At 41.5% G+C, this 70833-nt stretch overlaps 6 protein-coding genes across 10 annotated transcripts in view; 3 read left to right on the top strand and 3 right to left on the bottom strand.

The window, feature by feature from the left end:
* Positions 1 to 20885: 20885 nt before the first annotated feature.
* On the bottom strand, positions 20886 to 31651 carry ubr7 (ubiquitin protein ligase E3 component n-recognin 7). Of its 3 annotated transcripts, none has more exons than XM_026341239.2 (12): positions 31503 to 31651; positions 28662 to 28785; positions 28385 to 28518; positions 26353 to 26413; positions 26168 to 26263; positions 26031 to 26084; positions 25245 to 25350; positions 23443 to 23504; positions 23039 to 23203; positions 21447 to 21612; positions 21305 to 21366; positions 20886 to 21213 (listed from the first exon to the last, which is right to left on the bottom strand). In XM_026341239.2, exons 2-12 carry the CDS (start codon positions 28776 to 28778, stop codon positions 21121 to 21123), a joined length of 1116 nt encoding a protein of 371 aa, XP_026197024.1. In that variant the 5' UTR covers positions 28779 to 28785; positions 31503 to 31651; the 3' UTR covers positions 20886 to 21120. The 3 variants fall into 3 exon arrangements, with proteins under 3 accessions (XP_026197024.1, XP_026197025.1, XP_026197026.1); XM_026341240.2 differs by lacking the exon at positions 31503 to 31651 and adding an exon at positions 30805 to 31009; XM_026341241.2 differs by lacking the exon at positions 31503 to 31651 and adding an exon at positions 29237 to 29260.
* A 1809-nt stretch (positions 31652 to 33460) lies between these two features.
* si:dkeyp-55f12.3 (EKC/KEOPS complex subunit GON7) lies at positions 33461 to 34987 on the top strand. Its single transcript, XM_033325888.1, has 2 exons — positions 33461 to 33656; positions 34445 to 34987. The coding sequence occupies exons 1-2, from the start codon at positions 33479 to 33481 to the stop codon at positions 34531 to 34533; spliced, it is 267 nt and encodes an 88-aa protein (XP_033181779.1). The 5' UTR covers positions 33461 to 33478; the 3' UTR covers positions 34534 to 34987.
* Positions 34936 to 36746, bottom strand: tmem251 (transmembrane protein 251). Its single transcript, XM_026341243.1, has 2 exons — positions 36597 to 36746; positions 34936 to 35702 (listed from the first exon to the last, which is right to left on the bottom strand). Exon 2 carries the CDS (start codon positions 35692 to 35694, stop codon positions 35338 to 35340), a length of 357 nt encoding a protein of 118 aa, XP_026197028.1. The 5' UTR covers positions 35695 to 35702; positions 36597 to 36746; the 3' UTR covers positions 34936 to 35337.
* Positions 36747 to 38462: 1716 nt separating this feature from the next.
* On the top strand, positions 38463 to 42860 carry LOC113149400 (E3 ubiquitin-protein ligase TRIM50). Its single transcript, XM_026341507.1, has 9 exons — positions 38463 to 38657; positions 38731 to 38857; positions 38940 to 39110; positions 39662 to 39757; positions 39866 to 40096; positions 40364 to 40386; positions 40460 to 40590; positions 40662 to 40843; positions 42265 to 42860. The coding sequence occupies exons 1-9, from the start codon at positions 38557 to 38559 to the stop codon at positions 42667 to 42669; spliced, it is 1467 nt and encodes a 488-aa protein (XP_026197292.1). The 5' UTR covers positions 38463 to 38556; the 3' UTR covers positions 42670 to 42860.
* An 11885-nt stretch (positions 42861 to 54745) lies between these two features.
* On the top strand, positions 54746 to 56331 carry si:dkey-85n7.8 (cytochrome c oxidase subunit 8A, mitochondrial). Its single transcript, XM_026341584.1, has 2 exons — positions 54746 to 54976; positions 55394 to 56331. Exons 1-2 carry the CDS (start codon positions 54848 to 54850, stop codon positions 55505 to 55507), a joined length of 243 nt encoding a protein of 80 aa, XP_026197369.1. The 5' UTR covers positions 54746 to 54847; the 3' UTR covers positions 55508 to 56331.
* A 5854-nt stretch (positions 56332 to 62185) lies between these two features.
* LOC113148879 (ankyrin repeat and SOCS box protein 2-like) overlaps positions 62186 to 70833 on the bottom strand; it is an 8770-nt gene continuing 122 nt past the window's right edge. Inside the window, exons 1-11 of one of the 3 annotated variants that reach the window (XR_003297528.1) lie at positions 70713 to 70812; positions 69777 to 70136; positions 69011 to 69121; positions 68675 to 68844; positions 68430 to 68585; positions 67244 to 67489; positions 66899 to 67070; positions 65917 to 66499; positions 65683 to 65836; positions 62375 to 63894; positions 62186 to 62222 (exon numbers count right to left, since the gene is read on the bottom strand). Coding sequence is in view for 1 of the 3 variants with exons in the window: in XM_026340605.1 (XP_026196390.1) it covers positions 63755 to 63894; positions 65683 to 65836; positions 65917 to 66499; positions 66899 to 67070; positions 67244 to 67489; positions 68430 to 68585; positions 68675 to 68844; positions 69011 to 69121; positions 69777 to 70129 (2085 nt within the window). In the remaining 2 variants the exon portion in view is untranslated. Of the gene's footprint in view, positions 62223 to 62369; positions 63895 to 65682; positions 65837 to 65916; positions 66500 to 66898; positions 67071 to 67243; positions 67490 to 68429; positions 68586 to 68674; positions 68845 to 69010; positions 69122 to 69776; positions 70137 to 70712; positions 70813 to 70833 lie in introns of those variants that run through there. The other 2 variants (XR_003297527.1, XM_026340605.1) reach the window with 2 other exon arrangements.

Below are 70833 nucleotides of genomic sequence, written 5' to 3'. Positions count from 1 at the left end.
CAGTTGAGGTTAGGGTTAAGGGGAGAGATAGTTAAGTTAGGAAAAAGGGGGGTGAGGGTTGGGTTAGGCGAGGGAGGGGGGGGGGGGGGGTTGTTTGAGGTAGGTTAAAGGGAGAGGAAGGTTAGTAGGTTAGGAAAAGAAAGGGTGAGGGGTTAGGTTTAGGCGAGGGCAGAGGGCAGGAAATAGTAAACCATATTAAAATTGAGCTGATAGAAACCAGATATTGAGCAATTATATAATAAGTACATCTGCTGAATTAATAGGGATTTACCAATACCTTTTGTTTCCAAGTACGGTACTTGACCCAAGGTGGCTATAGTAATAGAATGGTTTTAAGGTGCAGTTAAGGCTCAATTAAAGAGGACTACTAAATTGTGCATTATTAACTCGGATGGTTGGAAGTACTAATTAATAACAATAACAACATTAAAAAGAGTAATTAAATTAAGATGATTTAAATTAGACGGAAGACAAGAATGTCGTGTCTTAAAACCTTTCTTAAGAAAAATTTTCTCATTTACAGTCAAACTTACTCATACAAATAGGATCAAACATATTAACTCACATTGTGAGGGACGACTCACATCAGAACCAATATTCTCGTATATTTTTGTCTTTATTTTCAATCCTTCTGTCATATCCCCACATCACACTTCACATTGACTCATCCCATAAACAGTTTTAACCCAACTCCAATAAATATCAAACCCAAAGGCGTATTTGTTTTCAATTTATCTAGCTGTCTCTGCTTGACTCATCAGGTTTAGCACACGTTTTGTTACACCTGTACTTGTTCAATCGTTGGAGCCGGATGTATTTGAAAGCGTTACCCGTTGCGAGGAGCTTAGCTCTCTAATATTACGAATATGTTGTTGAAGTCGAGTGAACAGGGGTCTTCCTGTTTCCACCTATGTACATTTAAACCACACATTTTCACCACGTAATGCCGTAAATCAACTTAGAACTATGAAGATTAAAATCACCGCTAATTGGTGCTCCCGTCATTTCCATGCCTGTCTAAACAGAATCTCCTTTTGCCTTCCATGCCCAATTGTTTATTTGATATCGGTTGTCACATCCTTACAGAATTTCGCTTAACAATACATCTTTTCAATTTTTGTTTTTACTGAATGCCGAGATCTTTTATAGTTTGAACTTCTGCATTTATCCCGCATTACATTATTTATAAAAAATTGTTTTTCCATGAGTTTTGTATAGCATCAAATAGGGCTAGAATATTGTGGTTGGTCCCAGAGGAGGAATAGTTTGATATGCTTTCACATGTCTTATCTCCCGGAACCCCGTCCCCGAGCTTCATTAAAAAGGACCTCAAGTGCTAGGGAGGAATTAAGGATAATAATGTCCGTCTCTTTATGGATCTAAGTAGTCTCCTTGAATAGCCTCTCTTTTGAGACTGTGAAATAAGATTCGCACTGGCATGTATTCACATCTGTTTGTCCCTGATTGAGATTCGCAGAATCTCATGATTTGGATTTGATATGCCTTGAAACGTGTGTTTGGGATGATAAACATAAGTTGTGCCGTAAATGATGTGTACTGTGGGTTTAAAATAGACCGACTAATCTCTCTTTTTTATTATATCTACTGTTCAAAAACCACCGTCGTGTCTAAAAAAAAAACAATTTTCCTTGGGTGGATTCATATTTACTTTTATCGCAAGGGTGATGTTTATCAAAACTGCTTACAAAAGTCAAAATTTATTTCCCATACTCCAGGCTCCAATGATGTCATCCAAAAAGCGTAATACAAAGTTGGTTTTAGAGGACATTTGTTTTATAGTCTTCCCGTCCCATTCATCATTATATATACTTGGCGTAGGAGGACCTATCTAGGCCCATGGCCGTACCCTCTTACCTGTAAGTATTGCTATTATAAATCACAACGTCATTGCATAAGGCATCTTTCAACAATTTTAAGATAGCTTTATTGGTCTGTTCTATCTGAACTGTTGACAACCTGTTGTACTCCTTGGAGGACCCATCTCTCGTATTAATATTAGTATTATAAACTGTCAATGTCTATAGTACACGTGTCGCATTCCTGGGGCGTACCATAGAGCGGATTCTATCCATAAAAAATGGACGTATTCCTCAGCTAACTGGGCGATGTTTACAAGAAGAGGACCCAGCCAACTTAGTTAAATATCTTGTGAGACATCTAAAGTAACACCTGTTACCGTACGATATGCGGTTCTCTACCGGGCAGGAAAACATGAGGAATCGTCCAGGGACTCGGTTCTTATGGATTTTAGGAAAGAAGAATAAAGAATCTGTACGTGGGGTGAATTGATCCAACTAAAAAGTCTCTTGTTGGCCTGCAATAAATTTCTTGTGGTAAAGATTTTTGCCATACTAAGGAGGAGCAGGACAGGTTTTCACCAATCACAGGGTGAATTGAACACTGGAGGTGAGGTTTCCCACCTCCCTCCAATGTTTTATCTACCCCTTGTTTAGTCCTTGCCACACATCCCTCTGAAGAAGCAACAATTTGCGAAACGTTAGGGATTCCAGGCTGAATTAGGTGAAACTACTTGGATATTATCTAATTTGGCTTATATATTGAGTAGCACGGCCGCTTAGGCCTGCATTGATTTGGTTTTAACGCACAGTTTAAATTAATAAAAACTAAATTTTAACAGTTAAATGAACAAGTCAGTCGGGGACCTACCTACAAGTCCACACTAGAATTAGAGGACTATGTATTTTTTGTGTTTCTCCACGGAGACTATGTAACATCAAGGACAATCGCCTTCCCGATAAGGATATAACTTTGCTAAAGATTTCTTTGCTCAAGTTACCAGGACTGAGTTTTCAGTGATACAGATCTACTGGACGCCAGGCCTCCTCCTCGCTACTCACCATCGACAGGACGTCGGAACAGCAACAGAATCTACATCAAGACCTGAGGGTGTCGGCCTCAAGGTATGTCCTGGACTGACCATGTCTCTTTTTCAGAAATCCAAAAGAACCTACTCCAGCCTGCCAGCAAGGACTAAAATAACACTAGAAAACAGGGAAAGTCATAGAAATAAATATATTTCATCGTCTAAAAATCCTCCCCCTTCTGAAATTCCTCATAGACAATTAAATGATGCCACTAGACAGCTTTGCAAAGGGTATTTTAAATTGATACAAGCGGTGCATCATAAAAACATCATTGATAACGCCATTACCACTGAATCGCCTCCTAAGGGGATGATCAAACATGTCAAAAAATTGACAGGCTTTATCAAACCCTCCTCTCCGACAGAATCTGTCAGAACAGCAGTTGAAAAGAATACACAGCAGTGGATGCAAAATAATTTGCTCATCTTACAGGAGCATTATTTTAATATTATTTTAGAACAGAATCATTTACCCTGGGAGGAAGCAGCCTTTCAGATTGCGATCAATTGGGCCCAGAAACGCTACAGAGCGAGACTGGCCCAAATTACAATTGACACAGTCCGCTCTTTGTTAGCAAACGGCTCTGATTTATCACATATTTCAGAACCCCTTTCCACTGCCCAGGATGGATCCTCCACAGCTGACTCTCTGCAGGGTTTGAATATAGAGGATGGTGATGAATTTCCACCATTGCCTCAAACCGGCAGAGACTTAGCATCCCAGCATAACACCATAGTTGTACCGGAAAACACATTAAGTCAGAAAATGTTGCGACCTACACACAATTTACGCAAGGGCCCTTTAAACTCTCAGTCCACTCCGGTGAGACACGAAATGGATGAGATCAGTGTTTTAGATAAAATGGTGGATACCTGTCCGGCTCCTCCTCCGCTCCCTCTTGCTCTGTCTCCCATCGTGCAGATCACTAAGAACGGATCACTGACAACGACTCCGTCCATACAGGCTCCCGTAGCCCCACCATCCACTGCTCTTCGCCTCCTTCCGGACCCTAGACAGGACAGTAGACAAATTATATCATCACCCTCATCAGGGGATGATTTTTCTACTCGAAAGGAGAGGGCGATAACAGCGACAGACAGAAACAATAGGAGTGAAGGATATCTACAACCAAAAACTCTAAACAGACAGAAGTACACACGTGAGAATAAATCACATCAAATTTCAAAGTCATTTTATTCAAACGTAGCTGTAAGGGAATGTAGTATTAATATCCAAACTATTTCGCAAGAGACAATGGATAATAACCCGGGCTCTTCTATTTTTCCGCAGCGTAATGCGAGATCGAGTTTGGATAGAGAGAAACATCATCCCCCTACACATCTTAACTCAGCCTCACAAACATCAGAGGCTGTGGGTGAAAGTATGAGGAAGCAAGGGTCAAAGGTGGACAAACACACTGAATTCTCTAGTAGAAAGACCCCATCTGATTCCACCCATAACTCCTCTATGAGATGTATGGGGGAGACCATCCCGACTCGCATACGCTCTTTAGATTCCCTACCGAACACCAGTTTAGACGTGTCGGCTTCAAATGTGCACCCGGAAAGTGTACATGGACCAGTGGTGCATAAGGCAAGACAAGGAAGAAAAATCCTAGACTGGCAATTTAGAGGCCATAAACCAATTTGGCTTCTAGGGGACTCTAATATTTCCCGTATTCCATCACATCAGAATGACAATATTCAAATAGACAGTTATCCTGGAGCCGCCTTTTACCACTTTCGACAGGTTCTAGATAAAACACCTGAACATCCCTCAATTAAAATAGTGATTTTATCAGTGGGGATAAATAATAGGGACCAGGATCCAAATAAAACGTCTATTAAACAGCTACGTTATATATACAGGAGGGCACAAACGATCTTTCCTAATGCCAGGATTGCGTTTCCCCTTATTAACTATTCATCATCCCTTCCACGGACACAACAAATAAATTTGAATATCATAAACGACTTCATTTGTAATCAATCGTTCCGTTTCTGGGACCGCTGCCAACTAATCAATTTCAGACGACATCTGATGGTGTGCACTGGACGTCGGACACTGCAAAACGCATTTTCCAACTCTGGTGCACAGAGATGCAAATAAATTATTAAAGGGCTCACAACCTAGTCGGGATATTAATGGAGGAGTGCCAAACATTACTGATCGGAACCCACAAGTGGGATTGCACCACTACGTGGTGACTACACCTTCTGATCCACCCTGGGCCTCCCCCTCCAATATACTGAACCTCTCCACGCTTTTGAACCAAATAAGATTCAGTTAAGCTTATTGGAGAGGGGTCTAACTTTTATACCCAATCCTAGCTCGTTTGACCGAGTCACTTTACGCCGGGATTTACACCTTTACCACAGGCGGGTTAAACTAATAGACTATTATGATGATGATAATAATTCGAATAAAATACCCTTCATTTTACCATCTAATTGGGAACCACCTTGGGACGAGCTTAGTGATAAAACGAAAGCCCTTATTCGTCTTGACAGAAGAGATTTCAACCACTATACGCCTTCACTTGATAAAATAGATTCAATAACAGCGGAACATGAGAAAGCTATTAAAGAACTACAAAATAATCTGAATATTATTATTAAACCGGCGGACAAAGGCTCCAAAATTGTTATCCTGGACCGCCAACAATATGCATTTGAGGCCCACAGGCAATTAAATAACAATAAATATTATAAAGTTATTGATCAGAGCATTCAGAAGCAGACACAATATCAGCTCCGGGAAATAGTACAAAATCTTTACCACAAGAAATTTATTTCAGCCAAACAGAGAGACTTTTTATTTGGATCAGATTCACCACGTAACAGATTCTTTTATCTTCTTCCTAAAATCCATAAGGAACCGGAAGTCCTGGACGATTCCTCATGTTATTCCTCCCGGTAGACCTATAATATCGGACTGTAACAGTGTTACTTATAATGTCTCACAATATATTGACTATTTTCTGGGTCCTCTTTCTTGTAAACATCCCAGTTATCTTAAAGATACGTACCATTTTTTGGATATAATCCGCTCTATGGTACTCCCAGGAATGCGACACTTTTTACTATAGACATTGACAGTTTATATACTAATATTAATACAGAGATGGGTCTCCAGGCAGTACAACAGGTTTTCAACAGGTATCCAGATAGGAACAGACCAGATAAAGCTATCTTAAAATTGTTGGAAATATGCCTTAAATGCAATGACTTTGAATTTAATAATAAGCAATACTTACAGGTAGAGGGTACGGCCATGGGCCATAGATATGCTCCTTCCTACGCCAATATATATATGAGTGAATGGGAACGGGAAGCTATAAACAAATGTCCTCTAAAACCAACTTTTTATTTACGCTTTTTGGATGACATCATTGGAGCCTGGGAGTATGGGGAAGATAAATTTTATACTTTTGTAGACATTTTGAATAAACATCACCCTTCTATAAAAATTAAATATAATATCCACCCAGAGGAAATTGTTTTTTTAGACACGACGGTGTTTTTTGAACAGATAGATGATAATAACAAGAGATTATTAAGTCGAGTCTATTTTAAACCCACAGATACACATGCATTACTTCACAAACTTAGTTATCATCCCAAACACACGTTTCAAGGCATAGTCAAATCCCAAATCATTAGATTCTGCAGAATCTCATCACGGGACACAGATTTGAATCATGCCATTTCGATCTTATTTCACAGTCTCAGACAGAGAGGCTATTCAAGGAGACTACTTAGATCCATAAAGAAACGGACATTATTATCCTTTAATTCCTCCCACTGCACTTTAGGTCCTTTTAATGAAGCTCGGGGACGGGTTCCTTGGAGATAAGACATATTGAAAAGCATAATCAACTCATTCCTCTGGTAACCACATATTCTAGGCCCTATTTGTGCTTACAAAACTCATGGAAAAACAATTTTTATAATGTAATGGCGGATAATGATCAATTTCAGAACTATAAAATAATCTCGGCATTCCGTAAAAACAAAAATTTAAAAGATTTATTGGTTAGAGCGAAATTCTGTAAGGATGTGACAACCGATAAATCAAATAAACATTGGGCATTTATGCAAAAAGAATTTCTGTTTAACATGCATGGAAATACGGGAGCACCAATATCGGTGATTTTAATCTTCATAGTTCTAATTTGATTTACTGCATTACTTGTGAAATGTGTGGTTTAATGTACATAGGTGAAACAGGTAAGACCCTGTTCACTCGACTTCAACAACATATTCGTAATATTAAGAGAGCTAAGCTACCTACTCACCTGGTAAAACACTTTCAAATACATCCGCTCCAACGATTGACAATTACAGGTGTACAAACGTGTGCTACCTGGACTGGAGGTCAACGCAAGAGACAGGAAAGACTGTGGATAGATAAATTGAAAACAAATACTCCTTTTGGGTTTGAATATTTAATTTTATTTTGGTTTACACTGGTTTTATGGGATGAGTCAATGTGAAGTGTGATGTGGGGAGATGACAAGGATTGAATAAAGACAAAAATATACGAGATATGTCTATGTGATTCTCCTCACAATGTGAGTTAATATGTTGTCTATTTTTATGAGTAATATTTTACTGTAAATTATTAAATGTTTCTAAAAAAGGTTTTAAGACAAGACATTTCTTGTCTTCTTCTTAATTTATCTTAATTTATTACTCTGTTGTTATGTGTTATTATTGTACTCCAAGCCAAGTCCGAGGTTAATAGATGCACAATTTAGTAGTCTCTTTAATTGAGCCATTAACTGCACCTTAAAACCAGCTATTACTATAGCCACTTGGGTCAAGTAACCGTCTTTGAAACAAGAAGGTATTGGTAAGATCCCTAATTATTACAGGCAGATTTACTTAATTATCTAGATTTCCAATATCTGGTTTCTATCTCAATTTTAATAGTGGTTTACTATGTCTCCCCTCCCTCTCCTAAACCCCTCACCCTTCCTTTCCTAACCTAAACCTTCCTCTCTCCTTTAACCCTTACCTCAAACAAACCCCCCCCCCCCCCTCCCTCTCCTAAACCCAACCCTCACCCCCCCCTTTTCCTAACCTTAACCTATCTCCCCTTTAACCCTAACCTCAACTGTCCCCCCTCCCTCTCCTAAACTTAACCCTCACCCCCTCTCTCCTAACCTTAACCTATCTCTCCCCTTTAACCCTAAACTCAACTGTCCCCCCCCCTCTCCTAAACTCAACCCTCCCCCCCTCTCTCCTAACCTTAACCTACCTCTCCCTTTAACCCTAACCTCAACTGTCCCCCCTCCCTCTCCTAAACTCAACCCTTACCTTAATCTTCCTTTCCCCTTTAACCCTAACCTCAACCCTTCCCCCCTCCCTTTCCAAAACTTACCCTTATCCCCCTCTCTCCTAACCTTAACCTACCTCTCCCCTTTAACCCTAACCTTAACTGTCCCCCCTCCCTCTCCTAAACTCAACCCTCACCCCCCTCTCTCCTAACCCTAACCTACCTCTCCCCTTTAACCCTAACCTCAACTGTCCCCCCTCCCTCTCCCAAACTCAACCCTCAACCCCCTCTCTCTGAACCTTAACCTACCTCTCCCCTTTAACCCTAACCTCAACTGTCCCCCCTCCCTCTTCTAAACTTAACCCTCACCCCCTCTCTTTTAACCCTAATCTTCCCTTCTCCCCTTAACCCTAACCTCAACCTTTTTTCCCCCTCCCTCTCCAAAACTTACCCTCACCCCCCTCGTCCCTAACCTTAACCTACTCTCCCCTTTAACCCTAACCTCAACTGCCCCCCCCTCCTTCTCCAAAACTTAAGCACATTCACCTCTTTCCTAATCTTAACCTACCTCTCCCCCTTAACCCTAATCTTAACTGTCCCCCCTCCCTTTCCAAACCCCTGAAACTTACCTGAAATGAAGAATAAACATGGACGGCGAGATTAACCATCCTACGATCTAAAACATAAGGCGTTTTAAGAGATATGGCAAAGTTACTACATATACTGTGAAATAGCTCACCTGGTAGAGAAGCCGCTTGCGGACTGAAGGTGACAGGTTCGAGTCCACATTCAACCTGAAAATGTATTTTACGTCTTCTTAAATATGTGCAGTAGTGTTTCACTTAGTTTTTTTTATATAGATAAAAATGGCAATAAATAATATTGATTTTCTATCTAGATCGTTCTTAAGATGTTATGTGATACTTACCTGGTAGAGAAGCCGCTTGCGGACTGGAAGGTGACAGGTTCGAGTCCACATTCAACCTGAAAATGTATTTTACGTCTTCTTAAATATGTGCAGTAGTGTTTCACTTTAGTTTTTTTTTATATAGATAAAAATGGCAATAAATAATATTGATTTTCTATCTAGATCGTTCTTAAGATGTTATGTGATACTTACCTGGTAGAGAAGCCGCCCACGGACTGTAAGTTGACGGGTTCGGGTCCATGTCCCACCTGAAAGCTCATTACATCGTAGTAGGGCTTTTATTATATAGATCAAAATGCCATCAATTATTGCTGAATCTCTTCTTAGACTACGGTTAAGCCGTGATATGATACAGGTGTGTATGGGTGACGGTGGCTCGGTGGTTAAAGCGTCCGTCTGTGAATCCCAAGGTTACTGGTTCGATTCCGCTGTTCCCCGATACGCTCAAGGTGAACTCATCTGAAAATGATATTGAACACATTAGATGAATGAACTTACCTGAAAGGAAGAGAAAACATGGATGACGGCTTGGCATTAGATAGTTCTTCTACAAATTGTTTTATTAATTTAATGAATTTTATGTCATCTGCATGAATTTGGAATACATTACTAATAATATGCATGCTCATGTATGTGTACATATGTGTGGATTCTCTCTTTTGATATGTGTTTTGCTGTACACATAAAAATATATATGGAAACTATGATTATTGCATGTTGCATGCTTTTTAACACATATATTTATTAACTAGCACTTTTAGATGAGCACTTTTATTAATATTAGGAATTATATGACATGATCATGTTTTATGAACTGGAAATTACTCACACAGACACATATGTATTAAAAAACCTTTTTTATTACAATCATTGAATGAGGAAGACTCACATAGACAACAAAGACAAATATTACAGTTCCTTTTAAAATTTTATTAAAAACAACTTTTGGGTTTATTGTGGTTGACTTGATACAGCCCCTTGTATGCCAGTGCAATTTAAATTATGATAATAAATATCCTAAACTTAATTTTCTAACCTAACCTAGCCAGATGCCAAGGGTCTGGGCGACTCAACACAATTTTCCTTTTTTTTAAAAAAAAACCCCCTTTTCTTCTTTGTCGCTCCTTCTAACTCTCCTCCCTTATCACACTATATGACTCAACTCTAATAAAATAAACTGTTGGTTAAATTATATCAGATTTTTTTCTCCCTCACCCCTCTTTTTCCTCCATCTTTTTGATGACACGGATCCCTCCTCTCCCTATGTTTTACCCTTTCTTAGACTTTCCCTCCAAAAATGTATTTGAATATAACCTATCACTGATAACCTCCTCACCTATATAATGGAAAAGGTCTTAGGATTGGCTAAAATGGCCATACTAAGGAGGAGCAGGACAGGTTTTCACCAATCACAGGGTGAATTGAACACTGGAGGTGAGGTTTCCCACCTCCCTCCAATGTTTTATCTACCCCTTGTTTAGTCCTTGCCACACATCCCTCTGAAGAAGCAACAATTTGCGAAACGTTAGGGATTCCAGGCTGAATTAGGTGAAACTACTTGGATATTATCTAATTTGGCTTATATATTGAGTAGCACGGCCGCTTAGGCCTGCATTGATTTGGTTTTAACGCACAGTTTAAATTAATAAAAACTAAATTTTAACAGTTAAATGAACAAGTCAGTCGGGGACCTACCTACAAGTCCACACTAGAATTAGAGGACTATGTATTTTTTGTGTTTCTCCACGGAGACTATGTAACATCAAGGACAATCGCCTTCCCGATAAGGATATAACTTTGCTAAAGATTTCTTTGCTCAAGTTACCAGGACTGAGTTTTCAGTGATACAGATCTACTGGACGCCAGGCCTCCTCCTCGCTACTCACCATCGACAGGACGTCGGAACAGCAACAGAATCTACATCAAGACCTGAGGGTGTCGGCCTCAAGGTATGTCCTGGACTGACCATGTCTCTTTTTCAGAAATCCAAAAGAACCTACTCCAGCCTGCCAGCAAGGACTAAAATAACACTAGAAAACAGGGAAAGTCATAGAAATAAATATATTTCATCGTCTAAAAATCCTCCCCTTCTGAAATTCCTCATAGACAATTAAATGATGCCACTAGACAGCTTTGCAAAGGGTATTTTAAATTGATACAAGCGGTGCATCATAAAAACATCATTGATAACGCCATTACCACTGAATCGCCTCCTAAGGGGATGATCAAACATGTCAAAAATTGACAGGCTTTATCAAACCCTCCTCTCCGACAGAATCTGTCAGAACAGCAGTTGAAAAGAATACACAGCAGTGGATGCAAAATAATTTGCTCATCTTACAGGAGCATTATTTTAATATTATTTTAGAACAGAATCATTTACCCTGGGAGGAAGCAGCCTTTCAGATTGCGATCAATTGGGCCCAGAAACGCTACAGAGCGAGACTGGCCCAAATTACAATTGACACAGTCCGCTCTTTGTTAGCAAACGGCTCTGATTTATCACATATTTCAGAACCCCTTTCCACTGCCCAGGATGGATCCTCCACAGCTGACTCTCTGCAGGGTTTGAATATAGAGGATGGTGATGAATTTCCACCATTGCCTCAAACCGGCAGAGACTTAGCATCCCAGCATAACACCATAGTTGTACCGGAAAACACATTAAGTCAGAAAATGTTTGCGACCTACACACAATTTACGCAAGGGCCCTTTAAACTCTCAGTCCACTCCGGTGAGACACGAAATGGATGAGATCAGTGTTTTAGATAAAATGGTGGATACCTGTCCGGCTCCTCCTCCGCTCCCTCTTGCTCTGTCTCCCATCGTGCAGATCACTAAGAACGGATCACTGACAACGACTCCGTCCATACAGGCTCCCGTAGCCCCACCATCCACTGCTCTTCGCCTCCTTCCGGACCCTAGACAGGACAGTAGACAAATTATATCATCACCCTCATCAGGGGATGATTTTTCTACTCGAAAGGAGAGGGCGATAACAGCGACAGACAGAAACAATAGGAGTGAAGGATATCTACAACCAAAAACTCTAAACAGACAGAAGTACACACGTGAGAATAAATCACATCAAATTTCAAAGTCATTTTATTCAAACGTAGCTGTAAGGGAATGTAGTATTAATATCCAAACTATTTCGCAAGAGACAATGGATAATAACCCGGGCTCTTCTATTTTTCCGCAGCGTAATGCGAGATCGAGTTTGGATAGAGAGAAACATCATCCCCCTACACATCTTAACTCAGCCTCACAAACATCAGAGGCTGTGGGTGAAAGTATGAGGAAGCAAGGGTCAAAGGTGGACAAACACACTGAATTCTCTAGTAGAAAGACCCCATCTGATTCCACCCATAACTCCTCTATGAGATGTATGGGGGAGACCATCCCGACTCGCATACGCTCTTTAGATTCCCTACCGAACACCAGTTTAGACGTGTCGGCTTCAAATGTGCACCCGGAAAGTGTACATGGACCAGTGGTGCATAAAGCAAGACAGGGAAGAAAAATCCTAGACTGGCAATTTAGAGGCCATAAACCAATTTGGCTTCTAGGGGACTCTAATATTTCCCGTATTCCATCACATCAGAATGACAATATTCAAATAGACAGTTATCCTGGAGCCGCCTTTTACCACTTTCGACAGGTTCTAGATAAAACACCTGAACATCCCTCAATTAAAATAGTGATTTTATCAGTGGGGATAAATAATAGGGACCAGGATCCAAATAAAACGTCTATTAAACAGCTACGTTATATATACAGGAGGGCACAAACGATCTTTCCTAATGCCAGGATTGCGTTTCCCCTTATTAACTATTCATCATCCCTTCCACGGACACAACAAATAAATTTGAATATCATAAACGACTTCATTTGTAATCATCTTCCGTTTCTGGGACCGCTGCCAACTAATCAATTTCAGACGACATCTGATGGTGTGCACTGGACGTCGGACACTGCAAAACGCATTTTCCAACTCTGGTGCACAGAGATGCAAATAAATTTATAAAGGGCTCACAACCTAGTCGGGATATTAATGGAGGAGTGCCAAACATTACTGATCGGAACCCACAAGTGGGATTGCACCACTACGTGGTGACTACACCTTCTGATCCACCCTGGGCCTCCCCCTCCAATATACTGAACCTCTCCACGCTTTTTGAACCAAATAAGATTCAGTTAAGCTTATTGGAGAGGGGTCTAACTTTTATACCCAATCCTAGCTCGTTTGACCGAGTCACTTTACGCCGGGATTTACACCTTTACCACAGGCGGGTTAAACTAATAGACTATTATGATGATGATAATAATTCGAATAAAATACCCTTCATTTTACCATCTAATTGGGAACCACCTTGGGACGAGCTTAGTGATAAAACGAAAGCCCTTATTCGTCTTGACAGAAGAGATTTCAACCACTATACGCCTTCACTTGATAAAATAGATTCAATAACAGCGGAACATGAGAAAGCTATTAAAGAACTACAAAATAATCTGAATATTATTATTAAACCGGCGGACAAAGGCTCCAAAATTGTTATCCTGGACCGCCAACAATATGCATTTGAGGCCCACAGGCAATTAAATAACAATAAATATTATAAAGTTATTGATCAGAGCATTCAGAAGCAGACACAATATCAGCTCCGGGAAATAGTACAAAATCTTTACCACAAGAAATTTATTTCAGCCAAACAGAGAGACTTTTTATTTGGATCAGATTCACCACGTAACAGATTCTTTTATCTTCTTCCTAAAATCCATAAGGAACCGGAGTCCTGGACGATTCCTCATGTTATTCCTCCCGGTAGACCTATAATATCGGACTGTAACAGTGTTACTTATAATGTCTCACAATATATTGACTATTTTCTGGGTCCTCTTTCTTGTAAACATCCCAGTTATCTTAAAGATACGTACCATTTTTTGGATATAATCCGCTCTATGGTACTCCCCAGGAATGCGACACTTTTTACTATAGACATTGACAGTTTATATACTAATATTAATACAGAGATGGGTCTCCAGGCAGTACAACAGGTTTTCAACAGGTATCCAGATAGGAACAGACCAGATAAAGCTATCTTAAAATTGTTGGAAATATGCCTTAAATGCAATGACTTTGAATTTAATAATAAGCAATACTTACAGGTAGAGGGTACGGCCATGGGCCATAGATATGCTCCTTCCTACGCCAATATATATATGAGTGAATGGGAACGGGAAGCTATAAACAAATGTCCTCTAAAACCAACTTTTTATTTACGCTTTTTGGATGACATCATTGGAGCCTGGGAGTATGGGGAAGATAAATTTTATACTTTTGTAGACATTTTGAATAAACATCACCCTTCTATAAAAATTAAATATAATATCCACCCAGAGGAAATTGTTTTTTTAGACACGACGGTGTTTTTTGAACAGATAGATGATAATAACAAGAGATTATTAAGTCGAGTCTATTTTAAACCCACAGATACACATGCATTACTTCACAAACTTAGTTATCATCCCAAACACACGTTTCAAGGCATAGTCAAATCCCAAATCATTAGATTCTGCAGAATCTCATCACGGGACACAGATTTGAATCATGCCATTTCGATCTTATTTCACAGTCTCAGACAGAGAGGCTATTCAAGGAGACTACTTAGATCCATAAAGAAACGGACATTATTATCCTTTAATTCCTCCCACTGCACTTTAGGTCCTTTTAATGAAGCTCGGGGACGGGGTTCCTTGGAGATAAGACATATTGAAAAGCATAATCAACTCATTCCTCTGGTAACCACATATTCTAGGCCCTATTTGTGCTTACAAAACTCATGGAAAAACAATTTTTATAATGTAATGGCGGATAATGATCAATTTCAGAACTATAAAATAATCTCGGCATTCCGTAAAAACAAAAATTTAAAAGATTTATTGGTTAGAGCGAAATTCTGTAAGGATGTGACAACCGATAAATCAAATAAACATTGGGCATTTATGCAAAAAGAATTTCTGTTTAACATGCATGGAAATACGGGAGCACCAATTATCGGTGATTTTAATCTTCATAGTTCTAATTTGATTTACTGCATTACTTGTGAAATGTGTGGTTTAATGTACATAGGTGAAACAGGTAAGACCCTGTTCACTCGACTTCAACAACATATTCGTAATATTAAGAGAGCTAAGCTACCTACTCACCTGGTAAAACACTTTCAAATACATCCGCTCCAACGATTGACAATTACAGGTGTACAAACGTGTGCTACCTGGACTGGAGGTCAACGCAAGAGACAGGAAAGACTGTGGATAGATAAATTGAAAACAAATACTCCTTTGGGTTTGAATATTTAATTTTATTTTGGTTTACACTGGTTTTATGGGATGAGTCAATGTGAAGTGTGATGTGGGGAGATGACAAGGATTGAATAAAGACAAAAATATACGAGATATGTCTATGTGATTCTTCCTCACAATGTGAGTTAATATGTTGTCTATTTTTATGAGTAATATTTTACTGTAAATTATTAAATGTTTCTAAAAAAGGTTTAAGACAAGACATTTCTTGTCTTCTTCTTAATTTATCTTAATTTATTACTCTTTTTAATGTTGTTATTGTTATTATTGTACTCCAAGCCAAGTCCGAGGTTAATAGATGCACAATTTAGTAGTCTCTTTAATTGAGCCATTAACTGCACCTTAAAACCAGCTATTACTATAGCCACTTGGGTCAAGTAACCGTCTTTGAAACAAGAAGGTATTGGTAAGATCCCTAATTATTACAGGCAGATTTACTTAATTATCTAGATTTCCAATATCTGGTTTCTATCTCAATTTTAATAGTGGTTTACTATGTCTCCCCTCCCTCTCCTAAACCTAACCCTCACCCTTTCTTTCCTAACCTAAACCTTCCTCTCTCCTTTAACCCTTACCTCAAACAAACCCCCCCCCCCCCCCTCCCTCTCCTAAACCCAACCCTCACCCCCCCTTTTCCTAACCTTAACCTACCTCTCCCCTTTAACCCTAACCTCAACTGTCCCCCCTCCCTCTCCTAAACTCAACCCTCACCCCCCTCTCTCCTAACCTTAACCTATCTCTCCCCTTTAACCCTAAACTCAACTGTCCCCCCTCCCTCTCCTAAACTCAACCCTCACCCCCCTCTCTCCTAACCTTAACCTACCTCTCCCCTTTAACCCTAAACCTCAACTGTCCCCCCTCCCTCTCCTAAACTCAACCCTTACCTTAATCTTCCTTTCCCCTTTAACCCTAACCTCAACCCTTCCCCCCTCCCTTTCCAAAACTTACCCTTATCCCCCTCTCTCCTAACCTTAACCTACCTCTCCCCTTTAACCCTAACCTTAACTGTCCCCCCTCCCTCTCCTAAACTCAACCCTCAACCCCCTCTCTCCTAACCCTAACCTACCTCTCCCCTTTAACCCTAACCTCAACTGTCCCCCCTCCCTCTCCTAAACTCAACCCTCAACCCCCTCTCTCTGAACCTTAACCTACCTCTCCCCTTTAACCCTAACCTCAACTGTCCCCCCTCCCTCTTCTAAACTTAACCCTCACCCCCTCTCTTTTAACCCTAATCTTCCCTTCTCCCCTTAACCCTAACCTCAACCTTTTTTCCCCCTCCCTCTCCAAAACTTACCCTCACCCCCCTCGTCCCTAACCTTAACCTACTCTCCCCTTTAACCCTAACCTCAACTGCCCCCCCTCCTTCTCCAAAACTTAAGCACATTCACCTCTTTCCTAATCTTAACCTACCTCTCCCCCTTAACCCTAATCTTAACTGTCCCCCCTCCCTTTCCAAACCCCTGAAACTTACCTGAAATGAAGAATAAACATGGACGGCGAGATTAACCATCCTACGATCTAAAACATAAGGCGTTTTAAGAGATATGGCAAAGTTACTACATATACTGTGAAATAGCTCACCTGGTAGAGAAGCCGCTTGCGGACTGGAAGGTGACAGGTTCGAGTCCACATTCAACCTGAAAATGTATTTTACGTCTTCTTAAATATGTGCAGTAGTGTTTCACTTTAGTTTTTTTTATATAGATAAAAATGGCAATAAATAATATTGATTTTCTATCTAGATCGTTCTTAAGATGTTATGTGATACTTACCTGGTAGAGAAGCCGCTTGCGGACTGGAAGGTGACAGGTTCGAGTCCACATTCAACCTGAAAATGTATTTTACGTCTTCTTAAATATGTGCAGTAGTGTTTCACTTTAGTTTTTTTTTATATAGATAAAAATGGCAATAAATAATATTGATTTTCTATCTAGATCGTTCTTAAGATGTTATGTGATACTTACCTGGTAGAGAAGCCGCCCACGGACTGTAAGTTGACGGGTTCGGGTCCATGTCCCACCTGAAAGCTCATTACATCGTAGTAGGGCTTTTATTATATAGATCAAAATGCCATCAATTATTGCTGAATCTCTTCTTAGACTACGGTTAAGCCGTGATATGATACAGGTGTGTATGGGTGACGGTGGCTCGGTGGTTAAAGCGTCCGTCTGTGAATCCCAAGGTTACTGGTTCGATTCCGCTGTTCCCCGATACGCTCAAGGTGAACTCATCTGAAAATGATATTGAACACATTAGATGAATGAACTTACCTGAAAGGAAGAGAAAACATGGATGACGGCTTGGCATTAGATAGTTCTTCTACAAATTGTTTTATTAATTTAATGAATTTTATGTCATCTGCATGAATTTGGAATACATTACTAATAATATGCATGCTCATGTATGTGTACATATGTGTGGATTTCTCTCTTTTGATATGTGTTTTGCTGTACACATAAAAATATATATGGAAACTATGATTATTGCATGTTGCATGCTTTTTAACACATATATTTATTAACTAGCACTTTTAGATGAGCACCTTTATTAATATTAGGAATTATTTGACATGATCATGTTTTATGAACTGGAAATTACTCACACAGACAAATATGTATTAAAAAACCTTTTTTATTACAATCATTGAATGAGGAAGACTCACATAGACAACAAAGACAAATATTACAGTTCCTTTTAAAATTTTATTAAAAACAACTTTTGGGTTTATTGTGGTTGACTTGAAACAGCCCCTTGTATGCCAGTGCAATTTAAATTATGATAATAAATATCCTAAACTTAATTTTCTAACCTAACCCTAACCCTAACCCCCCTAACCCTAACCCTAACCCTAACCCTCTAACCCTAACCCTAACCCTAACCCTAACCCTACCCTAACCCTAACCCTAACCCTAACCCTAACCCCCTAACCCTAACCCAACCCCTAACCCTAACCCCAATCCCAACCCTAACCCTAACCACAACCCCTCACCCCAACCCTAACCCTAACCACAACCCCTCACCCCAACCCTAAACCTAACCCCAACCCTGGCCCTAAACCCAACCCCTAACCCTGGCCCTAACCCCAACCCCTAACCCTAACCCTAACCCTAACCCCTAACCACAACCCCAACCCTAAACCCAACCCCTAACCCTAACCTAAACCCAACCCCTAACCCCAACCCTAAACTTAACCCCAACCACAACCCTGGCCCTAAACCCAACCTTTAACCCTAACCACAACCCCTAACCCTAACCCTAAGATAAAACAAAATAAAAAATAATAATATAACAATAAAATAATATAATAACATAATATTATTACATTACATATAGGAAAGTGGGGTATAAGAAAAACGAATTGGCACTTACAGGGTTAAGGAAAATTAAACTTATTTTATTTTTTAAAAAAACGAATCAGGAAAGTAAAATAAAGTGGGAGGGTATATAAGGATTAAGTTTGCAAAGCTAGTTCATTTCGCTTCTGACTCCTGAAGGGATAACATCTCTGCCTGCCTTAGCTCTTTTTATAAGCTTTCTTTTAAACACTTTGTGCCCTTGCCTGAAGAAGACCACTTTGGTCGAAACGTCGCGACGGGCACACATTTAGTTTGTTGTTGGTAATTTTTTGGAGTTTTTTTATATTTTTTTTGAAAAACCTAAATTCATTTCATTTTTAATATTTTATTTTTGGATATAACAATAACACAATTGGACACAGAAAATTTCATTTTATTTTTATTAAAAACATTTAAAAACATTTATTATAGTTTTCCTGGCAACAGGGCCTACATGGAGTGGACGGAGGTCCACAACAAGAGACGGGGACAGCGTCCCCGTTACATTTCAGGATCTGGGCCTGGGGATAGGCCAACAGCAGGATTCCTGGGGAGGGCCCGTGCATTCCCGGTCCCTCGTGAGGGGGGAACGGCTCTTCCCTTCGTTCCTAACCCCTAACCCTAACCCTAACCCTAACCCCTAACCCCTAACCCTAACCCCTAACCCTAACCCTAACCCGGTTTTTATGAATAACTCCTCTTGTGTTAGTTTTAGATATAAATCATTTAGGTACTCGGGGACACTGTCTCTATAAGGTTATGGTAGTTTTGGGGTGGGGTTACGGCTGTAAGGAAGCTGCAGAGGTGTGTAAGACAGCGTCTCTGCGTCCTGGGCTCCACTCTGACATGTCAGGGTTTAGGTCTGACTGAATGAAATATTCTTAATAAATACTTTGTTGTTTTCATAGTTGAATGTGCTGACAACAAAATCACACAAAAATTATCAATGGAAATCAAATTTATTAACCCATGGAGGTCTGGATTTGGAGTAACACTCAAAATTGAAGTGGGAAAACACACCACAGGCTGATCCAACTTTGATGTAATGTCCTTAAAACAAGTCAAAATGAGGCTCAGTAGTGTGAGTGGTCTCCACGTGCCTGTATGACCTCCCTACAATGCCTGGGCATGCTCCTGATGAGGTGGCGGATGGTCTCCTGAGGGATCTTCTCCCAGACCTGGACTACAGCATCCACCAACTCCTTGACAGTCTGTGGTGCAATGTGGCATTACTGGATGGAGCAAGACATGATGTCCCAGATGTGCTCAATTGGATTCAGATCTGGGGAACAGGGGGGCCAGTCCATAGCATCAATGCCTTTGTCTTGCAGGAACTGCTGACAGTCCAGCCACGAGGTCTAGCATTGTCTTGCATTAGGAGGAACCCAAGGCCAACCGCACTGGCATATGGTCTCACAAGGGGTCTAAGGATCTCATCTCAGTACCTAATGGCAGTCAGGCTACTTCTGGCTGTTCAGCCCTCCAAAGAAATGCCACCCCTCACCATTACTGACCCACGGCCAAACCAGTCATACTGGAGGATGTTGCAGGCAGCAGAACGTTCTCCACGGCATCTCCAGACTCTGTCACATGTGCTCATTGTGAACCTGCTTACATCTGTGAACAGCACAGGGCGCCAGTGGCAAATTTGCCAATGTTGGTGTCCTCTGGCAAATGCCAAATGTCCAGCACGGTGGTGGTCTGTAAGCACAACCCCCACCTGTGGACGTTGTGCCCTCATACCACCCTCATGGAGTCTGTTTCTGATCATTTGAGCAGATACATGCACATTTGAGGCCTGCTGGAGGTAAGGGTTATAGGGTTCCTCACTTGTAAGTCGCTTTGGATAAAAGCCTCTGCTAAATGACTAAATGTAAATTAGTAGTAATGTTTTCTACACCGAGACTTACTGATTACAAACAATTTAAACAATCACTGGATTTGAACATTGAATTACTGTTCTATGCAGCTTTCTGTGGTTGTAGAGAGACAGCTGATAGAGACTGAACAGTTGTGTAAAGACAGGATCAGGTTTTAGCTGCAATACTGCAGATGAATAGTGACACGTAAACAGACTGCATGGTCCTAAAGTTCCGTTTTATTAGTTTTCATTAAAAAGGAAAGTAAGAAAAACAGACTTACAGTTGATGAAATACAAAAAAAAAAAAAACAAAAAAACTTCTACAAAAACATAAAATTAACTGAAGATAAAAAAATTACCATTTCAAAAATTACACACATAAAAGATGGAGGAAAATCCCAGTCCTGTCTTCAGATGTAATTGTTAGCTGAAGGTCAAAAGTCATCAGGTGCAGTAGAAGCCTCCAGCATCCACTCGTCGTCTCTTTCTAGTCTGCTGCTGCTCAAAAAACTGACGGATATCTTCAGAGGTCACAACCTGTCAGAGAGAAAAACAGTCAGTGACCAGAGGAGTCACACCTGTCACACAGAATCACTGACAAGAGGAGTCACAGCCTGTCATTACTGACCTTGCCTTCAGCAGCAAACCTCTGCAGAAAATCCTTCAGTTCAGTTTTCATGTCGTTGTAGCCTGAAACAGACAAACACAGTCATAGTTTTACCTGAAACTGTGTATACAACCTTTGGATTGTGCAGGATTTTATGTAGTACCGTGGATGATCTCAAGCTGCTGGACTCTGTTCAAGTTGTCCAATGCCGACATAAGAGGATCATTTCCTTTCTCTTTTTGTTCATTGTTTTTTCCTTTTTTCTCATAAGCGAAGACGGTATCAGACTCGTCCAACAGGAAGGACAGACCAGCTTGAGACAGGCGCTCCTGGTGGGATGGCATGACAGGCGAGTCACTGATAGGTAAGATGGGTTAAAAGGTAAGGTCTTATAAAAGATCTGACGTTACATTCAATTCAATTCAATTCAATTTTATTTGTATAGCGCCAATTTACAACAGAAGTTATCTCAAGGCACTTTACAGTGTAAGGTTTAAGACCTTACAGAAAATATTTATACAAAAAAATTATAGAGAAAACCCAACAATCCCATTTGAGCAAGCTTTAGGCAACAGTGGAGAGGAAAAACTCCCTTTAGAGGAAGAAACCTCCAGCAGAACCAGGCTTATAGTGGGCGGCCATCTGCCTCGACCGGTTGGGGTGAGTGGAAAGAGAAGAGAGAAAAGAACAGCAGGCAATAAAGACAACAACAAGCATCAAGAACATTGGGCAGATGAACTGGATTCTGGAGATGTACAGCTCCAGGCCGAGGATACCTCGGCCTGGAGGATACCACGTGAGGCTACATGATAGCCATCAGGTGTCGTGTGGGGGCTGGAGGATCTAGACTAAAATGTAAAGTGTGTTATAGAAAATTAAATAATTTCATGCTTTTTCCTTTAAGTCAGTGTCACTTTCAAACATTTACTTGCTGCCTCATTAACTATTCATTAACTGTTAAATCACTCCAGATTTGATCAAATAGCTCCAGACAGGGTCTTTTACTGGTCTACTGAATTGACACCATAACCAGTCCCTGTCTCAGCATCACTGTTGGTCGATCACATTTATCTACAGGACAAAGTGTAAATGAACTGACAAAAGTATACACAGTATAAAAACAGCGACCAAAGACTTGTCTGTGACGAGTACGAAAATAATACACTTCATGATTGTGATATTACATTTTGTTATACTGTATAGTTCTTCTTTAACAGTTAGGGTTAGCAAAGGGTTAGAGTTTCATGTTCTGTGTTTAAATACAACACAGAACATGCAAAGTTCTGTGTTGTACACACCCACACTGAGGACAGAGATCATATTCCATCATTCCAAATATATTAATGCAAATGCTAAACTCCATTATCAATGCATTCTTTCATTTTTCCAATACCTCATAATCACCTGAATCAAACAGCTATCTGTGTTCATACAGACTGCACCTGCTATTTAAACATAACAATCACAGTCACTGCAACGTCTTTCAGGCTGGATAAATCACATTGCTTGTGCACAGTTTGTGTATTTGCATTCTCTTCTCTGTTTTCTGTCTGCAGTTGATCCACTTTTGGTGTTTTTTGCAGGTGTTATCAGACATTTTGCACATTACCGTACTACATCAGGCCTTAAGTGGACCAGAAGTATCTCTGACAAAGGTTTCTGTCCGATTCAGAAAGACTATTTTAAACCAGTGATCTGCCCAGTTTATTCACAAACCTATGAGCTGACATTAGAAAATCAGACAGGTTTTGTTACCTGGCAGCTGTTGCAGGAGCAGAGTTTGGAGCGCCAGGTTGACGGCCAGAACACAGCTCCTGATTGGACCCTTTTCTGACCGCTCGAATGCAGTTCCTCCAACCTGCAGCTAGACTCCGCCTCCTCCCGTCTGCGCTTAAAGGTTGGCTCAGTCACATCATCAACCTGATTAATTATTGGTTGTTGATCAGTGAAAATAGAGCTTATGTCACACAAACTTTGAATAATCAAAAACCTTTAGGGTATTTACTGTAATCAATTATTGATCAGTGTTCAGAAATGTTAAGGTCAGGTCCAAGTGTCTAGGGGCTACAATGTCAAGTAAAATCAATTACACAAACCATTTATTGTCTCTAATCAGTGCTCAACACCTGTTGTTACCACGGCAAGGTTGGTCCTCTCACCTGTTCTTGATTGCTGGACTCTGCTCCTGTTTCCTCCTTCACCTGTACAGCCTCACCTGGAACTGAAGACAGATATTAGTGCCAGAGAAAGGAAGTGGTCGTTTATGAATTTAATCAGTTAGCAGCATGTCATTAACTCACAAAAACAAGTAAAAACATTCACTGAAAATACATCTAGTATAAATAATCTTTGATAACAACTGTATTCAACATTTCCACAGTTGATTGGTCTTCTTGTAATGTTTTCCAAAACTCTGGCTGAAGCTTTTGCCAGCTTGTCTGGATCAAATGGACAAACTGTTCTGACAGTTTAACATTTTACAGATATTACACTGGAAAAAGTACTGGAACTACAAGGCTTCAAATAATACATTTGTTACATTTTGCTGTTCCCATTTGTGACATTTGTGTTTCAAATAATAGTTCTGAGATTGCGATTTGAGTCCAACACTGTATGTCTAAATCCATCAACCATCGAAGAAAACTCATAAAAAAACCCTTTTTTATAGGATAATTTCAGGAAAAAAACTCTACAACATTCAGTCTGTAAGGCTCCTGTTCAGTAAATCCCCCAAAATAACCCTGACTGTTGTTCACAATGACCAATATTTCTCTCTCATCTAAAATGCGTAAAACATATAATCTACAATAAGCTGTTATTTCCTGTTTTAAAGATATGTGAGATGACAATGTGACTTGTATGACTTTGTAACATAGTTTAAAAAAAAAAAAAAAACACCTTGAACCTAGTGAAGATACACCTTCGGTGTATTTAGTGTCCTAGTGTGATATACATAGTTACCGGCCCACAGGTTCCGTTAGCATAGCTGACTAAAAATAACATGAGTGACATTAGAAATTAAAGCCCAAACAGTACGAGGACACAATACAGATACTACTATCCTCATCATCACACTTGTTTACATAAAGGTGGTTTGGCTTTGAAAACAGTTATGTTTCACCAAACGAATCACCTCACATAATATAAAAAATGTAAAAAGCTTTGGGGGTCAACGTTCCACGACAACACTATACCACCCAGGACACTAGTACAAAAACACAGTCAAAAAGATTCAGTTAAAAAAAAAAAACAGCCTTATAATTGATGCAGAGATGTAACGAGCACTGGTTTACATTTAGTCATTTTATCCAAAGCGACTTACAAGTGAGATACAAGGTACAAGGCAAAAACAGAGTAAACATAATGAGATCTTGCCTAAGGACCCCAACTGGCAGGTAGGCCACAGCCAGTCTCCCACATAGAGGGTGGTAATCTTACCACTACAATATCCAGCCACTGCTGACTGACTTAGCTTCTTTTAAGTAAATAAGTAACCTGCTAAACTAAAGAGCGTAGGTGTTTAAAAAGGTTAACCCAACCTGAATTAGAAAAATTAATCATTTAACAAAAAGTGAGTTTGAAACATTCTGGATCCTGAATCTAGAAAATCTTTACGCGAATAATTTCTTCGTCATTAACTCAAGCTACATGACTCAGAATAAATTAACTTTATATTATTAGTGACTAAATACCAAATTCACAGTCACACTTGATTGTGACTTTTAATTTTATTGTAAATCACTGGGTGAATTCAAAAAAGCCAAGAAAACACATCACCTAAGGCATAATGTGTTATTTGAAGGTTTGTGTTTCTTTGGTTCTTGTGTGGAGCTCTGAGCTCTACACGTCAAAGTTCCCCCTGGTAGATATTTCATTTATTCATTCTTTTTCCTTATTTCTTTATCTATAGTGACATATTTCTTCAATTTTCATCAACCTGTGCTGTCAGTTGATTATTTACCTGCCAGGTGAGCAGCGTAGGTCCAGAGGAAGGGGTTTTTATTCATACAGGACTCGCAGATCATCTCCTGCAGTTCCACAGAATCTGGAACCACACAGCCCAGGTGCTGCAGCGGCAGACACATGTACAAGTTTAGGTACAGGTCAGGGTTTGGGCATTTTTTTCAAATCTGATGTGTGTAAAACATTAATTTAAAATGGAGAAATTGGATCCTTACAGGTCACATTTCAATTATAGTTCATGTTTGAAAAAACACAAACATAATGTACTTAACTACTTCAAAATAGTTTGACTACTTAATGAACCATTAAATACTTCAAACATTAGCTGCTAAAAAGTAAACATGTCACCTGTAGCCTTTAAAAAAGTCTGGGTCGACATGGCATCGAACACAGTCTACATCTTGCCAAACATTACAACAAACTCCCCTGCTGCTGACCTGAGATCAGACGTGCCTAATATAGTTTTGCAGTGAGAATAAGCCACATCATCCTCCCCTCTGGCTGACGACTTAGCAGAACCCCAGCTGCTCACTAAACTCAGAAATGCACACTTTACACGCGGCAACAAAAATTAAACCTCTACAGGTGTGGCTTTATCAGATCTGTTGTAGTATGACCATTATGACCAGAAGCTTTTATCTTTTTGTTATACATTTTATAATATTTTTTTAATTTATAAATTCAGGTGAGTACCTAGGTACTGCGAGCATCAATCAATTGTGAGCGTATGTGTGTATAAGTATGCAGGACAGGTTTTGTTGCTTGCCTCAGATGTGAAACTCACCCTGCTGTGCAGCCAGTCCTCACACATCACACATTGAATCATCTCATCCTCCACCTAGAGACAAACCAGCCAGTCAAAGAGAGAAGAGCTTCAGTAAAGTGACAGGGCACACCCAGATGAGGTCAGGTGTATCTCACCTGGTCATCGGGGTCCGGGTAGGGTCTGTTGCAGGTGCAGTAAAGTCCAAAGAAGTTCTGGCTATATTTGTTCATACTGTTCACCTCATCTTTGACCTGAAACAAACACACACTGTTTTATTATGCTGTGGGGAAACACCTGCATGGGTTCTAAGTTTACCTGTAAATATTTGAACTGAACTCACAGGGTGAAGTTTACACTGCAGCTCTGTGAATTTCCCGTTTCCACAGTCACAACGAAAGTTTCTGCACACAGCACAGAACAGTTTGTTGAAATTAACATAAGCCAGTGTCCATGGACTATCTGAGACTCTTATCTCCAAAACCTGATGCTGATCCTGCACCCCTATGTCCTAACAGAACATAATGTGTTACACTAAGTCTACGTATCATCCATGGTTTTATGTTATGCACATCAACTGATAGGTTCCTACTTTATCCAGTACAGGTGTCTACACCAGTACAGTCAGCTCATGTGTCACTCACGCTGCCTGAACTACTAACACCACCTTCATCACTGCACATTCATTTTCTTCTCTGCTTCACACGTCCATAAGAGAAAGCATTTTGAATGTTTTATAGCTTTTATTACAGGTTTATTCAAAACATACTGACAGCGTGTCAACCAACCAAAAGAATGTTTGGAATTTGGTTAGAATGGTTTCTTATTTGTCCTGTCCCACTGCAAATAATAAAAATAAGAGAGAGAGGTGTAGTTGTGGAAAAATGTACCTTCCTGGATCAATGAATCAAAACTCTTTCACATATGCTTTGTTTAGGAAGCATAGACGTTAGGTAAAGACATATTTACGTCCAAACACAGGGACATTATTAGAGTACTACTCTAGTGTAGACAGAGAGACACACAAGCACACACACGCACGCACACAACGGCAAATGTGCTGCTTTCTGTCTAGTGCATTGAAATTTTAGTGACATTCTGCTAAATTAAAAACTGTCATAACACTTTTCAAATGTAGCACTGAAGGTCTTGGCCCTCCCCTTATGGAAAACCTCTCACTCTTTTGGGGGTGCAAATAAGGTGGCAGTATGCAGTATGCTGGAAGGTTTAACAGCTGAACATTCTCCACTAGAGAAACCCATCCAGGAAGGATTGATGGCACCACCTTCTGAATATGAAAAGTCAGCACTCTCTGGATTTAATATGATGTGTCATCAGCTCATTGTTTTAATGACAGACATGTTTAGTTATTATTTTAATTATATTTATTGTTTTTTTGTTTCAGTTCAGTACAATCAGCTGCAGCAAATCACCAGGTTTTCAATAAAGGAGTGTGGCGGTCTGGTAAAAAAACGTCCGCGTAGGACAGGCTGGTGTATCCCCACTTATTTTCCCTAAGACATTGTCAATCGCTCCTCAGAATTAAATAAGAGGCTTTGGGACGTCCTTCAAGATGGAGGAGTGGACCAACCTTTGGAGGAAACAAGGTTTGAGGAACAATCAGTTAAGAGATTTGGGATGTACCCATATGATGGAAACAATCTCTCTCAGTAGAATTTTATCTTTGTACTTGTGCAGCCATCATGGGAAACAAGCCTGATGATGAAAACAATGAAGAAAGGGATTATGGTGAATATAAGGTTGAATCTAGAATATCCACATTGCAGCTGTATGCCTCTGCTCTGTGCATACTCATGTTCTAAGAAGTTTACTAATGGATTCATGTAGATGTTTGTACCAAACGTTATGAAATTTCTTCCATGTGTTTCTGACATGTGGTATTAATGAGAATAGGACATACAGTATATGAGATCACAGTAACCTTGGCCTATGACCACCAAAATCTAATCGTTTCATCCTTGACCCCATGTAACAATTAGTAAAAAAAAATTGAAGAAATTGACAAGATTTTCATGAGACATCACATTTACAACGTCAGACAACAGTGAGCGGCTGTAACTTATAACCCAGGCGTGGGGTGAAAACTCATCAGATTATCTTGAATAACTGACAGCTAGAATGCCTGAGGTCTGCCAAGCTGTAATTGCTGCAACATGTGTTTTTATTAAGGCAAAGTTCAAAGAACACATTATCAATTTGTTTTCTGACTAGTTCTTTTTAGATGTGCATTTCTTCCTGTTTTATTCCCATTACCTTTTGTGTGTGTATGTTTCTCTGTGTAATGGCTACTGCAACACCAGAATTTCTCTTCTGGGATTAATAAAGTATCTATCTAACCTAAACTATTGACTCACCTCTTGGTGTAGAGCTCAAACAGCTCGTGACCTTCGTGACATGTGTAGGAACATGCCAGACACATGCCTGCTGGTTCTCCTCCCTTTGGTGTACATGTGTTACAGGCATAGAGAGCCTGACGCTTTACATAGCCCTAAATACACACAAACATGTGCATAAACATATTTCTAAGTTTTACACACTGTCATACACTTCTCTAACAGTATAATAATAAGAAGATCAGTTACAGTCAGTCACACACAGTATTTAACTACAACAAAGTACAGAAAAACTGACCTGAGGGTATGAGCAGTGATCAGCGTCACTTCCTGCTAAAACAGCTGAAGCTTCTTCCTCCAACTCCTCATCTTCCTCCAGAACATCAACAAGAGAAACCGTCTGCTCCTCACTCATGTTTATACTGTGACAGATAATTAATATAATGTTATTAATGACAAAGACGTATTGGCTTGCTTAGTTTGCCTAATGTTGATCTGTAGGAGTGATTATGTTTCCATTGGTTACCTGCTGAGGGACTGCAGATAAAAAAAATCTTGCTTATGCTTAGTCTAGTACATCACATACTAACACTTATAAACAGTTAATATTGCCTTACAAATAGAACTTTGGGTTTTTCCTGTACAGAGAATTAGGATTAAGTGATTACTTTTCAAAGCAAGTTCACAAAGAGAAGAATCACAAGGGCAGAGGAATGTGTCAAAATAAATGGTAAATGGTCTGCACTTATATAGAGCTTTTCTACCTAACTAGTACTCAAAGACACTGCATCTCTTTCACCCATTTGCACACACAAGCACACACACACACTCACACACCGATGGCAGAGCTGCTATGCAGCTGATCTGACTCACCGGGGGCAACTTGGGGTTCAGTATCTTGCCCAAGGACACTTTGGCATGTGACATGGCAGCCAGGAATCGAACCACCAATCCTATGATTGGCAGACAACTGCTCTACCTATTGAGCCACAGTCACCCCAATAAAGAGTTCCTAAAGGTCAGAGTGGAAAATATTCATAAGCAGCTTTCTGATCATTTATTGTCAATTGTTGCCGTTTCTGATTAAAATTTAAAACACCTAGAATCAGCTGTCAATAAATAATCTTAATTAAATTATTTACAATGAAGAAAAGCCAAAATAACAGTGCTGTTGTTGATGTGTGTGCTTTCTCTTGGTCTCCAGCAGATCTCAAAAGTTCAAGTAACCAGTTAACAAGTTGCAGTTGGCTTTCTCAATTTACATACATACATACATACATACATACATTTTCTTAACCGCTTGTCCACTGAAGGGTTACGGTAGAGCTGGAGCATATCCCAGCTGTCGCCAGTCCATCGCAGGGCACATATATACACACATACAGTATGTAGTGGAGAAATTGGACTGCCTGTGCAACCTGCAACCTCTATAGGGTCCAGGTATCATCTCATGCTACCAGTAGTGACACAACTCTAGCCAAATGCAAAACTAGTAAAATAAACTGTCATAAAAGATGAGGAGGTGAAAAAATGTCAGTGGCGTCCACCTGTGAAACCATTCTTATTTTGGGGGTCATCTCATTGTTGCTTCCCTCTAGCTCACCTATCTACTAGAATCTTGTTGTGATTAAAAAACAAAATTTCAGTGTTTGTCTGATGTAAAACATTGTGCATCTGATGCCACAGGCAATACTCTGTAGTCAACCTGTTTTTGTGTTTTTCTAGTCGGAAAGTCCTGATTTTTGTGCTCTTGCTATTCATCCAGATCACATCATAGAGACTTAAAATCCAATAGTAAATATGATGTTTATTTACTTAAAACATACTGCATAAAACAAAATCCACCCAGTTCATTTTGTTAGCTCTTTAGTTGCCTAAAACATATTTTCAGGTTGGTTTAGTCAAATCAGGTAAAACCCTGTCATTCGAAGAAAGAGGTAAACCATGTTTACTGTTCTGCTTCTTTGACACGTCACGCCATACTTTTACATAGCTCAAATCTTTCTCTGTGAGCTAACAGAGTGTCAGATTAATGTAAGGGAGTAAAATATCTTCCTTCCGCAGCAAGCTGTGCCGTTAGCTGGTTCACCTTCTAACCATGTAACAGCAGCTATCTGCTCACCTTTACAACATTTAAAAACTGCATTTTAAAAAGTCGTTTTAATACACACCACCTCCTTCTGACAGCCCCATATTCAACCCTCTATTGTTTTCTAGTGAAAATGTTTGTTCCAGCTGTTACCTCTAATACCGTTTCTACTGTATTGAAAATTATACCTGCAGATGATCACTTGTTCACCAACACTTTCATCATCGAGCACAAGACAAACCCCGTTAGCGGTTAGCATCAGTATTAGCTTCTCTTTGCTCCCTTTTTAAACATGACCGTCCCCGCGCTAGTGCTAACCTCATTAGTTCTGACAATAAAAACGTCAACTTACCTAATAAAACCGAGACAGGGTAGGACGTGCAGTCGGACCCTAAAAGCGCTGCTAAAACGATCAATAATCAATAAATCAGCTCCGTGCGATGTTTACTGATCGATCTCCGCTAGTCGCTGTTAGCTAATGACAACTTCCGGTTCACTTCCGTAGATTGTATTTGGCGGCTTTCTGGGGTCGGAGGTCAGTGAGTTAAAGAAACAGCAATAACCTCAATAGAAACGGACAAATACAGTTCGGTAAAAAGAGATATAAATGCGACGGGAAAAAGAAACGTTAGTGACTACAGAATTAAAAATAAAGTCATACAGCATAAGTAACGCCCATAGATCTTTGGTCGTGTCACACTGTCCAAAACGGAAGGAATATCCAAGCTGCTTTATCCAAGCCAATCTGTCTTCATCTCACAAAATACAACCAAAGCTGTTTTCTGTTTTATTCCATTTTCCGTGGAAGAACAAAATGTTGTAGCTATACTGGTGTAAAGAAATACTGGTCACACATCAAGGAACATAAACATTTGAATACACATATCTCTCAGTCATTTTAACGTCTCTCAAGCTAGTGTCCATCAATGAAACAGGCCCAAATACTCAGTAGTACATCGGGAATACAAGGTAATAAGTAAAACTGCTCAACATATTGTCCATGTAAACCTCGAGTAGCATCACATATCACCATAGTTAAAGCACAATTACCGTGTACGCCTCTCGAACCATGAGCAGAATAAGGTTAATTTGCAAGTGTCCGTCTCTCTTCTGCATCCACGTTAGCTCTGTCCCTTAATGCCGCTAACTTTTGTCAGGTGACCCGTCTATCAAAATAAAAGCTTGAACACACGTTTAACCTAACATTACGTAAGGTGAGGCGTTAAGACACTATTTTAAATTCACTTTTAAAAAACTGTATGAGCTTAGTAATCATGATTTTAAAATATGAAATGTAATGGAAAGATGACAGTGACGTAACAATAAACATCTTAATGAAACATGTCTCTGAGACACTTACAAATGTCACTACATAGGAAGGTCACAGCCAATGAAAGGTTATGATAGGGGAGGGCTAAAACTAATAGAATTTGAGGCATTAATGTGAACATTCAAGCTGTATTGATTAAGAGCTTGTTTAAACCAACAAATCTGTGTGGTGTCACATTCCTACCAAAATATTTGAAAAAGTGGGATGGCTAGAATCTTTTATATAATTTGAGATCTTGTGATTTTGAGATCTTTAAAATTCTTCTTAAACTTTCAAATTTCTATAAATAGGCACTCTACTAGTGAAAGATTATATTTTCCTATAACTTTACACCTCAGAGGTCCACCTTGTTGAATAACAGAGTAATTCATATTCCTGTCAAAACACTCTTTAACCATCATCGGCATGAGAAGGATGTTGTTTTTGTGAGTGATATTTTGGATGGATTTAAATCATAATATATTGTCTCAAAAATATAATGTAAACTGTTCAATACACAATATGTGCAGCAGTTCCAAGACATCTACTGTTGCTTATTAAACACAGTATTGATAATTATGGAATTACCCAAGTTAAACATTGATAAAATGTACACTGTTGACCCAAGATGCAACAATGATATGCTTGGTACTTGGTCTTGGTCTTAAAATGTTAAATTTATAATGATTAACCTAATCATTAAAAATTAAAAGCGTTGTGTAGACAATTATAGACTGCCTACAAAAAAGGCCTTCTCACTTTTTACTACATCCCCAGTATTACCTAAAGTTAAATAAACATACTACAAGGTTATCCCAGGTACTTACCCTGTAGCTCAGGTTGTCCACCTAAGATTTGGAATAGAGGCTCTACCCTGCTGTTCTCTGTATATAAGGAAACAATTGAACCTGTATTCTAGTCCTGTATTAAAATCCAACAGTTCTGGAGGGATATTCATAGCTGGTTCATCATTGAAAATCGACAGTCTACCTTGTTTCAACGTATCTAACATGCTTTTCTTTATGGATGATCTTAATGCATGGTGGTTAATACAGTTATCCTTAGAGGAAAAAGTTATATTCATATTTGTTAATGGAAAAACATTAGCTCCCTTTTTTCCTCATTTTATGAATAACTTCAAAATGTATTTCTCCCCACTAAAACTCAATTTCAAGATGAACTGGATGAATAAAGATTCTAGATGTCTAAAGTTCATGTCTAAATATCTTTTAATTTAGGAACTCAGCCTCATCCATCAGTCTCTGGCCTCTTGCCTTTTGTTTGTGAGAATTTTATGTATTTTAATTATTTTTTGTTTATGTAATTATTGTTATTCTAAACCACCCTTACAATTATTTATTATTTTATTGTTAATTATAGTTATTATTGCGTTTCATTTTTTGATGTTTTACTTTTAGTGAATTTTTTTTAGATGTTAATTCCCCTACTTGTATTGTAATGTTCAATAAAGAGGAAAGAAAAGATACGTGGTGACGTTACAGCGGCTGTAGGTGCATTCACGTGCCACAAAGAAAACCCTGCAGCTCTTCAGATAGATTATTTATTTGTATTATATAGATTAATAATAATAATAATAACAATAATTACAAGAAGAACAAAAGGAAACAGGACAGCATAACCATGACACGTGCTTTACGTTGGTTACTTGAAGGCAACAGACAATAGCTGATGACGACAACAGAAGGCGACTGTAAAGATGGCGGCTGTGTCGGCAGAGCTGAGGTTCAGAGACGGACAGAGGCAGAACATCTCCGTTAAAGTAGAAAATAATCTGAGATCGCTGATTAACGGAATAAACGAGCTGAACGCGAACGTATCACATCTTCTGAGCCAGCTGGTGGAACGAGAAAAAGACCGCGGAGCATGCGCAGTTGGTGAGTTGCTTCAGTTAATAATAGATTTATTATTGTTATTATTATTAGGCTCGTTGGAGATTAACTGCACCTGGAAAGAGGACAGCAGAGTTGGTGGCAGCTGGTGATACACTGTTTCTCCAAGACAGAACATTTTGAAACTATCTAATACTAATAAACTAAGATACATTTACCCAGATTATTTTAATACCATAATATATAAGTGGGGTTTTGGGGTTTTCTGTATACAGTTATATTTTGTAAGGTCTTAAAACTTAAACACTGTAAAGTGCCTTGAGATTACTTCTGTTATTATTTGGCACTATACAAATAAAACTGAATTGAATTGAACTGAATATAAAGGTTACTGATTTTGTTTGCCTTAACGCAGCTCTGAAAATAAACAAGACTTAATTTCAGTCCTGCATTAAATATCACTTATTTACTAAAGTGGGCTTAGATTTTCCTCTTGTCATAGACCAACCCAGTATTGAAAAGTTCCTATGCACCTCCACAAACAAATATTATTATTGTTTAAAGTGTTATAACTCTACTCTACACTCTGGAATAAATTATACATATTATATTGTAAGGAAACACATCCTTCTTTTAAAGGATTGATTTCAGAAAAAAATGTCTATAACTTCAAACGTTCACTGGCTGCTGCAGCCAATCCCAATGATTCTGGGGTGGGACACAGGGTACACCCTGAGCGGGTCAAACCCAGATCCATAACATTTATGAGCATCTGTTAAATTTAAGAGGTCACCTGTACTGTGTCTGACTCACTGGTGTTTTACCTCCTGCAGGTGAGGAAGAGGAGGATGACAGTGAGGATGATGAAAAGGACCATCAAAACTCTGAACATCAGCCTCCTGCAAAAAAATCCAGAACCTGATTTAGCTAAAAATACATGAGGACACAAAAGGGCTCAGGATGGCATCACAGTTGTACCTGACTGGACTGATGATGATGTTGATTGATGATAATGTCAGGTGATCACATGACTCAGCTGTGTCTGAAATAAAATGTTGATCAATCATCAATCAGTTGTTATTGAAACAGAATCTATGACATTGCATTGTCCTGATCTCTCATTGGACAACAGAATAACAATCTAAAACCTGTTATAAAAAGGTTTGTCTCACATGTGACTTTTGTTTGAACAAACCAAACCAGATCTTGTCCACTTTCATCTCAGATCTGCTTCACGTGTGGGGACAAGAGAAAGAAGCAGCTTGTGCTCACAGGTGTTTGTCTTTGTTCAGGTGAAAGTGTGTAGAAAAAACAAAAATTTAAATCTTTTTTTAGCATTTTATTCAAGAAATAATAAAGTTGTCATTGCAACCACAGTGTGTCTCGTGACTTGTTATTAAATACAGAAAGATACTACAAAAGATCCTGCTCTCTGATATGCTAACAGATGTCAGGTATTAATCTACAGGTAAGAACAACACTGATGCGTCTATGTAGGCCAATCACAGCACAGGATTATTTGTGATGTCATGCTAACGCAATTTGAAGTTCTGTCTTTACTGATGATCCTGACAGTCCACACTGAGGGAAAGCTGTGAGTCTGAGAGTTCAGTTCCTGACATACACAGCAGAGGGTTCATCAACAGACTGTTAAGCTGTTTAAAGGCAAACAGGAAGTGAGATCACCAGCAGTTCTGCCTTGACCTGCAGCTGCAGCTGCACTTCTCTATGTGTCTATCACAGATGCCACCCTATGATTGGCCAATTTGCGGCGACTGCAGAGCAGGAAGATGCAGACAGGAAGTATGCAGTAGCCAACGGCTCGAGGGTCGGCCCTTGTGCAGGAGAACAGGAAAAGGAAGAGCTGCAGATAGGGCAGCAGGAACACAGACACCCACATCCACAAAGGAAGTGACGGCAGGTGAGTCCAGGTGAGGGCGGGAGGTGAGGAGGTTGGAACTCCTCTTTGCACACGTTCCAAACTAAACGCTGGAATCTCAAAGGCGTAGTACGTCACCATGGCACTGATGAGCAAGAAGAGAGCTATGCCCACCCAACCCATCCTCTGCCGGAAGTTCATCATTCTCCATCCTGTAATTTATAACCGATGAATAATCAGTATAAACATCATCCTCCATCCATGTGATCAACAACTAATGAAAAAAACTTTGTTCTTAATCCTAAAATCAGTAACAATTTAATAGTCAATAAACATCATCCTCCACCCTTTGATCAACAACCATTTATACTAAAAATAAAATCAATCACTAATCAGAAAAATCTAAAAGTGTATCTGCACTAGACTTCACTGAAATTTGACCTAAATCTAATTTAAAGCTTCAGCAACATCCACAATTACGTTCAGGTCAGCTGTGACGTCATGCCAGCAGGTTTCTGTTTCTGCCAAACCCCATTTATTTATACTATTTTTACCCCGATGTTTTTCTGCTTTACATCTGATTCCTGCTTTGACATTAACAGTAACTATCCGACCTCATCTCACTTATATACACCAGAAAATTCTGAAAAGCTCGTTTATCTTCTATTTTCCTACTATTTTAAACGTTCACAACGTTAAAGCTGACCTCACTAATGCCTCTATAGTTCGTCTATCTCGGCCAGACTCCATTCATTTCTCTACCACTTTAACTGAACATAAACGATCTGACTTAGTCTTGACCTCAGTCAATCAGGAGTTCTGTACTCCCTGCAACACACTCCATTGATTCCCGTTTTAACCTCCGCCTAGTGCCGTTAAATCCTATGTTAAATGTTAAAATTGTTTAAGTTCGCAGCAATAGAGTCCTAAACTCTGTGTACCAGACTCCATTTATTTTTCCGCCAGTTTTAACTCTTGTCAGGTGACTGTCGAAAACTGTGATGACCTCCATCTTACTCAGTTCTTCTTTACATAGCTCTACGTCAGCATCCTATTCTCCTGTTAGCAGGGTGTTATCATATATCTCATGTTTTATCAGCTCTTACCTTTGCGCTGATTCTTTCCAATTAAAATGCTCCTGTTTCCTCGTTTTTTAATCTGTTGCGGGCCCGGTGGGTCCAGGAAGCCTCTTCTCTCGCTTCCTGTTTTGTCACCTGATAGCCCTACAGGACGTCACTTTCAGGTGCAGCGCCATCTGGCGTTAAAACAACAGAGTCCGGATTGTTGTGATGGACGGAGATTTGTTAAAATACCCGACATCAGAATGTAAAAAAATACGCTTTGTTACCTCAGTAAATCTGCAGCAGGACGCTTTAGACCTGGCCATAAAGGGGAACTTTCAGCTTCTCCATTTTAGTTCACGTTTAAAAATCGTATTTATTGTGTAAAATTAGATTAATTTGCAGAAATTGAGCATTTAAGTGAAAAATTTAACTCAAACTAATAATTGTAATAATGTTTCTTTAACACAGACATTGTTATGTTGAATTTATTACAACAAAACATAAAGTAAAACCGGGAAAACATGATGAAATAGTCACAGTTAATTCAATTCAATTTTATCTGTATGGCGCTTTTAACAATTGTCTTTGTCACAAAGCAGCTTTACATAACCAAAGAAACTAGGGAAGTTTATGTGAACACTGAATATGTAAGAATCATAATAATTAGATTGTCCCTGATGAGCAAAACGAGGGCGACAGTGGCAGGAAAAAACTCCCTGAGAAGGCAAGAAAGGAAGAAACCTTGAGAGGAACCAGACTTAACAGGGAACCCATCCTTATTTGGGTGATAACAGAAAGCAATAATTGAGCGTTCATACTATGTGTTAGGCAGCAAGCAGTTTAGTATAACAGTTGATGTCTTTAAATTAATGTGGAGTCCAGTTAGTTATTGGAGGCTCAGGTAGACTTGTAGGAAATTCCAGTCCTGGACTATCGAGGGACTGCCGTTGAGTCAAGACCTCAGAGAAACAGCTGTCAGGCTGACAGGCCAGGACCATCTTCATGGTAAAGTGGAACTCCAGTCACCACATGCATCCCACAGAGACCACACGGGGCATCCAAGCGACGAGATCTCCAACCAGAAGCGGGGCACCAGTGCGAGTCAGACAGGTTCAGAGGTTAATGACAGAAACCTTTTTTTTACATCACTAAACAGGTTTAGGATTAAATGAGTAAAATTGGATATTCTAACCCTGGATAAGGTTATCCAGTTATGTTGGATGTTGGTTCTACAAACCCATTTGATAGGTAGATTACAAAAGCTGGATATCGCATTCTCACGGTTCCAGGTTTTGACTGAAAAAATTGTTGCTGCACCACACAACAGACTTCTAAAAATTCACATCTCTTTTTATCATCACTCTGACCTAATGTCTTTCCCATGCAGCAATATCGCACAATTGAACAAACTAACCCTATCCTGTGCAAATCAGAGGTGATCTTGTTCACACTGACTAAACCTGATAACAAACCAGCTCCTGAGGAGGTTTGAGTTTGTGGGTCTGTTGCCAGAACAACAAGCTTGACATGACTTTGGAAGAACCAACACATTCGGACGATATTAAAACATTAACATTATAATCGACTAACATGTGAGTCTACTTATGAAGCACAAGGCACAGGTGCAGGTGTGACTGTCTGAACTGGTCTGTTGTGTTAAATGAAACGTTTACCTGTGCCTGTTGCCGTGGAGATATGTTGTTTCTCAGGTGAAGGTGACTTTCAGGTGTTTGTCTTTTTTATTATTTCAACATTAAAAAAACATTTAAAGTTAAACATTCTATCAGCTGTTGGGTCCGCCCACTCTGCCTGTTTATCCAATCACGTCAAAGAACAAATAAAAAAAAAAACTGTACTGATATATAAAGTGGCAAACACACACAGCCCATCATTTGGGCTGAACTGGTTTCACTGAAATCTGGGCTTTGCTTCTTTCCCAAATTTGCTTTTTGGGATTTTACTGGTCCCTTTGGTGTTGGTCTCGGTGTTGAGGACCAGGGATATGGAGCGTCGTCAGAGTCTGGAGGACCAGCTCAGATGTCCTGTCTGTCTGGATGTCTTCACTGAACCTCTGATGTTGCAGTGTGGACACTCCTACTGCAGGTGAGATAGAGGGGACTCATCTGTTCTAAAAACTCCTTCCCTGTTCTAACCTGTCCTGTCCTTACCTGTGCAGGTGTTGTGTGCACTCCATGACAATGGATGTTCTTGGCCAGCTGCAGTGTCCTGTGTGCCGCTGTGCAGTAGACGGAGACAGTCCTCCTCCCAATGTCAGTCTGGCTCGAATCATTGAGGCTCTGCAGGTAAACTTGCCTGAAATCAGTTACCTGTGAAGGACCAGCAGTTTTACAGTTTAATGAAACACCTTTCATGTCATTTTGACAGGAAGTGAGTGTTTCAGGTGGAGCTCAGCTGGAGACATGTCCTCAGCATCACAACCCACTGAGTCTGTACTGTGAAGACGAGCAGACAGTGATCTGTGGCCTCTGTGGCAGCATCGGGGCTCACCGTGGACACAAAATCACACCTGTGGGTTCCGTCTATGGCCGCATGAAGGTATGCAATATCAATTCACACATGTGGGAAGTTCAGTGAACTGGTGTTGTGTTTAGTGATGTAGACATGATTCTGATATGCAGATCCCATAGAGGTGGATTTGTCTCGGGAGCTGAGAACTGAAGTGTTGAGTGTACAGTAGTGTGTAAAGTTTAACCCAGAACAGTTTGTAGATAAGCAGCCGCCAAGTTCTACACAAGCCAGATATGAAGCTCTGTCCATTTAAACAACAAGAAGGTCATGCTGTAATGTTTAGGAATAGCTGTTTGTGCTGTGACCTTTATCAGCAGCTTGACTCTTGGTCACATGTTCAGGCAGGTGACGAATACAGCTACAGGTGAACTAAGTTGCTTCACTGCAGCTGCGTTTACCATAAAGTATATTTACATTTACATTTAGTCATTTGGCAGACGCTTTTATCCAAAAAAAGGAAAAGGACCCCTACTAGTGTTACAAGAAGTTCCTCATACTTCAGAGTCCCTGTTGTCTGAATTGGTTAATGCACATATCTGAATGATACAATTAATTATTTTTACTTGTGTGTCTCTCAGGAGGACATTTCTTGTCTGATGACAGAGTTCCAGCAGCAGAAGCGGAAACTGGAGGATCAGATCTGTAAAATGGCCTACAACAAATCCAGGATCATTGTGAGTCCAAGTTTTGTCTTTTATGATATGTATTAAAAATTAAATTAATCAAATTCAGTCTGATTTGCTAAGTCCAATGATCTCACCTGCTGTTCTCTGTTCAACCAGAATGAATCTGATGTGCTCAAGTGGGTGGTGAGGAAGGAGTTTGGTGAACTGCGACGTTACCTGGAGGTGGAGGAGGCTGGCTTCATGCAGCAGGTGGAGACATCAGCTGCCTCACTCATCTCGTCCCTACAGAACCAAACGGACCAGTTAAATCAGAACCTGAACAGGCTGCAAGAGGCCCACAACACCCTGCAGGACCTAAGCAACGAGGGACACCTGGACTTCATCATGGTACACCCAGTCTCTGATCAGTACAGTATGTTGTTTAAGTCTCCTGGAATTGGTTGTGGTCCTGTCAGTGTTTGTTTCTTTGTTGTCAGAGTTATTGAGAGAAGATGGAGCATTTATCTTTTGACTGCGGTTAAGCCAATACGAATACCTAATCACAGTGGGATCCTGTTTTTTTCTCCACTTAAGTAGAGTTAATGTTCTGAATAATTCAAACTGATAATGTCAAACACTGCTGATCCATTATTTATCTTTTTTCTGTGTTTACAGAAATATGGATCGATCGCTCCAAGGTAACAACTGTCCCAACATGTTGTTGAATTAATTGTTCTGTAAAATATAAATCTAAATATTTAACGTGTTTAGGTTCAGGCAGAGTAGTGAACTGCAGCAGCGGGAGGAAAGAATCTTCAGCTCTGTGAACTTCAAACCAGGTTTTAACCACAACAACATCAAACTCACTGTGTGGAAGAGACTCCACCGCAAAGTCCTGCCAGGTACACCTGCACCCGCACCTGTCTCTGTCTGATGGTCATGTCTCTCCATTAACTATTTGTGTCCTGCCCAGCACCAGAGCTGCTGAAGCTGGATCCTCAGACTGCTCACCCGATGTTAGAGCTTCTTCATGGGGATACGGTGGTGGTCTGTGGGGCTCTGCTACAGAGGCTGCCTGATAATCCAGAGAGATTCAACCTCAGTTACTGTGTCTTGGCTAATCGAGGTTTCTCCTCCGGGAAACACTACTGGGAGGTAAAGATCCCAACATTTAAAGTCACTACTGTCAGTCCTACACTCTTGCTTTTCCTCTTCTCTCTCTGCCTATGAACACACCTCCCTTGATGGTAGACCAGTTTCCATCAGCAGCTTGGAGTGGGCTCGAGGCAGAACAGGTTCAGCAGGTGATTCAAAGAACAATCAGGCTGCAAAGATTTGGACTTTTCTGAAAATTTGGTCATGTTTTAGGTCACATTTTCAGAAATGTTCTGGTACTGACATATATGTGTATCTGGTAAACAACTGAAAAAGAGAAACTGACAGGTATTTATAGATGTGGACGAAATTATTGGCACCCTTTCCTTAACTCTCTGGGGTATTATTGGTTTTGACTACTTTTTGATTCGTGTTTGTCATATCAACGTCTGGTATCATTTTTGTTTCAGTTATTTCTTCATTTTGACTTACTGTATTAAACATTGAACCTAAAAAGCACAAAGGAAACACAAAATCCGAATAGAAAAAGTATATATTGTTCAATGTGAAAAACACAAATGTGTTGAATGAACTGTTTTTTTTACAGTTTCTGCAACAAGAAATGACATAGATATACGGAGAAATTCATTACGCGGTATGTACTATTTATTGCTATTTAATAGATGTGTAAAACATTTATCATGACTCCTATTTTAGATGATGGCCTATCAACACCATTTTTTAGATACAGAAAGTTTGAAGTTCGAACTTTTGACACAAATTGAAGTTGAGGTGATATGTGCTGTTGTCTTACTGCTACTTTGCCTTAAATTGGTCACGTGACTTTGATGTGCCAGCACATCTGTTGACCCCAAGGGGTTAAAGAAAGAAAAACTCTAAAAAGTCACTGAAATAACTTAATATCTTGTGGTCCGTGTTCAGTGTGGTACACAACATGAACAGCACAGTGACCACTATTTACCCTTAATATAGTCAGACTGACTGATTACAAGTTTGAAGAAACCCGTGATGTTAGTTACAGGACACACTGTAGTTTAACAAGGTCAAATTATTTAACATCTTTTCTAGGGGTACCATCTGGACAAAAATCCAGGCCAGTTTCATTAATTTGTTTTTTAAAAAACTTCTGTTGAATCACAACTAAAAAGCACTGGCTAATTTTTATGAGTAGATTTTTGTATATTATTACTTTTGTCAGTTTCAAGTTATTTCAGTGACCTTTGTGGGTTTTTCTTTCTTTAGGGGAAGGGTGCCAACAATTTTGTCTACGTCTTTATACACAGAGAAAGTAAATGCTCCACAGGTGTGCAGGTGAAGGGGTAACAGGAGCTGGTAATAGGCAGAGGAACAGGAACTGAGAAATGTGACACAACTGTGGAAAACAGACCTGAAGATGGTTTTATTATAGAGGTCTATAGCAGCTCTGCTTCTCACATCTCCTGCCTCTTCTTCCGGTCCAGGTGGAAGTGGGTAACAAACCCCAATGGCGTCTGGGTTTAATCAAAGGAACCACCAGTCGAAAGGCTAAGCTGGTGAAGAACCCAGAAAGTGGAGTGTGGTTGATTGGACTAAAGGATGGAGTTTATGAAGCCTTCGCTTCACCCAGGGTGGTCCTGCCACTGTCTGTGCCCCCCCGCAATGTGGGACTGTTCCTGGACTATGAGGGTGGAGTCCTCACCTTCTATAACACTGACAATCCTGAAGAGCTGGGCTTCATCTACAGCTTCAGGATGGAAGTCCAGGGGAAAGTCTACCCACTGCTGGATGTCTGCTGGCACGACAGAGGAGACTACAAACATCCATTAGTCCTCCTCCAGCCCCACAGGGAACACCTCATCCTCCAACCCCAGAGTCAGAGCAAGTGACACCTTCACTGACCTCAGTCTCAGCTCAGATCCAGAGAAAGTTCATACGATAACCGGGAAAGATGGACTAAGAACTAATGTGAAAAATCTATTCAATTCAATTCAGTTTTATTTGTATAGCGCCAGTTCACAACAGAAGTTATCTCAAGGCACTTTATAGTGCAAGATTAAAGACCTTACAGAGACATAATTATATATATTATACAAAACAAAAAATGATGTAGAAAACCCAACAATCCCATTTGAGCAAGCTTTAGGCAACAGTGGAGAGGAAAAACTCCCTTTAGAGGGAGAAACCTCCAGCAGAACCAGGCTCATAGTGGGTGGCCATCTGCCTCGACCGGTTGGGGTGAGTGGAAAGAAAAGAGAGAAAAGAACAGCAGACACAAAAACAACAACAAGCAGCAAGAACATTGGGCAGGTCAACTGGATTCTGGAGATGTAGAGCTCCAGGCCGAGGATACCTGCAGAAAAGTACAGAGAGAGAAGGAGACAGAGAGGAGGAAACACAACTACAGGAGAGAGAAGACACAAAGTTAATGACGGCAATGGTGGACTTGCATTGATATAGGAGAAAGGAGAGAGGAGAGGAGCTCAGTTTGTCAGTAGAGTTTCCCCAGCAGACTAACCTATAGCAGCATAGCTAAGAGATGCTTCAGAGTCAGCTGATCCATCTCTAACTATAAGCTTTCTAAAAAAGGAAAGTTTTAAGTCTAGTCTTAAATGTAGAGAGGGTGTCTGCCTCCCGAACCTGAACTGGGAGCTGGTTCCACAGGAGAGAGGCTTGATAGCTAAAGGCTCTGCCTCCCATTCTACATTTGGAAACTCTAGGAACCACAATAAACCTGCAGCCTGAGAACGGTGAGTTCTGCTGGGAAAATATGGAACTATGAGTTCTTTGAAATAAGATGGAGCCTGATTATTAAGGGATTTATAAGTGAAGAGAAGAATGTTAAATTCAATTCTGGATTTTACAGGGAGCCAAAGGAGAGAAGCTAATGTTGGAGAAATATGATCTCTCTTACTAAGTCCAGTCAGAACACTGGCTGCAGCATTTTGGATTAACTGGAGGCTTTTTAAGGAGTTATTGGGACATCCTATTAATAATTAATTACAATAGTCCAGTCTGGAAGTAACAAATGCATGGACTAGTTTTTCAGCATTACTTTGGGACAGGATGCTCCTAATTTTAACTTTAATGTTTCTCAGGTGAAAAAAGGCAGTTCTAGAGATTTCTTTGATGTATGAAGTGAAGGAGATATCCTGATCAAAGATAACTCAGAGATTTCTTACAGTATTACTTGAAGCCAATACTAAGTCATCAAGGGTGAGAATGTGATTAGACATAGTGTCTCTGAGATTTTTAGGTCCAAATAATATAACCTCCGGCTTGTCTGGATTTAGTAGAAGGAAATTGGAGGACATCCAAGCCTTTATGTCTTTTAAGCATGCTTGAAGTTTGACTAATTGATTGGTTTCTCTTGGTTTCATAGATGGGTATAGCTGGGTATTATCTGCATAACAATGGAAATTTATAGAGTGTTTCCTAATAATATTGCCTAAGGGGGACAAATATAAAGTGAAAAGAATCGGTCCAAGCACAGAACCCTGTGGAACTCCATAGCTGACTTTGCTGTGCATTGAGGACTTATCATTAATGTGAAATCTATCTGATAGATATGATTAAACCACTCTAGTGCTGTTCCTTTGATTCCAATGACATGTTCCAGTCTGTGTAATAAAATGTTGTGATCTATAGTGTCGAATGCAGCACTAAGATCTAACAAGATGAGTATAGAGAGTAGTCCATTGTCTGATGCTAATAGAAGAGCATTAGTGATCTTTACCAGTGCTGTTTATGTACTATGATGTACTCTAAATCCTTACTGGAAATCTTCATACAGTGTTATTGCTGCACAGGTGGTCGTACAATTGCTTAGAAACTACCTTTTCCAGGATTTTAGAGATAAAGGGTAGATTGGATATTGGTCTATAATTCACTAAAACCCCTGCGTCCAAAGTGGACGCTAAGAGACCATGTTGATGGTTTAGAGGAATTAATTATTGAAATTAATTCTGAATGATCTACAGAGAGGAAGCAGTCCAAGTACGAGCGTGGTGTTCAACTCATCTATCGTCTCGTCTATCAACTAAGCTTCAGTGAACAAACATAAGATTAAGTCATTTTTAGACAGGGAGGGAGCATGTCCACATGTCCACACAAAACTCTAATGTGAGGAGTCCTCGTCACTGTGATGAGTGTTATTTTTTTATGATTGATTGAAGAATATGACTTAGCAGAAGATACCCCTCCATCATCAAACTTTTGAATTACAGGAAACACAGACTCAGACGGTTTTTCATGCTGGGTTTATTAATCACATCAGAGTCGGGTTACTGAATCCTGGTCCACTTACTTCTACCCACTCAGAAACAGCACATACATCTAGAAGTCGGTTGCCATTTACAAAAGTAAATTCGTTAAAAAGGCCAATGTCACTTGGACTATTCTGCCACCCCTCTCGGAATGGTATGTTCCGATCAGACCCGGTCCATGCATGAGGAGGTCAGTTTTCTCTGAGTTCTTGTTATTGTCGATACAGTGTGTGTGTGTCCATTGAACTGTAAGTCCGTTATTATAGTTTGTTATGTATATTTATGTTTCTCTTTTGGATATTATGGCTTTTCGTTGTTCGCTTCCTGTTTCTGCTAAATAGGACCAATTAAGGGTAATTGATCACTGCACATCTTCAAGACTGTATTTTGGAGCGCTTTAAATTGATACACATAATCTGTATTTATCATTGAGTTGTTTGTACTAATGCTAGGTATGATTTGTTATTTACATGATCGAATTACTGGTTTAGTAGACTTGCATTTGCTTTAGCTAAGACGATTCAACAGAAAGAATTGTTGTGATGTGAGGGCTCCATCTTGTGGCAGCGATATGCATAACATGTGAATGGTAAATTCAGTCATGCCGAATGTTACAAGAAAGTGTCTTGATAACAAGTTGTAATTGTTCTGCTTATCGTTGATTTGGATTTAAGTATTTCTTTCAGAAACCACACACACACAACCACGTGAACACGATTGTTATGCGGAATGCTGGAATAAAGCTTTCCTAAAGGAACTCCGAGTTTTTGAGTGATCTAACAGTCACTTCAGTGGTGGGCTGTAAATTATCTGAACCCTAGTACATGGGACCCTAACCCTAACCCATTGTCAGCCATCTCCATTTTCCACAATTTAAATGAAATTTGTGGTTTTCAGTGGCTAATGCCTTTGCATAGCTTGACTAATTGTTGTGTTCTACCATATTTCAGTTTCCAAAATGTGTGCACAGCTCACGTACGTCATCAGTGTTTACAAACTGTAAAAGGGCCTATTGTGGGGTTCCAAGTGTTGACACCATCTTCTGTAGTTTTACACATTGGGATGTGAAAGTAGTGAGTGTTCGTGCTGTTCAGATTCTTCATGTATATGAAAGATGAAAATGTCACATTGTAAAAGGACTGGCCACCCCTGATCTGTTACGTTGGCTGCTCCTCCTACGGTAGGCGTATTGCATCACTTCCTGTTGTCGACGCTGGCTCGTTACTCAGTTGCTCTGTGTTTGTTCTGCTTGATTGAACCAATTTAAAACTAAATTCATAGTTTTAGTTAGGAGGCACTTCTGGCGTAAGAGTTGTAACATACACTTGTGCTACTTAGTTCATAATACATAATACATGTACAGGCGTTGATCTTATCTCGCCTGGATTACTGCAATGCACTACTGATGGGTTTACCGGCATCCACGACCAAACCCCTCCAGATGATCCAAAATGCGGCAGCACGCCTCATTTTTAATCAACCTAAAAGGTCTCATGTCACACCGCTCTTCAGATCTTTGCACTGGCTTCCTGTGGCTGCAAGGATCCAGTTCAAAGCTCTGTCTCTTGCCTACAGAGTGGTTAACTCCACAGCTCCATCTTATCTCAATTCAATCGTTCAGGTCTACATCCCCTCCCGTCCACTGCGCTCAACCAGGGAACGTCGTCTGGTGGTACCAGCACCACACAGTCGACACCAAGGAAAACTGTTCAGCTCAGTGATCCCACGATGGTGGAATGAGCTGCCTATCTCTGCACGCTCAGCCACCTCACTTGCAATCTTTAAAAAACTGCTGAAAACAGAACTCTTCTGCATCTTCCTTTGCACTTAAAAAAAAAAAAAAAAAAAAAAAATTCTACCCTTTCTAACATCTCTTGAAACAGAAACACTTTTTCAATAGCACTTTGCTTTGATGTTGTTTCTTCTTGACTTAGATTTTGTTTGCTTGCCTTGTTCCTCACTTGTAAGTCGCTTTGGATAAAAGCGTCTGCTAAATGACTAAATGTAAATGTAAATGTAAATGTACTCTTGTTTTCTTGTGTTGTGAGGTCTTTTAGCTCTGTTAGCCATGGCTGATTCTCCCTCTTCTTCTTTTCCCTTTTCTTCTTCTCCCGCTGTCTCTTGCTCGGTTTGTCATATGTTTAGTTTCTCCTCGGCCTCCTTTAGTGAGAAGGGGATTTGTAAAAAATGTTGTTTATTTTCAGCATTGGAGGTGAGACTGACTGATCTGGAGACTCGGGCCAGCTAGCCTAGCTCCCGTTAGCCGTCCCCAAGCAGTTCCCGAGCAGCTGGGAGGTCAGGCCAGCTGTTGACAGTCCGTAGGAAGCATAACCCTAGACACTCGCCCAAGGTTCACCAAAACCAGGTTCACGTTTCTAACAGATTTTCCCCACTCAGCGACACACCTGCTGAGAAACCCATTCTGGTCACTGGCAGCTTTATAGTAAGAAACGTGAAGTTAGAGACTCCAGCGGCCATAGTCAAGTGTATTCCCGGGGCCAGAACAGGCGACATAGAGTCCTATTTGAAACTCCTGTCTAAGGATAATCGTAAATACAGTAAGATAATAATTCACACAGGAGTTAATGACGCCCCATTACGCCAATCGGAAGTCACCAAAATTAACATTGAATCGGTGTGTAACTTTGCTAAAACAATGTCGGTTTTCTCTGGGCCCCTTCCCAATCTGACCAGTGATGTCATGTTTAGCCGCATGTCGTCATTTAACCGCTGGCTGTCTAAGTGGTGTCCCGCAAACAACGTGGGCTACAGAGACAATTGGAAAATGTTTTGGAGAAAACCTGGGCTGATTAGAAGAGACGGCATCCATCCCACTTTAGATGGTTCGTCTCAGCTATCAAGAAATATGACAGAGTTTATTAGACGACCTAAACCCTGACATCTCAGAGTGGCATCCAGGACGCAGAGACGCAGTCTTACACACCTCTCTGCAGCTTCCTTACAGCCGTCACCCCCCCAAAACTACCATAACCCTATAGAGACAGTGTCTGCTCCCCGAGTACCTAAATTATTTATATCTAAAACTAACACAAGAGGAGTTATTCATAAAAACCTAATAAAAATAAAGACGAATCCTCTCTTAGAACAAAATAACAAGACAACAATCAAATGTGGACTTTTAAATATCAGATCTCTCTTGTCTAAATCCCTGTTAGTAAATGATTTGATAATTGACCATCAAATAGACTTATTCTGTCTTACTGAAACCTGGCTGCAGCAGGATGAATTTGTCTCTCTGAATGACTCGACCCCCTCAAGTCATATTAATTATCATGTTCCTAGAAGCACAGGTCGGGGTGGAGGAGTAGCAGCAATCTCCCACTCAAGTTTGTTAATCAACCCCAGACCTAAACATAGTTTTAATTCATTTGAGAGCCTCACTCTTAGCCTCTCTGAACCAGTCCTGTTTGTTATTGTGTACCGTCCTCCTGTCCCTTACTCTGAGTTTTTGATTGAATTCTCAGAGTTTCTATCTGATTTAGTTCTTAGTGCAGATAAAGTCATTATAGTGGGTGACTTTAATATCCATGTAGATGTTGATGATAACTGCCTCAACACTGCATTTAATTTACTATTAGACTCCATTCGTTTTACCCAAAATGGAAATAAACCCACTCACTGTTTTAATCACACCCTTGATCTTATTCTGATATACGGTGTGGAAATTGATTATTTACTAGTTTTTCCCCAAAACCCTCTTTTATCTGACCATTTCTTAATTACATTTGAATTTACAGTACCAGACTTTACTAAACCTACAGATAAGATTCACTACAGTAGATGTTTATGTGAAAATGCTGTCGACAAATTTAAGGAACTGATTCCATCCTTTATTTCAGAGCCATGTACCAACACAGAGGAAGGCAGTCCTCCTAACGTTACTCCGGCACAAGTGGACTATCTTGTTAATAGTCATGCTGCTTCACTTGGAACAATACTTGATACTGTTGCTCCTCTGAAAAAGAAGCTAGTGAGTCAGAGGAAGTTAGCTCCATGGTACAATTCACAAATCCGTAGCTTAAAGCAGAAATCACGTAAGCTGGAAAGGAGGTGGCGTTCCACCAATTTAGATGAATATTGCCTAGCCTGGAAAGATAGTTTAATAATATATAAAAAAAGCCTTCCGTAAAGCTAGAACTTCATATTACTCCTCATTAATAGAGGCAAATAAGAACAACCCCAGATTTCTTTTCGGGACTGTAGCCAGGCTGACAAAGAGTCATAACTCAGTTGAGCCTAGTATTCCCTCAACTCTCAGCAGCAATGATTTTATGAATTTCTTTACAAATAAAATCATAACTATTAGAGAAAAAATTGATCAGATCCTCGCCTGCTTCCTCCCCGTAGATCATTCTGAATTAATTTCAGTAATTAATTCCTCTAAACCATCAACATGTCTCTTAGATCCCATCCCGACTAGACTCCTCAAGGATGTCTTACCTTTGATCAGCACGTCCATATTAGATCAGATCAATCTATCTTTACAAATAGGCTACGTACCACAGGCTTTTAAGTTTGCTGTAGTCAAGCCCCTGCTCAAAAAGCCTACTCTGGACTCAGGGGTTTTAGCGAATTATAGACCAATATCCAATCTCCCCTTTATCTCTAAAATCCTTGAAAAGATAGTTTCTAAGCAATTGTACGACCACCTGCGTAGCAATAACTTGTATGAAGATTTCCAGTCAGGATTTAGAGTACATCATAGTACAGAAACAGCACTGGTAAAGGTTACTAATGATCTTCTATTAGCATCAGACAATGGTCTACTCTCTATACTCATCTTGTTAGATCTTAGTGCTGCATTCGACACTATAGATCACAACATTTTATTACACAGACTGGAACATGTCATTGGAATCAAAGGAACAGCACTAGAGTGGTTTAAATCATATCTATCAGATAGATTTCACGTTAATGATAAGTCCTCAATGCACAGCAAAGTCAGCTATGGAGTTCCACAGGGTTCTGTGCTTGGACCGATTCTTTTCACTTTATATTTGTCCCCCTTAGGCAATATTATTAGGAAACACTCTATAAATTTCCATTGTTATGCAGATGATACCCAGCTATACTTATCAATGAAACCAGGAGAAACTAATCAATTAGTCAAACTTCAAGCATGGTTAAAATACATAAAGGCTTGGATGTCCTCCAATTTCCTTCTCCTAAATCCAGACAACACAGAGGTTATACTGTGTGGGCCTAAAAATCTCAGAGACACTATGTCTAATCACGTTCTCACCATTGATGACTTAGTACTGGCCTCAAGTAATACTGTAAGAAATCTCGGAGTTATCTTTGATCAGGATATCTCCTTCACTTCATACATCTAGAACTTTTTCACCTGAGAAACATTGCTAAAATTAGGAGCATCCTGTCCCAAAGTAATGCTGAAAAACTAGTCCATGCATTTTTTACTTCCAGACTGGACTATTGTAATTAATTATTAATAGCTTGTCCCAATAACTCATTAAAAAGCCTCCAGTTAATCCAAAATGCTGCAGCCAGAGTTCTGACTGGAATTAGCAAGAGAGATCATATTTCTCCTACGTTAGCTTCTCTCCATTGGCTCCCTGTAAAATCCAGAATTGAATTTAACATTCTTCTCTTCACTTATAAATCCCTTAATAATCAGGCTCCATCTTATCTTAAAGACCTCATAGTTCCATATCTTCCAAGCAGAACTCTACTATGATGTCGGTCCCGGCCTCGGCGGACGTCGGAAGCTGTTTCTTGGAGGTCTCGACTCAACGCTCGATAGTCAAGGAATGGAACTAGTCTGCCTGCAAGAACTAACTGGACTCCATATTAACTTAAAAGACTTTAACTGTTATACTGGACTGCTGCCTACACAGCATGTAATCACCCATATGAGGATGGGTTCCCTGTTGAGTCTGGTTCCTCTCAAGGTTTCTTCCTGTTGCCTTCTCAGGGAGTTTTTCCTTGCCACTGTCGCCCTCGGCTTGCTCATCAGGGACAATCACATTATTATGACTCATACACATACACTGTTCATGTACTGTTCTTTGGTTGTGTAAAGCTGCTTTGTGACAATGTCAATTGTAAAAAGCGCTCTACAAATAAAATTGAATTGAATTGAATTGAACTCTACGTTCTCAGGCTGCAGGTTTACTTGTGGTTCCTAGAGTTTCCAAATGTAGAATGGGAGGCAGAGCCTTTAGCTACCAAGCCCCTCTCCTGTGGAACCAGCTCCCAGTTCAGGTTCGGGAGGCAGACACCCTCTCTACATTTAAGACTAGACTTAAAACTTTCCTTTTTTATAAATCTTATAGTTAGAGATGGATCAGGTGACTCTGAACCATCTCTTAGTTATGCTGATATAGCTTAGTCTGCTGGGGGACCTCTACTGATTAACTGAGCTCCTCTACCTCTCTCCTTTCTCCTCTGTCCATTCAAATTCTACCATTTCATGTCATTAACTTTGTGTCTTCTCTCTCTTTTAGTTGTGTTTCCTCCTCTCTGTCTCCCTCTCTCTGTACTTTTCTGCAGGTATCCTCGGCCTGGAGCTGTACATCTCCAGAATCCAGTTGACCTGCCCAATGTTTTTGCTGCTTGTTGTTGTTTTTGTTGCCTGCTGTTCTTTTCTCTCTTCTCTTTCCACTCACCCCAACCAGTCGAGGCAGATGGCCGCCCACTATGAACCTTGTTCTGCTGGAGGTTTCTTCCTCTAAAGGGAGTTTTTCCTCTCCACTGTTGCCTAAAGCTTGCTCAAATGGGATTGTTGGGTTTTCTCTATAATCTTTTGTATAAATATTTTCTGTAAGGTCTTAAACCTTACACTGTAAAGTGCCTTGAGATAACTTCTGTTGTAAATTGGCGCTATACAAATAAAACTGAATTGAATTGAATAGTTAACTTTAGCATGAGTGTAGTCTCAACCTTTCTCCATCAAAATTTAGTTATGTGTAGCACATTAACCATTGCAGCTTTGTGGTAAAAGCAGAATTGGTGCCATCCAGAATCCATCTCTGATTAAAAATATATATATATATATATATATATATATATATATATTAGGACTTATTCCATAAAGGCTGAATTTGTCTTTACTTTAGCATTGGTGGTAAATGACTGCACCCTTTTTTTCCTCCTGAATCCTGTTGTCATAAAGAGAAAACAAAACGACAGCCAAAACATCTTCATTATGAAGCAATAAAGCAATAAACTTCAAACTGGGATTGTGAAACTCTTATTTTGCTTATATATTATTAGTTAGTTATACAAATAATTAATTATAAATTTAACAGTTGCAGTTCTGGTATGATTAACAGACGTCGTAGCCCTGGCAAAATGTGAAGTGTTGCTCTATACCACACTATACCAAAGCATAATACTCCAACAATGATAGATGTTACTGTGACTGGTTCTGTATAATCAACCCTAATCTGTCTGTTGGGAAATAGTGCATCTGTCTACTCCATTCTGCATTCAGTTAACAGCACCAAAAAGTAAAGGGGTCTGCATTATCAGCACATAGAGAAGCCACAAACCAGCAGATTGCACAGACAAAGTTCAGAGAAACAGGCAAAGTCCCATAAAACCAGTAGAAGCAGAAGTTCTGGACTGTTAGAACAGTTAGAACGAAGGCGATAACTGGTAGTGTTGGACACAGTTATTCTTAAAATATTGTTTGAGTTTATCTACAACAGACAAAATGAAATGAAACAGATTTTCATGATATTCAACCCTCTGCATGTTCATTTGAATCGAAATGTTCATTTGAATCAAAATCTGCACAATAGGCACGTGCCTGCTTATAAAACAAAGCATATACCATGAAAACCTGCAAGATTATAGCTTATCTTAAAAATTTTTAAGATAAGCTATAATCTTATAATCTAACCCTAACCCTAATTCTTTTTAAAGTTTTGTCTCTGAAAACCACTTTGATTATAATATTTATTTATTAATTTAGACAAAGACAACTTTTTTCTCACAATTTATGTGGGAAATGTTTTTAAAGCTTTTGGAATCAGCTTAATTGATTTTTTCTAAACTTCTGTCAGGTTTCAGGACAGATCAGGGACAAGGTGGTGAACTCATCACTTCTCTCAGATCTGATCCTGTAGTATTTGCAGTTATCAGAACTGGACCCAGCAATGTGCCGACACCACAGGTAAGTCTAAGAGGAATTATTGATGCAGGAAAGAATAAGAAATTGTTGTTGAGAAAGAGGTTGGCTGTGTTCAGGAGGTATAGTGTCGTGAAAGGCAATGCTGCAGTGATAGAGCCTGTTGGCGTAATGCCCTGAGAGAGACAGGTGAGTACAGGTGTTGGCCACAGAACAGGCAAAGGCTAAAAATTATTACTGGCAGCACAGAGACCAGAGACGTGGAGAGTTGTTGTTTGCAGCTGACATTAAAGAGATGAGCAACAGCAGAGAACCGAAAGATAGAAGAGGCGATAGAGGTGAGCAAGGCCTGTGGGGTGAACTAAAAAGGGGTTGTGCAGAAGATGACAGCAGGTGTAAGGCCTCCAGCGATGTGCCTGATACCGGTAACACCGGTAACGGTAACACCGGTATCAGGGTTACCCTAACCCTAACCGAACAAGAAAACACAATGGACAGCATCTACATTTTTTGGCTTTAACCTGCGCCAGATAACCTGATACTCAGAGAAAGAAAAAAGCAAAACAAATATCACAGACAACAAATATTAATTAAACAAATATTACTAGTATTACCAAGAATTTTTTCTTCAATGTATGTCTGACCTGCAGTGAACATCTGGATTCAACACATGAAGCAGTGTTTAGTGTTGCCTTTCCTTCACTGGAAAAATGACAAGTTTTACCTAAACTTGGAAAAACACAGGAAACTGTAAAATACTGTACTGTAAATACTACAATAAATATTGCAAACATCATCACAGGCGTCATGTTTTACAGGTGATGGACTGAAGTAGTGTTTGCAGGAGGCTGCACAGACACAGGTGCTTTCTGTCAGCAGTGAACGGGTGTTTTCCTTTTGACACAATTAATCCAAAATTGTTGGTCTGTGGACGGCACAGTGTTAACAATTTGTAAAAAAAAATGTGTGAAACAATACAAACAATAGAAACAAATTAACACAGCAAAGAAGACATCGACTGTGCTAAGAAAGTGATGACAAGCAATACTATATGTAATTTACCACATATACTGTACTGTACTGTACTACCATATGTACTGTACTGTACTGTACCATATGTACTGTACTGTACCATACACACTGTACTGTACCATACATACTGTACTGTGTTGTGCTGTGCTGTACTGTATTGAACTGAACCATATGTACTGTAATGTACTGTATGTACTGTACTGTACTGTATGTGTTGTGTACTGTGTGTACTGTACCATATATACTGTACTGTACTGTATGTGTTGTGTATTGTACTGTATGTGGTGTGCACTGTGTGTACTGTACTGTACCGTACTGTATGTGTTGTGTACTGTGTGTGCTGTACTGTTCCTGTTGTGTACCACTGTGTGATGCTAAGCAGGTTTTCAGCTGCTGAACATCAAACACCAAATTATCCCTCGTCCATGCTCCTTTGTTTTCCTTCACTGTTTGATGTCTAATCAACTGTCCCCCCCCCCCACCCCAAAAAAAAATAACACACACACAGCCCCCATCCTGCCCCCCTCCCCCCGTCTCTTCCTGCTGTGATTTAGATTCAGCCTCAGTCTGATCAGGAGCTCAGACCAAACACATCAACATCAGCTGACTGCAGTCAGACAGGTGTTACTGAGCCTGCAGGTGTTGGTTGCTGTGACAATGGTGAGCGGTGTGCTAAGGATGATGGGAAATGTTTCAGTGTCGACTCTGACTTGTACAAACAAGGTCCTGATGGAGACAAGAAAGATGATTTACAGCAAACCTCCCAGAAACAAGATCGGAGCTGTGGTGAGTCTGAAATTAATCTCTCATAACTAACTTCACATGCAGACTGTTACCTGTTCTTTATGGTCCAGTTTAAACTACATTCAGGTTCTGATGTAGACTGATCCAGATCTCCATGTTACTGTGTAAAAAAGCACATTTATAATGAATTTTCTGAACAAGATTTAGACAGACTCTCAAACTGATTCTTTCCGTTGGTTCACGACTTACCTGCACAGTTATACGTGTTTCTTAATTATGTTTCATACTGATGTGGACCATGTTACACAGACTGTGAGCTAATGAACCACCACCCACAGCACAGAGTCCTTCTACAGTCTCTGTACCATGTTTAGTCCTGGTCCTGAGCCTCTGGGCTCTGTTTGGCTCAGATTCTGCTGGTTTAGATTTTTTCTGTTTTTCTTTTTTGTGTGTCTGTAGCAAAGCTTGTTCGTCATGTCGGTGTTTGCCGTTGCCATGTTGACTCCTGCTGCCTGGATCCTTCATCACCTGCCAGAGTACCGCCTGAGGTCCAGACAGGGCCCCCGGACTTGATCCTCATCATCTGCATCATCCTCCTCTTCATCGACAAGCAGTGAGGGCCTGTACTTGTCATCCTCCTCCTCATTTGTCCAGTCATCAATAAATTGTAATCACTTTCTGGGCTTTTATACTGAAATGTGCAGGTTTTCCAAAACAAGTGTTGGGGTTGTGGGAGTTGAAATTAAGTTTAAACAAACAGGAAGTGTTTGTGTTTGTTTTGGTGGATTTACTCTGTTAATCACTTCCTGTCTGAGAACATCAGCTCCCACAAAGACACACTCACTGGTCTTCATCATCTTCATGATTCTCTCCATGTCCCAAACCCACATTTTTATAACAGGGTTTAATTATTTATTGAGCTACAGGAAAGCAAACATTATCCACATCATTATAAACTTGAGTTTAGTTTAAATAAGCAAAGAGAAGAATAAGAAATACATTATTTTTTTGTGAAACTACAGGACACATCACTACAGCAAGACAACATCAGACAGAGTGGTAAATAATATTCAGACTAATAAGAAGCTGAAATTTAATTCAATTTTATTTGTATAGCGCCAAATCACAGCGCCAAGAGCACACTGTTAACCCGAATTAGTTCACATTACTTAAAAATTGCGAGGAAATCCGTTGCCTGAACATGCATGTTGAGTTTTTACACAAACAAAAACTTAACACGTTAAGTACTGTTAATGTAGAACTCGAAAACAAGTTTATATCAGTAGTCCTTACTCAAAATCATTAGTTCACATAAACAGTTTCTGTTTGTATGAAAGTTGTTTGAAATAACTGTTGTAAGTTAAAATGACAAGTAAAATGAGTTATCACTACTTAAATATTTGTTTTTTATAATTTCATTTTATCATTTTCAGAATATAATAAAGAGAAAAAAATATATACATTTTAAAGTTCCAAATATTTTGTTGGTCTAATGAGGCAAGATTACACTTCAAATGTGTTCCTGCAGCATTAGGAAACTTAAACACCAACCAAGACACGTAAAAACAGTAATTAAAACTGCTTGGTAGCATCTAAAACACATTTGTAGATGAAATATGAAAACACAGCATTCAATTCAATTAAATTCAATTCAATTTTATTTGTAGAGCGCTTTTTACAATTGACATTGTCACAAAGCAGCTTTACACAACCAAAGAACAGTACATGAACAGTGTATGTGTATGAGTCATAATAATCAGATTGTCCCTGATGAGCAAGCCGAGGGCGACAGTGGCAAGGAAAAACTCCCTGAGAAGGCAACAGGAAGAAACCTTGAGAGGAACCAGACTCAACAGGGAACCCATCCTCATATGGGTGATTACATGCTGTGTAGGCAGCAGTCCAGTATAACAGTTAAAGTCTTTTAAGTTAATATGGAGTCCAGTTAGTTATTGCAGGCAGACTTGTTCCATTCCTTGACTATCGAGCGTTGAGTCGAGACCTCCAAGAAACAGCTTCCGACGTCCGCCGAGGCCGGGACCGACATCATAGTAGCTTGTGACCAATCCAGTCTCCAAACGCATCCCAAAGGGCAAACGGTGGATCCAGGCGACGAGATCTCCAGCCAGAAGTTGGGCATCAGGACGAGTCAGACAGGTCCAGAGGGCAAAGGGTGGAATGACGTGTAGCTCGACAGAGAGACAGGAAGAGGGAAAAGAGAGAGGGAGAGGGAAAGAGAGAGAAGAGGAGAGAGCATTCAACAATTACCCTTATAAATAGCTGGATACAAAGGCAGTTAGTTTTTGTTGGTGTTAATTCTGCTATGTGATTACATTGAGAGGTGGTTCTTAAATTTTAGCCCCCCTTATTAACTTTTAATATGTTGACGACCCACTCTGATTTCAATAATAAACATATAGTAGAATTATCACCTTTCCGACAGTTTCAACAAAAACAAAAAAAAATCATAAACCTGTAAAAGTTTAATTAATGAAGAGCTGCTGCATTGGAGCGTATTAGTGTACAGTGTACAATATACTAACCTATAATCAGTCCCTGTGACCATTGAAAATAAAGCAGCCATCTAACAGTAGACTTGACATAGCATTAGATTACATTTCAAGCTGGTTTTTCAATGTTTGTAATTTGGGTTTTAGTTCACTGTGGCCCAACATGAGAAGTACGTGCTGGATGAACTGGAATGTGTTCTACATAGACTTAGGGTAGTTGAGATGCAGGGCACATGCAAGTCCAGACACAATGTACTTAGCTTTTGGCAGGTCTTTCATGTTGTCCTTCAAAACGTCCCCCTCAGTGATGATCTTCGGTGAGGCTGGACTGATATGGTGGGAAGATGAAAGCACAGCACCTTCATGTTCAATAAGGAGGATCACAATGTTGAGGTGGCTGTGATGAGTCATCATCATCTGAGTCCTAAAACATAACATAAGTGCATTCATGGAATTAAATATGCACAAACTTTCTTGGTGTAAGCAGGGAAATGGTACAGTTCTGGTGCAGCTGTTTTAACCTATAATGTTTTAACCTTTAACCCCTTTTGTCACACATAAACTGACGATACTTGCACTTCCATTGCATCTTCACAGAAACCCTGGAAACCAGAATGTAAGTAAACTTTAGCTTGTCAGCTCTATTGCAGCTACATTAACTAAGATCACTGCATAACATTAACTAACCAATATCGTCTTATGCTACTGTTAAAAACTGTGAACAGACAGAAACAGCAAACACAACAACACATTCTAGAACTAAAACTAACAAGTTAACACCAGGCTAACTTTAGCATTTAGCTAGCTAACTTGTGTAAGCTAATAAGTTTCCCAATAAAAATATTTACAGATAATTCATTTCCACACTCACCATTTAACTTAGTCTGTCGTTGCTTTTCAAAGTCCAATAGCCCGGACGAGCGGGATTTGTCGGACTCGGTGCTCAGACAGACCTGTTCAAACGGGCCTCTCCACCCACTGGTAGAAACTTAACGTACTATGTAAACTCTGCTTGACAAGATTAGTGCACTGGATATTTCAGCTAAATAGTACAAGCCACAAGTCTGTTTAAGTAATGACATCTTTTTTTTACAAAACATGAAATAATAAGAAACGATTACTCGAAGATTTAATTAGAAGCATAATCCGGGTTTACAGTGCAGACGACAACAATTACCCTGGCTACCCTGGATTCCCCCTCGTTGGACCAGCCTGTCCTGACCCTGCTTCCCCTCTGGTCCAGTGAGTTTACCCTGTGGTCTGTTCTCTCCCTTGTTGTTCCCTTCCCTGCTCTGTTTTGGTTTGGATTTCCCTGTGTATCGACCTGGATTGTCTTTTCGTTGTGGATCTTGCCTGCCGGACTTACCTCTGAACTGCCTAACCGTGTATGACCTGGATTACCCTTGACCTGAGTTTAGCCTTTTGGGTTCAGTGTTTGGACTGCCTATGTTCATTACACCATCCTGTTTTCCCACACTGGGTTTAGCTGCACCAGCTTCAGTTCCTGTCACAGTCTCAGTTCCTGTCATCTTGGCGGACGTCGCTCCCGCTCCTGTCATCATGGCGGACGTCGCCCCCGCTCCTGTCATCATGGCGGACGTCGCCCCCGCTCCTGTCATCATGGCGGACGTCGCCCCCGCTCCTGTCATCATGGCGGACGTCGCTCCCGCTCCTGTCATCATGGCGGACGTCGCTCCCGCTCCTGTCATGGCTACTGTGTCTGCTGATCCTGCGGTCTGTGTTGCGGCCACCGCCTTGACACCTGTCCAATTCCCGGGCTTGCCTACATCAAGAGGATTGACACTGTTCCTCGCGGCTTCTGCTCCTGCTCACGTCGCCCCAGCGGCTTCTGCTCCTGCTCACGTCGCCCCAGCGGCTTCTGCTCCTGCTCACGTCGCCCCAGCGGCTTCTGCTCCTGCTCATGTCGCCCCAGCGGCTTCTGCTCCTGCTCATCCTGCAGCCTCTGCGGCTCCTGCTCATCCTGCAGCCTCTGCGGCCCCTGCTCATCCTGCAGCCTCTGCGGCCCCTGCTCATCCTGCAGCCTCTGCGGCTGCAGCCCTGCTCATCCTGCAGCCTCTGCGGCTCCTGCTCATCCTGCAGCCTCTGCGGCCCCTGCTCATCCTGCAGCCTCTGCGGCCCCTGCTCATCCTGCAGCCTCTGCGGCCCCTGCTCATCCTGCAGCCTCTGCGGCCCTGCTCATCCTGCAGCCTCTGCGGCCCTGCTCATCCTGCAGCCTCTGCGGCCCCTGCTCATCCTGCAGCCTCTGCGGCCCCTGCTCATCCTGCAGCCTCTGCGGCCCCTGCTCATCCTGCAGCCTCTGCGGCCCCTGCTCATCCTGCAGCCTCTGCGGCCCCTGCTCATCCTGCAGCCTCTGCGGCCCCTGCTCATCCTGCAGCCTCTGCGGCTCCTGCTCATCCTGCAGCCTCTGCGGCTCCTGCTCATCCTGCAGCAGTTCATGATCTGGTTCAGCTTGCCACGGCTGCTTCTGCTGTCCCAGCTGCCATCATCGCTCCAACAACCGTAGCCACCACAGCTACGGTTCCTGTTACGGCGCCATCTCCTGGGACCGCAGCCGTGCTGGCTCCTGCCCTCACTCCAGCTGCTGCAGTCGTCCTGGCTCCTGGCTCCGTTCCTGTTCGTGCTGTCACCACCGTCGCAGCTACCCTGGTTGCTGCAGTCACGGCTGCCCTGGTCACGGCAACTAATCCAGTCCGGTACCCAGACGCGTCAACACAGAGGTCAGCTTCACCATCTGTCCTTTCTCTAGGCGGGTCGACGCAGAGGTCGTCGTTACCGTCTCACCTGTCTCCGGGAAGGACGACGCAGAGGATGACGTTGTCGCCGCCTACCCAGCCTGTTCTGTCTCTGGGCGGGACGACGCAGAGGACGTCGTCGCCGCCTACCCAGCCTGTCCTGTTTCGGGGCGGGGCGACGCAGAGGACGTCGTCACCGCCTACCCAGCCTGTCCTGTTTCCAGGCGGGTCGACGCAGAGTGCATCGGCATCGTTTCCCCGGCCTGTCCTGTCTCTCCAGCCTGCCCAGTTCCTGCCGTCGGAGCATCCTCCTGGCGCCCCTCAGCCAGCTCTCCAGTTCCTGTCGTCGGAGCATCCTCCGGGCGCTCCTCAGCCGGCTCTCCAGGCTTCCGCTCCTCAGCCGGCTCTCCAGGCTTCCGCTCCTCAGCCGGCTCTCCAGGCTTCCGCTCCTCAGCCGGCTCTCCAGGCTTCCGCTCCTCAGCCGGCTCTCCAGGCTTCCGCTCCTCAGCCGGCTCTCCAGGCTTCCGCTCCTCAGCCGGCTCTCCAGGCTTCCGCTCCTCAGCCGGCTCTCCAGGCTTCCGCTCCTCAGCCGGCTCTCCAGGCGCCTCCACCGGGACGTCCGCCGGACGCCCTCCGGTCAGCGGAGCTTCGGTCCTCCAGCCTGGCGCCTCCGGGCCGTCCGCCCGGGGCTCTCCTGTCCGCCAGCCTGGCGCCTCCGGGCCGTCCGCCCGGGGCTCTCCTGTCCTCCAGCCTGGCGCCTCCGGGCCGTCCGCCCGGGGCTCTCCTGTCCTCCAGCCTGGCGCCTCCGGGCCGTCCGCCCGGGGCTCTCCTGTCCTCCAGCCTGGCGCCTCCGGGCCGTCCGCCCGGGGCTCTCCTGTCCTCCAGCCTGGCGCCTCCGGGCCGTCCGCCCGGGGCTCTCCTGTCCTCCAGCCTGGCGCCTCCGGTCCGTCCGCCCGGGGCTCTCCTGTCCTCCAGCCTGGCGCCTCCGGTCCGTCCGCCCGGGGCTCTCCTGTCTTCCAGCCTGGCGCCTCCCGGCCGTCCGCCGGGGGCCCTCCTGGTCTGTTTGCCGCCTCCCGGCCGTCCGCCGGGGGCCCTCCTGGTCTGTTTGCCGCCTCCCGGCCGTCCGCCGGAGGCCCTCCTGGTCTGTTTGCCGCCTCCCGGCCGTCCGCCGGGGGCCCTCCTGGTCTGTTTGCCGCCTCCCGGCCGTCCGCCGGAGGCCCTCCTGGTCTGTTTGCCGCCTCCCGGCCGTCCTCCTGGTCTGTTTGCCGCCTCCCGGCCGTCCGCCGGAGGCCCTCCTGGTCTGTTTGCCGCCTCCCGGCCGTCCGCCGGAGGCCCTCCTGGTCTGTTTGCCGCCTCCCGGCCGTCCGCCGGAGGTCCTCCTGCTCTGCTGTGCCCGGGCCCTCCTCCGGGCCCCCTCCTCCCGCCCGGCTTGTTCCGCCCGGCCTGGTCGGTTCGGTTGACATATTCCGGGGTTTGGGTACCATTTGTTTCATCCGACCTTCACCATTCCTCCTTTTGTCATGTCTTTGTTGGTCGGCACTGGTTTTGACGTACTTCTGTTCACCCGTCACATCTCCCTACTACCTCCTCCCCGATACTGTTCATTAGTTGATTTATTGTGTTCGTCGATTTAATAAGATTCATATTCGGTTGTCCTGTCGATCTTGGCCATGGAGTCATCCGGAGCTATTACAACAACAGAAGTCATCTTAAGGCACAGTTTTTAAGGTTTAAGATCTTACAAAATATAACTGTATATAGAATTATATAAAAAACCCAACAACCCCACTGAGCAGCACCAGGAGACAGTGGAGAGGAAAAACTCTCTTTAGAGGAAGAATCCTCCAGCAGAACCAGGCTCAGGGTGGGCGTCCATCTGCCTCGACTGGTTGGAGTGAGTGGAAAGAGGAGAGAGTAAAAAAACAGCAGAAAATAAAAAACAATAACATGCAGAAAAAACACTGGACAGGTTGGTAGAACCAGTAACTGGACTCTGAAGATATACAACTCTGAGGAGGAGGATACCTGCAGAAGAGAACAGAGGGAGGGAGACAGAGAGGAGGAAACACAACTACAGGTGAGAGAAGTTAACAAAGTTAATGACATGAAATAGTAGAATTTGAATGGATAGAGGAGAGGAGCTCAGTGTATCAGTAGAGGTCCCCCAGCAGACTAACCTATAGCAGCAGAACTATCTGGAAACCACAAGTAAACCTGCAGTCTGAGAACAGAGAGTTCTGCTGCTCCAGGTCCCAACAACAATGAAAAAACACCACTGTTCCCAGCTTGATTAGACGTTTGGTCTTCAGATGTTTGAGATGCTGAGGGCTGTTTCTTTAGAATGACTGACTGACATTAAGGACATTTTGCTGAGAAAAGAGATTTGAGATTTAGTTGAAGATTGTTCAATCAAGGGTTTAAACCTGAAACAGAAGAAGAGAGACGGGTCTGTAATTCTCCAGAAGGGTCAAGAGCAGCTTCTTAAGCAGCAAGGTAACAGACTTATAGTTGACTATTTTAAACTGAGTCTACAACTTCTGTTCTTTTAGTTTAGGTCTGGGTGAGGTGTTAGAGCTTTTTCAGCAGATTTGTCTAACGTGTGAAACTGACTCTGGAAGGGGATTAATAGGAAGAGAAGTTGTTGCTGTTATTAATTGCTGTGTTTGTCTCTTCTGTACTGAAATGTAAAAAAAACGACAGGGTATAAGAGACATTCAATAATAAAAAAAATATAAATATATTGATCCTCTGGTTGAGAACAGACGGATGGAAGGACTCACCTTTTCAGGGTTTTTTGACAGACTGTGGTGATGATGATGAGGAGGAGGACTAAATGATTCAGACTTAAATTGTGTAATTCACAGGACACTTCGCCCCAAGTTTGACAGGGTCACAGGGGGGGCAGACTGACAACACACACCCCAGACCCTCAGACTAAAAGAACATCACCACCACGGAGATATTAAGTCTATTTATTCTTTAAATGAAAATAATGTTTTTGCATCATCACAAAATAATTTGAAAAAGTTTATAGTGAAAGTTGATGAATAAACAAACAATGTTACTGTTTCTATTTTAGTCGGCAAGTTTTTAAGGTGTGATGTGTGTGTCATTGTGCTGTTGTTAGGGACCTGAAATTAACGACATAACAACATGAAATTATCAGCTTCCTGTGGAGACTCATTAAAACGTCTCTAACCTCCATAATCCAGGTTCTCAGAGACCACACGAAGTCTGTGGGGAGAAGCTGATTCACCTTCGTCACTGTCGTCATGAGTTTGCTGTCAGAAACTTGTTTATGGTGAAACTGAACTAAACACTTTCATTTCCAAACTCACATTTTATTATAAATTAGTCAGACTGGGTTCATTAGGGTTAGGGTAATTTAGTTTTACAATAATAAAAATCAAAAACCGGAGGAACCGGAAACACCTGATGAAAGAACAACTGATGATGTCCTCACAGAACAAGCCATCTCTCTATGTGACCATTTTCATTATGTCTGCAGAAACCTCGACCTCCAGTAAACTGGTTAAACTGGGTAAGGAAGCTGGAGTTTAGCAGTTGTCGAACTGTGCCTCCTGATGTTGCAGGAACCGGATCAGACCTCCAGGCAACGGCAGCTTCTTCACCAGGTGGCGTTCAACCAGCTTCAAAATCTTAAGTCTGCACAGCTGCAGCAGCGGCCTTGGGGGGGCTGAAACACAAACAGTAACATGACTGGAGACACAACTGTAACTTCCCTAGATGACATAACCTTGGTCTTAAGTAACACTGAGAGGAATCTCTGAGTTAGTTTTGACCAGGATATCTGCTTTACTTCATACATAAAAGACATTTCTAGAACTGCTCCTTCCACCTGAGGAATGTTGGTAAAATTAGGAGCATCCTGTCACAAAGTGATGCTAAAAAACTAGTCCATGCATTTGTTACTTCCAGACTGGACTATTGTAATTCATTATTAATAGTTTGTCCCAATAACTGGTTAAAAAGTCTCTAGTTAATCCAAAATGCTGCAGCTAGAGTTCTGACTGGAATTAGCAAGAGAGATCATATTTCTCCTACGTTAGCGTTTCTCCATTGGCTCCCTGTAAGATCCAGAATATATACCTGCCTCTGCACAACATGGAAGCCCCTGTCAGGCATCATAGCAGCTAAGATGAGCAGGCACATAGATCAATACGTGGGCAGTGTCCAGAAAAGAATTGGTAGTAACACCATGGGAGCAAAGCACCAGCTACTGGTAGACAAAGCAGTCACCAGAGACTGTAAGACCAGACATACCAACCTGTGCACTGCCTGGATTGACTACAAAAAAGCCTATGACTCAATGCCCCACACATGGATCATGGAATGCTTGGAACTGTACAAGATCAACAGGACTCTAAGAACCTTTATCCAGAACTCAATTGGAAAGTGGAAAACAACCCTAGAAGCCAACTTCAAGCCAATTGCCCAAGTCAACCTCAAGTCCGGCATATACCAAGGAGATGCTCTGTCCCCACTGCTGTTCTGCATAGGCCTGAGCCCCCTCAGCCAGATCAACACCAAGACCGTCTACAGATACCGACTATGAAATGCCACAACCGTCAGCCACCTCCTCTACATGGATGACATCAAGCTGTATGCCAAGAGCGAATGAGACATCGACTTGCTGATACATACTACCAGGATATACAGCCAAGACATCGGAATGTCATTCGGACTGGATAAGTGTGGTCGGAGGGTAGCAAGGAGAGGAAAGGTAGTGAGAACTGAGGGGATAGAACTACCAGAAGGCAAGATAGCAGATGTTGAGGATAGCTACAAATACATTGGAATCCCACAGGAAAACAGCAACCACTAAGTACCTCCAAAGGGTAAGGCAAGTCCTGAGAAGTCAGCTGAATGGGAAGAACAAAGTCCGGCTCTGAGTACAAGATCAATAGAGGCTGGGGTCTACCATACCAGGCAGGACCCCAGGTGCAGGCTGTGCAAAACTCTCAGGCCTCTGGTAGAGGACCCGAGCTTGAAGGAATAAGACCGCTCCAAGGAAGGAGCGAGTGGGGAATGTTTACATATAGAAATATAATGTGCCTTAAATAATAACACAAATTAATTCTGATCAATTCTGTCTTTATTGAGAACAACCATAAAAACCCTCATAGTGGTAGTAGAGTCTTGTTAAGAAAATTAGTTTAGAGGTGTGGACTAGAGCTACTTCAACTGACAAAAACCAGTAACATTTTGAGTTTGCTCCGTACAAGAAGAATACAATTATGTGAGCCATGCCTCGCCAAAAGTAGCTTTCAGAAGATCTGCAATCAAGAATTGTTACTTTACGTAAAGCTGGAAAGGGTTACAAAGTGCTGTGAAAGACTTTTAGAAATCCACCAGTCTACAGTTGGCAAACAATCTACAAATGGAGACACTTTGGGACTGTGGCTATTCTACCAAGAAGTGGGCGACCAGTCAAAATGATCCCAAGAGCACAACAAAAACTCACCTGCTTTCTCCTTGATGATGCTCCAGCCTGAGTAGCTGTCCAGGTGTTCCATCAGCCTGGAGCACAAAGTCACATGACCAACATAGTCCAACAGGATATCAATGATCGGACCGGCCCACCGACTGATACTCGGGGCTGAGATCATCTCACAGAACTGTCAATGAATCAATAATCAGTAACAGAATTATGATTTAAACAATTGGTCTATTTATATAAACAGACAAGTTCAGGTACCTGAACGCCTCTCCTGGACTGTGACTCAGGCAGCTGACTGTCACGGTAGCGGAGCTCGTCTCTCTGTGATCGAGTAGTTTTGATTGGCGGATGAGGACCGCTGCCATAGACACAGTCGAAGCAGGAGAGAGCGTGGCCTCCGTGGTCCAATAGGTACTTGAACATTGATAAGTATTTCATAGAGAACATGTAGACGGCGGGGAAGGTGGTGGGGTGTGTGGGGATGCAGGCATTGATGTTGGCTCCATGCTTCACCAGCAGGGTGACAGTCTGGATGCAGCCCAGCCTCGCCGCCACCATCAGTGGTTTGAACATGTCCATGTTTGGGTCGGCACCAGCCGCCAACAGCATCTGTGTGGCATCAATGTTGTTGCTGATGACAGCAAAGTAGAGCGCGGTGCTGCGGCGGTCCTCATACAGCTTCGACCACTCTTCAGACAGCTGAGCGTTGACATCAAACCCCGCCTCAATCAGGGTCTCCAACACATCATCACGGTTACGCTCGGCTGCCAGGTGAAGTGGACTGATTCCAGTCCGCCGGATTCTGGCCTTACTTGTGGCTGGGATCAACATGGACACGATGCTGGAACAGGGAAACATTACAGGAATTAGTCTGGACCGCCCCAAACCTGAAGCTGATCACTTGAAACAGTGTTGATGTTAAAGACTAAAACATGGTTGTTTGTGTTCACTTTTTTAGTATTTATAAGTACTTTTAAAATATAACTCAGAAAAGTGAAGGTTAAATAAATACATTCTTATTCTTGGTCCAAAAGATGCAACTGTGTCTTCAGATTACACCAAAGAGATTAGTTAATATTTTACTGTTCTGTCTGGTCACCTCAGAATCTAACAGCTCAAGAATCATGTAGGACTTGAACCTTATCATCAGCAACATCAGACCATGTTTATAAGTTCATAGGCTCAATTCCTTTAAACAGCTGTGAATAAAGTGTATAGCGATAATTTCCAATGTGCCTACGTGTCACTTCCTTTCCGGGCGGCAACATGGAGTGGTAACAAGCCACTTTTTCCTGGTTTGTTGGCATCAGCATTCTGGGAGAGGAGGAACTCTACGATTTCCTCGTGTCCATTTTTAGCAGCTTCAAACAGAGCAGTGGCTCCATCAGCAGCTTGGGTGTTGATGTCTGCACCTGCAGGAACAGAAAGAATTCAGGGTTCTGATAGAGGAGTCCTTAATCAGAGCTTGGTCTATATCTGCAAGAATATGACGTCATTGTGATCATCCTCAACAAGCTTTAGCTGTGATGCTGCTAGAACAGCATTAAATAGTCAGAGAATTAATATCAATATCCCAACAGTTTACCATGTTTGAGGAGGAAGCGCAGTGTGGTGAGATGTCCACTCTGAGCTGCAGTAAACAGTGGAGAGATGCCAAACTTATTGGTGAGGTTGTGCTTTGCTCCGGCTTTCAGCAGCATCTCACAGATCTCCACATTGTTCTGAGCCACAGCTTCCTGAAGTGCAGTGCAACCATGTATGCAATGAGTGTTCACCGCCATTCCATGGTTCAGTAATACGGCCACCATTGCAGCATTGTTCCTCTCACAGGCTGCAGTAAAAGGAAAAACGTTAGCAACAGGCCAAAACCACAGAAACCAAGTTTATTAATAGTTTTATTATAATTTGGCAAGTTCAACCATTATAACATGACAGTAGACCTAATGATTCTCAACATTTTCAAGCAAAGGTGCAGAAACAAGCTACAAAGTGCTCAGATCATCTGTTGCTAACTAACGTTGATTCCTCAAGTTAAAATAATGACAGGACAAACCTGGAGTTGTCGGTGTGTACTTTCTGCAAGCTGGTGGAGAGACAGGCTTCAATACAGCAGCCCCAAATGTAGCCAAAGATTGTCTATGTGAAGTAAGAGGTAACACCTCTGAACAATCAGTGAGGATTGGATTTTAGTCTAGATCCAAAAACTCTTCTGTGGATCCTCCACACTACTACCTGCTATATTCTCACATAAGCTCACACAGACATTACATGGACTTTGTAATAGGGGGAACAGTACGTGTTAGTACCGAATAGTACTCCAGAAGTCAAAAAAACATCTAATAAAGTCACCCCAAAGACATCAGGTGAATCTGATTACTACCACATTATTATGGATCAGAGCAGTGTAAGACAACAGATTCTTTATTAAAATTAAAAAATAAGAGTCCTGTTAGCAGCTGGAGTTTAGAGACAGATCACTTTAATTCCGTCTGTAAACTCAGTGTTCAGGTGTTTAACTGATGTCACTTCCAGTTAGGGCAACATGGTGCTATAAGGGTTTTCCTGCAGGCCAGCTGGGAAATTTGCATGTCTTCTCTGTGTATGCATGGCTTTCATGCAGTGAGTTCAGTTGGCGACACTAAACTGCCCAAAGATGTGAAAGTGAAGTTGTTTTTCAGCCCTGAGGTACTTGTTGGCCTCAATGACAGCTGGGATCAAAGATAAGACAAACCATTAAAGGTAATGGATAGATGACTTGGTGTCTGTGTTACCTTTGTAGAGTGGAGTCTCTTTGTCATAGTTGGTGATATCAGGGTCAGCTCCACTTTGCAACAGCACTTGAACACATCTAAGTCGGTCTTTGCTGACAGCGATAAACAGCGCCGACTCCCCGCGATCGGTTCTTTTGTTGATCATCCCGGGCTGAGCTGAGGACAGAACCACAGAGGACATTACTGGTCGGGACTCTGATGTCTCTGATTCTGTATATTTCATAGTAGACTATGTGTGTATCTACCTGACAACAGGACCTTTAGACAGATTTCTTGGCCAAACCATGCTGCCTGGTGAATGGCGAGCCAGCCCGGTTTACTTGGCAGCATCAGGTTAGTTCCTGGATGCATCATCAATGCTTTGACTCTGCTCACGTCCCCATCACTTATTGCTTTGAATAGAGGCTCCTCCTCCCTGCAGGTAAAATACCCATCAGCCAGTATTCAGGTATTAATATTTGGGATCACATAATTTAATGAGCGAAACCTTCATAGTTGAACTCACAAAAACCATACAGGTGAAACAACAGGTGATTCAGGTAGTTCTGCTTGCAGGCATGTATTACGAATAGTGAACTCACTCTTCAGGTTCTGGAGCGATGAAGACCAGAGTCCCATCAGGTCTGCGATAAGCCACCATCCTCTTCCCAGAACCAGTCATGAAATGACTGATTGTCCCCTCAAATGTCTTCCTGCCACAGCAACACCAAGGAAACAGCTAATCAGAGCTTAGTCCTACCTGAAACCAGCCCTAGCTCTCAAAGAGTTAAACTGGGTCTACAGCCAGTCCTACCTCACAGAGGACGGGAAGAAGCATGTCAGTGAATACATCCCAATAATATCCAAAAATGTCAGCATCTAATGGAGAATCCCTCCCCAAACTCTTTTATGTCTGTGATCACCATATCTGCAGCTCTTCTGGCCTGTCACTTCCAGTGTCTCTTGATTCAGGAGGAGAACTCACTGCTAGTGTTGACCCCTTGGGTTGTCAGGTTGCTTCCACTGACAACCTTCTGGTCACACCTCAAAGCAGCTGTTTCCACAATAGGGGATATGAACATGGCTCTCTCAGAGTCTATGTTCCAAACTGCCTCATGGACAAGACAACAAGAGGCTCTCAGTTAAGCCCACTGCATGTTTGGATTTACTCAGTTTCCACAGGACTGAGCTTAGACCTGAGCTGATTTATAACTATTTTGTACCACTCTACCTCTCACCCTGATTCACCAGGCCTTTCTATGCTGGACTCCATGAATTCTCTGAGCAGAATGACATACATGTACAGGTAATGTGTTCAAATACTCACAACATGAAGCAGGAAAAAGAAAACTGCGTGAGTTCACGTACGGATCAGGAGGCTTTTCAGCTGGAGGATTTGGAGAACTGTAGTGTGCAGTGGTTTGAGTTGGAGTTGGATTATGGGGGTGTTTAGGTCTGGGTTGGTTGGTGTTACGTGCTGCAGGGTCCGTGCTGCTCTCAGGTTGGTGACGAGATATAGCAGAGGAGGTGGTGCTGGTTGTGCTGCTGGTTGTCCTGGAGTTGCTGGCTGTGTTGGCGTTGCTGCAGTGTGTGTCGGTCAGACTGCGTTCAATGGCGAGCTGCAGCAGTTCGTCGTCACTGAGATTACTGTAGAGGGAGTAATCTTCAACGCTGAGACCAGGAGCTGCTGATCCAGAATGAGAGATGCTGGCTGCTGACATGATGAAGCTGTGAGAACAGAAGATTACAAAGTGTATGTGGCTTATACACTTGCAGTACTGGTGTGGCAACTGCTGCCATTTTTAGTCAGTGGAAACCTGGCATAGTTCTTCAGTTCACCTTGCTGTGTGAGACAGAGACAAAAGGACCCCAGCAACAGGACAAGGAAGCTGGAGAAAACTGAATTTTAGGCAAAATGCTGCAATGGAGCTCAGCAACAGCTGGGTGAGAGTCAGCCAGGGTCATCTTGATTCTAGTAGAAACTGGTGCAGAAGTCAGAACAGTGCTTGGAGGTAAACATGCTCAGTTCAGCCCACCTCTAAAACTACCCCTTTACCGGAGCACTGTGATTTGTGGCTGTAAATGTGAATCAAAACCATCTATAATAGCTTGAAGACAGAATCAGAGTCCATTTTTAACAGACCACTGCTGGCTGAGCTGAAGAAACCTAACCCTAACCAAGCAACACAACTGAACAAACTAGTTGTCTTTCTGTGTGGAATATAAATCCCAGTGTTGTCGCCATATAAAGCATTTGTAGAGATTTAATAATTATAATTTTTTAAAAGATACTGTTATAATTACATCAGTTTCAGGCTAAATTCCTACGTCCAAGTAGAATTCAGGAAGGACAGAAATCCAATGTTTTAAAAAAGACATAGTAAGTTGTGAGAGCAAAACACAGACAAGCTGCAGAGACCGAATG

This window comes from Anabas testudineus, chromosome 24 (genome assembly GCF_900324465.2).
Source record: "Anabas testudineus chromosome 24, fAnaTes1.2, whole genome shotgun sequence".
NCBI classification, from domain to species: domain Eukaryota; kingdom Metazoa; phylum Chordata; class Actinopteri; order Anabantiformes; family Anabantidae; genus Anabas; species Anabas testudineus.
Note: the sequence above shows the minus strand (reverse complement) of the source record. Positions and strands in the feature narration are given on the sequence as shown.

What these genes read in the sequence shown, in the direction of transcription:
- si:dkey-85n7.8 (XM_026341584.1), top strand. Translation starts at nt 54,848, where the DNA reads ATGGTGAGCGGTGTGCTAAGGATGATGGGAAATGTTTCAGTGTCGACT. An exon ending in GAAACAAGATCGGAGCTGTG is followed by an intron (nt 54,977 to 55,393) that starts GTGAGTCTGAAA and finishes GTGTGTCTGTAG; the next exon opens with CAAAGCTTGTTCGTCATGTC.
- ubr7 (XM_026341239.2), bottom strand. Translation starts at nt 28,778, where the DNA reads ATGAGTGAGGAGCAGACGGTTTCTCTTGTTGATGTTCTGGAGGAAGAT. An exon ending in AGTCCAGCAATCAAGAACAG is followed by an intron (nt 23,204 to 23,442) that starts GTGAGAGGACCA and finishes ATAATTAATCAG; the next exon opens with GTTGATGATGTGACTGAGCC. An exon ending in GCTCCTGCAACAGCTGCCAG is followed by an intron (nt 21,613 to 23,038) that starts GTAACAAAACCT and finishes CCATCCCACCAG; the next exon opens with GAGCGCCTGTCTCAAGCTGG.
- tmem251 (XM_026341243.1), bottom strand. Translation starts at nt 35,694, where the DNA reads ATGATGAACTTCCGGCAGAGGATGGGTTGGGTGGGCATAGCTCTCTTC.
- LOC113149400 (XM_026341507.1), top strand. Translation starts at nt 38,557, where the DNA reads ATGGAGCGTCGTCAGAGTCTGGAGGACCAGCTCAGATGTCCTGTCTGT. An exon ending in GAATCATTGAGGCTCTGCAG is followed by an intron (nt 38,858 to 38,939) that starts GTAAACTTGCCT and finishes TCATTTTGACAG; the next exon opens with GAAGTGAGTGTTTCAGGTGG. An exon ending in CCGTCTATGGCCGCATGAAG is followed by an intron (nt 39,111 to 39,661) that starts GTATGCAATATC and finishes TGTGTCTCTCAG; the next exon opens with GAGGACATTTCTTGTCTGAT.
- si:dkeyp-55f12.3 (XM_033325888.1), top strand. Translation starts at nt 33,479, where the DNA reads ATGGCGGCTGTGTCGGCAGAGCTGAGGTTCAGAGACGGACAGAGGCAG. An exon ending in CCGCGGAGCATGCGCAGTTG is followed by an intron (nt 33,657 to 34,444) that starts GTGAGTTGCTTC and finishes TACCTCCTGCAG; the next exon opens with GTGAGGAAGAGGAGGATGAC.